At 39.3% G+C, this 72,066-nt stretch overlaps 2 protein-coding genes across 5 annotated transcripts; both read left to right on the top strand.

Annotated features, from left to right (window-relative positions):
* Positions 1–19,626: 19,626 nt before the first annotated feature.
* LOC131233895 (E3 ubiquitin protein ligase RIN2) lies at positions 19,627–47,723 on the top strand. Of its 3 annotated transcripts, XM_058230734.1 has the most exons (14): positions 19,627–19,781; positions 20,136–20,529; positions 21,215–21,292; positions 23,624–23,710; positions 24,095–24,216; positions 32,172–32,268; positions 32,370–32,475; positions 39,433–39,590; positions 39,708–39,845; positions 39,935–40,002; positions 45,493–45,723; positions 46,169–46,544; positions 47,185–47,262; positions 47,404–47,723. In XM_058230734.1, exons 2-13 carry the CDS (start codon positions 20,290–20,292, stop codon positions 47,239–47,241), a joined length of 1,758 nt encoding a protein of 585 aa, XP_058086717.1. In that variant the 5' UTR covers positions 19,627–19,781; positions 20,136–20,289; the 3' UTR covers positions 47,242–47,262; positions 47,404–47,723. The 3 variants fall into 3 exon arrangements, with proteins under 3 accessions (XP_058086717.1, XP_058086716.1, XP_058086719.1); XM_058230733.1 differs by having other exon boundaries at positions 47,185–47,723; XM_058230736.1 differs by having other exon boundaries at positions 21,233–21,292; positions 47,185–47,723.
* Positions 47,724–51,949: 4,226 nt separating this feature from the next.
* Positions 51,950–59,268, top strand: LOC131232599 (autophagy-related protein 8f-like). 2 transcript variants are annotated; one of them, XM_058228943.1, is made up of 6 exons: positions 51,950–52,090; positions 53,023–53,062; positions 53,797–53,852; positions 57,198–57,250; positions 58,689–58,807; positions 58,920–59,268. In XM_058228943.1, exons 2-6 carry the CDS (start codon positions 53,026–53,028, stop codon positions 59,021–59,023), a joined length of 369 nt encoding a protein of 122 aa, XP_058084926.1. In that variant the 5' UTR covers positions 51,950–52,090; positions 53,023–53,025; the 3' UTR covers positions 59,024–59,268. The 2 variants fall into 2 exon arrangements, with proteins under 2 accessions (XP_058084926.1, XP_058084924.1); XM_058228941.1 differs by lacking the exon at positions 51,950–52,090 and adding an exon at positions 52,122–52,217.
* Positions 59,269–72,066: the final 12,798 nt, after the last annotated feature.

A 72,066-nucleotide genomic window follows, 5' to 3' on the forward strand; every position in this document is an offset into this window, starting at 1 on the left:
GATTTAATGTTATTACATATTTGACTCTATGTTGAAACTGGCTCGTCTACAACTTGCATATAAGCTATTCTATATATGGGTTACTCACCTGTGTGCCAAAGAAGAAATTCACCTCAGTGTAATCTCATTCACTGGCTTATTGGTTGTTGCCTAGGTGGGGCACACCATGTTGTGTGTATACCATCCAATCTATGCATTAATTGAGCCCTAACATGATGATGAGATGCTCTAAAGGGGTATTTGTTTTTTTATTTACCAAGGTAAATGATGGTAAATAAATAATAATAATAACCCCGTTGTTGTTTGGAAGAGAGTGACTTTATACTTTGATTTTCTGGATTGCCTTAAAAAGCATAAGAGAATGCAAGAGAGAAATATATGGTCCCACCATGATGTATGTCTGGTGCAAGCATACGTCCATCCATTTACCGTTCATTTAGGGCACGAGCCTAAAAATGAGACTTTCCTAAATTTCTAGCATTGACCAACCAACCAATTAAGCTGGCCCAGTGAACAATGTTTTTAACGCCCCCACCAACCAGGCTGGCCCACAGATTACAAAGCCAATGGACAATTAAAAGAGGCTCAGTTCAGTTTTCTCTGACCGTCCATTTGTTTCAAACAATGTGAGCCAACCTGATAAGCGGGGACCCACCTGATTATTTTTTTTGCAGAGTTAACTACACCCACCCATCAGGTGGACGGCTTCAATTTTACACCCATGTGCCATGTTGGCTCATGTAGTAGCCGTGACCTGACTGCTTCACAGCAAGTACCAAAAACCCTTTTTTTAGGTACTGCCTCTTACGTGCCAGGATTTGATTGCATGTCAGAGATGGCCATGTTCCAAAGTTATTTCCTACGTCTGCAGATGACCCGGCCTGAGATTTAGGTTGGTCCACCGATCAGGTATGCCACAGTTCATGAAACTAAAGTAGAGCTGAGATATATAAGATCGACCATGAAAGCCCTTATATGGTCTAAAAACTGATCGACGGTGGAGCGATATAAACGATTGCTTATACCTAAACACGTGAAATTAACTTGTGTCAACTGCAAAATACAGAATAACTCCATGAAGAAAAATGCGATTTGTGTAGTCATGTGCCTTTCAGATGGTACCATTTCATGATTTGTAGCTGATGCCCGTGCACCTTTTGTGGCCCATTACTGCAACATCTGACACGCGTCGGCATAAGTTACCACCCATCTTGCACACGTGTCAGATGTTGCCGTTGTATGGCAGCAGAGTACACTGGAGCCGTCCAAATTGTGGGTGCCACAATGAAGATTGTCTGGTTCGAAAGTTGGCATTGTACACGTACGAATGGGACCATTAGACATACATTGTTTCCGCACAACATGGCCGACTCGATGAGCGGATCAACCTGATTTTCGAACTTCATTTAGGGCCCACCTCCCGGACGGGCTGGATGTTAGCTCTACACGCAAGACAAGTTGCACGTGTGCACAAGGTAGATGGTAACTCATTGCTTAGTGAAATAAAATGAAGAGAATGGGTCAAACCAAACTGCTTAAGTGGGTAATTGATCCTAGGTTTCTAATTTACATGAGTTACTCATGCCTTTCAGTAGTTAGTCTTTGTTTCTTCTTATTAAGTGGATAAATATATTTATCAAACAATATACTAGTCAAAAAGTACAAAAATATAATTGGCTTTTGGTCCAATTTTATAGTTCCCATATAGATTGTGTTTCAATACTTAGGTCATGATTTAAGTGCCCATACAATGTAGTTATGTGCATGATAAAAATAAAATAAATATATATATATATATTTGGTTTCCAACATCACATAAGTATTTGTCCATCAAGTTTGTTCGGTCCACCCTTAATACCCATCATACATCATGTGGCCTAACTTTTAATGTGGATCATTCATTATGTTGGGCCCACCTTGGCCATGTCCTCGATTTATATTGTCCATCATGTGGGGCCTACTTTCAACATGAAACATCTACCTTGCAAGGCCCACCTTCGATGTGGGCTATCAATTATGTGGGACCCACCTTGGATGTGAGTCATCATACGGGCCCACCTTTAATGAGGATCATCCATAACTTTGAAGTGGACCCTCCATCAAGCGGCCCCGCCTTGGATGTGAGTCATTCATCATTATGGATTGACCTTCGATGTGAATGTCCTCATGTAGGGCCCAACTTATTATAGGTCATCTATCATGTGGGGCCCACCATCAATGTTATTGTCCATCATATGAGGCCACATTTAATATCCACCGCCCATCATATAGAGCCCACTTATGATGTAGACCATCCATCGTGTGAGCCCCACCTTCAATGTGATATGTCCATTACGCAGGCCCCATCTTGGATGTGGACAATTCATCATTAGTACCTTTGAAGTGAACTAGCCATTATGTGGGGGCCACATTGATGTGGATCATCCATCATGTGGGGCCCCTTCGATGTGGGCCATTCACCATTAGGAGTCGAACTTTGCTGTAAATCATCCATTATGTGGGGATGGGGATCATGTTAATGTGGGTCATCTATCATCTGAGGTCCACCTTCAATATCATTGTCCATCATGTGGGGCCACTTTCAATATTCATTGCCCCTCATTTGGAGCCCACCTTTGATATGGACCATCCATTATGTGGGTCATCCACAACCTGAGCCCACTTTTGGATGTGGACTATTCATTGTTAAGGGCCTCCCTTTGATGTGGATAATCCATTATGTGAGCTTACCTTGATGTGGACTCTCAACCCTGTGGGCTCCACCTTTAGTGTGGACCATCCAAACTATGAGACCCACTTTTGATCTGGACCACCCATTGCATAAAACCTCTTTTGATATATACCATCCATTATGTGGAGAGAGAGAAGACAAAAGTTGAAAAGCTAAAAGAATAAAATTTTGAAGATAAATAACTTCCATCACATAAATTACTTTTACAATAGTCTTTATCAAACCAACTTACGTGTGCGTATACACACACACTCACACGCATATATATATATATATATATATATATATATATATATATATATATATATATAACTTATCAAGTTAAAAATTTATTTATTGGGTGGGATTGAACCCATTTGGGTAGCCGGTGGCGTCTGATCCACGGGAAGATTAGTGAATTGAGCAATAGGCAAATTGGAAATCGTCCAAACAAACCGTTAATATTATAAGCTACCTAAGTTTATGGAACCGATACAGACGACGTGTTAGATGGGTTTTTTATTTTTATTTTATCATAAAGTTACTCAGGATTTCTGATATTAGGCAATGCCTTGATTTAGTGGTCATAGTGTCAAATGAACAAAATGCCCTTATCTACCGTGGGGTGCACTTCGTGGTGTGTGTGTGCACGCGCTCTTGCATATGTGAGAGAGAGATCCAACCTGCCCAACATGTGCACGCCATCATGACCATCAAATGACTGGCTGATCCAATCGTTGGATCTGCCAAATGTGAGTTTGGAGGGTTTTGGCTGGACATCATCTTTTATGGCATGGCATAGCTGATGATTGATCTTTTCTTTGCCTTATCATCAAAGGCCGTTGTAACTGTTTGAAAGACCGTATGTCATACACGTATCACAGTGCCTCACAGTATTTAACTATAAAACCTTTTTAGGATAAATAAATAAATCATTCCATCATTTCACCATTAAGAAACTATTAAAGAAACTTAAAAGGTTTAGTCATAGTTCATAAAAGCAACAATCTTGAGAAATTTTGCAGTAAAAACATCTTTTATAGAATCTAGATCCTCAACTCCTACAAATGGGTTTTTCTTGTTTTCCTCATTATGATATGGCTAAATTGCAATGCAACAAATAATTTTTTTTCTATTTATTGTAAGCAGAAGATTCCATATTAATAAAATGAATATAAGGTCTATGCTGGTAGATCCAAGCCCACACAGACGCCTATAAAGCTCATGCACACACTCCACATGTGCCAGCACGGAACCATATGCATGAGATCCATTCCATGGGATGCAGATTTCTGCTAAAGCCGCGAAAGGCTTTCGCAGGAAGTTCCTGCGCTGGAAACCTAGCTGAGGCCAACTGTGATGTTTGTGATAAGTCCACCTCGCCCATCTGTTTTTTGAGCTCATTTTAGGACATTGGACCAAAAATGAGCTATATCCAATACTCAAGTGGGCCGAAAATGTGAGGGTTGAACTTCCACCGTTGGAATATTCGTGGGGCCATGGAAGTTTTAACTCAGGGTAATATTTGTGCTCTTAGTTCATCCCAGTAAGAATATGACATTATGAACAGTATGGATGGCATTTAAACATCAATGTCAACGCAAGGGAGGTTTCAACGGTAGGAATTTCCCTACCCACTTTTCCTTTAGTGTGGCACATTTGAGTCATGGATCATTCTCACTTTTGGTATTCAATCCTAAAATGAGCTCAAAAATTAGATGGACGGGTAGATTCCTCACGGGCATTACGGTAGGCCCCACCTAGGTTTTCAATGCAGGAACTTCCTGCTAGAAGCCTATGCAAGAAACCCACATCTCATTCCATCAATAAGAAATGGCACCACTATTAGGGGTGTACATCGAGCCGAACTGAGTTGAGCTGAGCTCGGCTCAGTCACCAGGCTAACCCAGCTCGAACTCGGCTCAGCTCGGTGATCGAGCCAGCATGTCCTGCTCGATTGGGAATCAGATCAGTTCGAGCCGAGTTCGAGCTTTCGAGCCAAGTTAGAGTCGAGCTTCACATTCCACAAATCAATACACTGAGCATAAGTAAATCCACATTCCACGAATATTTCAACTAGTATTATGAAATTTAGACGAGTCATGGTAAGGAAAAAACAATTCTATGTATTGAGAGAGAGAGAGAGAGAGAAATCATACTGGTTTGACGGACGAGCAAGCCTCTATTGGTCGGGCGGCAAGACAAGCAGAGAGGGGGAGGGCCTCTGTTGGATGGAGGGACAGACGAGCAGAGAGAGGCAGAGGCCCTCTGTTGATCGCTGGTCGGACGTCGCTGGACGGGCGGGACAAGAGAGAGAGAGAGAGAGAGAGAGAGAGAGAGAGAGAGAGAGAGGTAAGAGGGGCGTCTGACTGGGATGAGAGAGAGAGAGAGAGGTAAGAGGGGCGTCTGACTGGGATGAGAGAGAGAGAGAGAGGTGATTAGGGTTTTGAATGCTGGGGTCGGGCAGGGAGAGAGGGAGCAGGGGAGAGGGTTTTAAATCGCTAGGGTTGGGGGGCGTGTTTTCAAAAGGGGAATGGGTTTAGGGTTGTAAATACACACACATACACACACACACACACACACACACATACACACACACACACACACACACAAATGATGAGTCAGGCCGAGTCAAGCCGAGTCGAGTAGAGCAGGGGCCTGCTTGAGATCAGCTTGAACTCATTTTCAAGATGTAAAAAATGGCCCAACTCGGATCGAACTTAGTTTCGAGTCAGGTCGAGTTGAGCTTTTTCGAGCCGAGTCAAGCGAGCTAACCGAGCTAGCTCAGTTCATGTACACCCTTAACCACTATATTAGCGACTGATCAAGTGCGCTAAAGTTCGTAAAATAAATGTGCAACTTTGGAGAATGTTGCTGAAGTTTTCTTAGGGCCTATTTGGGAGCGTGCACTTGGAAACGCCAGGATAAGAAACCCCCTGGATTTGCAATCCTCCTAGTGTTTGGCACCTTGGAGTGTGAACTTTAATCCAAAAGTACCTATCCATGGTATGTTTATAGGGGTTTGAATTTAATTACTAAGTCAACTTTAATATCTTTAATTAGTGAGATATGTAATTTTTGACACAATGGTTGTGATAAGCCCGCTGAAATATATGCTATGTTCGAAGATGATGAAATTCCAAGTCTTGGATGGGTCACAAGCACAAGATCATGTCTGAGTGACTAACCAACGATTTTTAATTGTTGATTTACATGGTCAATGTTTAGACAATGCTGGACAATGTTTGGACGGTGCTGATCATCATTAGTGGGCCATGTACCTAATAGAATGATAGTGTACGGTGACACACATGTTACACTTGCAACTATTGATATGATTTTAGGTGTAATCCAAGCTCTCACCATGGACTACAAACCCCCTCATAGAGGGGATTGGAAACCCCCTGGATTTGAAATCCCATTTACTTTATGCTGCCAAACAACCAGGGGATTTGAAACCCCCCTCAAATCCCCTACAATCCACGGTGCCAAACGACCCCTAACTTATTTACCTCTTTCCAATATTACATATCACATGGTAGTATAATTTTTATTTTTTATTTTTGGCAAAACATATAGTGTGTTAACCCATATTAATGGCAAGTGCATGATCTCTACCGCATAAGTAAATTGCATGGTAACCCTCAGACTATATATCTCAATGGTGATGAGATGGAGTGAGATTTGATTGGGTGGCGTGCCACTATCAAATATAAAGCACACGGGAAGTTTTGCCGAAAAGGTTGCTAGGTTGAGTAGGTGCTTGGCTAAGCCTTATATCTAAGGGTGGCATATACCCTAATAAAATCCCGTCACATTGGGTTCACCACACAATCCACATCCACTTAGAAAAGTTTATTTTGGTGAATTAAGTTGTAATATGAGTAATTGAGGAGAGTTGTGTGAATCATTTTTCTCATCATTCCACCTTTGTGAATTAAGCTGCATGAGTACTAGTAATGGAATTATGTAATTATATTAATTTAGAAAAAGGAAAGGATAGGGTCGGTTGGATTCTGAGCACATCCAAGGACGAGAATGAATGGATTGTCAAAATCAAAGGTCCAGATGGAAAGGCATTTGTCTTCATTTGGGCCTTTATAGATCTTTCATGGGCTTTTCAAAGGCTTCTATCATGGCCTTTCGCAAGGATAAGATTATGACAATTTAAAGAAACTCCTCTAATATGATCAGGATTTCAAGGCAAGGAGATTATATGATAGCCCACCTGGGTTTTTTATTCTGACATGTGGGGCCCGTATTTTGATAATCCAGACCATCTGTCCTTGGCCTCCCAGTGTGGATGGACTATGCTCCAAAAGCACCCTAGATTGGAAGATCCCAAGGACCACCCAAATAAATTTTTTTTGGCTGAACGTGGACCGCTTTTATATGTACTTTCCCAACTGCTTATCCATAAGACATAAATCGAAGGGTTAAGATTGCCCGAGATTTTTGGGTCAGATCGATCCATGGTGAGATGCAACAGAACGATGGTGTGGATTATCGAACCTTTGCTAACTGGTCAGAACTGAAAACCCGTGCATGATGCAGAGACCCGACCTCTTTGGAGATTGAAGTGTACGGTTTGTATTTTGTATGGAGATGGTTCGTATCGTAGTCCAACGTGTCACCAGATCCAGGCCGCTCATGAAGGGGAAGTGGCAATAAACATGCCATGGGGCAAGAACCAACGACCTCCACTTATATCAGGTGGGCCGGATGGGATCAATGAATATAGACCGTTGATCACCTCTTTCCAAACTGTCCTCGTTTGCTTATACTCGTATGGCCCACCTGATGAGTGGAGCTGCCTGACATTTCGGGTAGAACATGTTCCTGGTGAAGCCCCACCTAAAGAATGGCGTAGGATCTCGTGAGCATGTGGCATGTTAGCACGTGCTCTGAAAATGGACTATTCAATCCCTCCTCACGCAAACGCCATGTCAATTCTCAGTATTAATCGCTAACGAGTCATCCACGACCTACCCACACCATTGAATTGGTCAATGTCACGTGAAAAAAATGGGAAAATGGTGGACCCGTCTCTCTTTCTCATGGGGCATTATAGACGGTCCTACGCCTGTAATACGCCAATCCGTACAACTGTACGAGTGAGCCCCATGGGCTAGCCAATCCGGTTCGTTGTTCTGATGGGTCCACATTGAAAGTGATATGCTCTAAATAGGGCTGGTGGTGGCCTGGGCCCATCCTTGAGCCGTCCAACCCCACCCACATTAATTCCATGCTCAAGCTGAATTATTGAGTCTTCTGGTGGTCAAAAGAACATGGCCCATTTAAGTGGCAGGGCCCAACCCGACCAACCCATATAAATAAGGACTAGGTGGATGAAAAAGATCTACCTGTCATTGTTCATTAGGACCGGATGATTCCACCATTTGTGGTTGTGAGTCACCCGGCGTGGCCCAGCTTTCGTTGAGGATTTGGGTTTGACCCAAAAGGCAGGTGGGCTGGACGCCAGTATCGAGTTTTCACACCTGATACTTATTTCCTGACTGGGTCTAGGTTTAAGTATGCCATAGACTTCATATGATAAGACAGCCTGACCAGCCCACCTTGTTTAAAACCATTGGGCTGGGTTCCCGGTTGGTGGGCTTGGATGGGGCATGGCCTGGGCCTGAGAAGGTATGTGAAGTTCATGGCTTCTTTTTTTTTGTATTACTGGCGAGTCGATCCTAAATGGCGACTTACCTGAGTCCGAGTCGACTCAGATGAGTTGCATCTGGCTCGGATGAGATTAGAGGTAGGCATAGGACGACTCGATCCGGCTAACTTAACTCGTCCGACTCGACCGAACCGAATGAGTGAGTCGGCCCGAACCAAATAAGCTTCACCCAATCCGAATTCAAACTGAGTCGAGTTCAAGTTACCCAATAACTCGACCCGACTCGATCCGAAACTTGATCTGGTTAGACTCGACTCAATCTGAAACTTGACTCGACCCAGTCTCTAACCCTACCCCAATCGAATCCCAACCTCTCTCTCTCCCTCTCTCATCTTCCTCTTCTTCCTCTTCCAAGCCCAGCAACCACCCACCACCATCACTCTCCTCCTCTTCCTCCTCTCTCTCCTCTCCACTCCCTCCCTCCCTCATCTCTCAATCCAACTCGATTCCAACTCAACCCGACTTGGTACTTCTGACCGGATCGAACTTGGTCCGAATTAGTCCAGGCTAGACCAAACTCGGTTCGAGTCAGGCATACTAGACTTGGTATTGAGTCGGATCGAGTTCGGGTCAAACCTATTTCAAAACTTGATTGAGTCCAGTCAACCCGACTCAACTCAATGCCCAGCTAAAGATGAGATGGCAATCATGGGCTTGGATAAATTGGGCCCAGCCCATCTAGTACCTCTATTTAAATGAGGGAAATGATGGAAGGGAATATGGTGGGGACAACTTTCCACAGTAGTGGAAGAGTAATGAACTAATCGTGTCCGTCCATCTAATCGCCCCATGGTTGATGTTTCCAAATACACAAATGTGGCCTCGAAGCAGCTGTAAGAGATGGAAATAGTTAATTACCAAACATTTTTTGAAGGGAAGTGATATGAAAAAGGATTATAAAGTTGGTGTGGTTCTTGAAATGTGAGTCATCCATGATAGAGCCAGCCAGATGGACGGATCCGATTGATTTATTACAATACCACTTGTAATGTTGAGAGATGGCTCTACTGCATTCCGGTATGTTCGCCTATGTCATATCACCTCCCTTAAAATGGGGGGAAAAGGGACGATAGTTCATAAGAGAACCGGTAGGGCCCACAGATACGTGGCCTAGGTCCCAGCTGGAAATGGGTTGTTGCCCCCTTCATTTCTACGACTGACATCCAAGGACACTGCGTTTGCCTCAACTGCAAACGGGTGGGCACCATCATTTCCTACCACTAATAGTCAAGGGGACCACCTAACTGGTAGTCCGGAGCAGTACGGAACCGAACTGGCGGAATGAACTCTGGAACTCGTGATCCAACCACCCATCTGGTGACCCCTCCGTGAATGGACCATATTTCAGCGAATGCATTAGACATATGAGCCTTTTACATTTTCTTGCCAAGGAGCAGGCAATTAAAGCCGGTGTATCAGGTGGTGCCGGTGGAGTCATTCGAGCTACATCGAACGCACACACCGTTCTGGCTTGTGTGTTGACGTCACCAAGTTCTGTGGGTCACATCATGAGGTATGTATTATATCCAAGCCGTCCAAACATTTTGAGAGTTAGTATTAAGGCTTAAGCCGAAAAATAAGACAGATCCAAATATCAAGTGGACCCCGCTGCAAAAGGCAGTGGGGATTGAAGGTCTACCATTGAAATCCTTTTGGAGTCACCGAAGTTTTGGATCAATATGATATTTAGTTTTCCTCTTCATCTAGGTATGTGTGACCTTATGAACAGATTAATATATGTGTGACCTTATGAACAGATTGGATGGAAAATAAATGTTACGGTGGCCCTACGAATGTTTTAACGGTCAGAATCATGTCCCACTGCTATTTGTGGTGTGGTCCCGTTGAGGTTTTGATATAACTCATTTTTGGGCTCATGCTTTAAAATTATTTCTCCAAATGTATGAACGGTTTGGATATATTAAGTACGTCATTGTGGGACCTATGTAACTTGATCTCCTTTGAGCCGTTCGTACAACTCGGAGGTGGACGAGCGCCAGCGCTCGTCTTCGCACGACACATACCCACATCAGGCTCGTCGGTGGTGTGTGCTACACCAGCCAATCCGCTTCTAGTCTTGTCAACTCGTCAAGCGTGCTGGTCGTTGAATGTGGACCTGTGATAATCTGTGGCCCACCTAAGGAGATGCACGGTGGGGAAGCGGATTGGCTGGTGTACCACACACCAGCTAATATTGCTGGTGTAGGTACGTATCGTGCGAAGACGAGCGCTGACGCTCCTCGAGCTCCGAGTTGTACGGACGGTTTGAAGGAGATCAAAGTTACATGGGCCCGATAATGATTTATTTATTATATCCAAACCGTTCATCCATTTTTCGAGATCATTTTAGAATACTATTCAAAAAATGAATCATATCTAAGCATCAACTTGAGCACACCACAAATAGCAGTCGAGATAATGATTTTTACCGTTAAGAATTTTGTATGGCCCACCATAACGTTTATTTTCCGTCCAATCTTTTCATAAGGTCACAAAGACTCGGATGAAAAGGAAAAACAGATTTCATATTGTTCCAAAACTTCTTTGAACCCCAAAAGAGTTTCAGTGGCAGACATTCAATCCCCCACTTCTTTTTGTGGTGTGGTCCAACTAATCATTTTATAATATTATTTTTCATCTCAAACGTTAAGACGAGCTCAAAAAATGGATGAACGGTTTAGATATAACACATACCTCATGATGGAACCCAGTGAACTTGCTGACGTCAATACACCAGCTATATCATAGGTGTGTAGTAGACCAGCCAATCCGCTTCCCTGCGGGCGTAGGTAAGCTCTTTCTTATGAGCCACGCTAGCGTAACTCGATCTAGGGGCCTCCCGCACCGGCACCTACATGGGTGGAACATTTCATGAGATCCACCCGTCCATCAGGTACGCTGCATCATGTTAACAATGGAATCCTAAAATCATGGCCATCCAGAAGTCAGTAGGAGGTAGGCCACACTTTAGGAATTCAACAGATACAAAATTGGGGTGGGCCTCACTGCAGGAAATAGTGTTAGATCATGCCTAGAACTGCTTAATTCACCTGTGTGGCCCAATTGAATTTCAGAATACGATGATTTTTGGTAAATCCCTTCTTCTTCGTGAGAAGCTTTATATGAATGGATTGGATAGCTCAGAGCAGATGTGAACCAATGTGAGACCCTCGCAAAACTAACGGCAATCGGCATATCCGAACTCCTCATATGATGTGGCCTACCCGAGTTTTAGACGTCCTAATTTCTTTCCCATGGTGAAAAATGAGGCCCCTAACCTGATGGACGTCCTAGATCTTATGAACATTTTAGCCCAGGCGAGTTACGCAAGCGCGGTTCTTCTTAAATCTCATCACACCATGCGCGCGAGGGCATGCACGCATGTTCGCATTTTGCTTACCTCCGCTAACTTGCGCAGTCGGTGCCGCGCTAGATTCACCTTCACGTTATTTTCATGGGGCTAGATCCGGTACCCATCGAGCCATTGAACTACAATGTTTCCATGTTGTTTACACACACGTGTGGGTACGTGTGAGCTAAACATAAACCGTTCATTTTATTGGTCAGATAATGAATGGGCCATCATTCAAAAATGACACTGTTTGGTTACATAGTAAAGGCACTTAAAGACATAAGCAAGCCCTATCCGTTCAGTGAGAAAAGGTCGGTTTATTATATGATTAAGACCCTCCAAATAATAATTATTTTATTAGTGGCCAATCAACTAATAATCCAAAGTGATTCTGGGTACAGGTCATTTTAAACTCGTGCCAAACGTGTAGGGTAGAAGACTTGAGGCATGAAAATGCGGCAGCTCCAGAGCAGTGGATCAGCTCCCAAGAATGACAGTTATCAGCGCTGACGGACGACCAAGGCAAAAGCAAAAGGCAGAAAAGGCTTTGGGCCTCTGGCGAAGTTTGACGGATGGTATGCAGTTAGAAATTGCATTTGTGGTATACAAGTAAGCCTAAATAACTGTCCCAATTAGGATTTCTAATTTAGATGTAATGTGAGTAAAAAATTAAGTATATTTGATAATTTGATTGTCTGTTGGGTGGATATTTATTTTATAGCTAAATATAAGAAATATTTAATAATCCTATTTTAAAAAATAAACGTTGGTGAGTCAGAAGTTAGGGTTGTTAGCCAATATAATTTTGGGTTGGGACTTGAAAAATAAAGATTTTACAATTTAGTCAATTTAATTTGAATTAATGTACGTTGCAACTGTAATGTATAAGTGCCTAATTATGAAACATCATAGTCTACCTGAGTATCATCTGCCTCCCCAAAGTAACAATGCTACTGAAAAAGATTTGCTAGCATACATCCTCACTCATCATTGTGGGAACCTTTGAATTTGGAATGTCTTCCAATGATTTGAAACACTTGTGCCAGGAGGCTGAGATTCTATGTATTTGGCTTCAATTTGGACACACGGCCACATATGTACTATTTGGTCGAGAATGGATCATACATGTTGTGCATGTGTATGTGCTAAGCATGTTAGATATAAATAGGACTATAATTAAATTAAACATGTTGTGACTTCATGTGTCAAAATGAATAGATTAAGATCGAATTTGAAGCGATTGACATTTACTTAACCACCAATTACAATGAATAAGACGATTTACAAAGGAATATTGATTGGTCCTTTAGATGAGTTCTTTTTTCCTTAAAAGTAAGGACTTCCTATTCCACTAGTGATACATTATATCATTTAACAACAATACAATATGCTCAAAAATAAAATTAAAAAAAAATAAATCAATGCAAGTACTGATTTTATTGAATTGATAAAGAAATTGGTATAATTGGCAAGTAAATAAAAAGACAAAATAAAGATTGCTAACGGCACCCTGAGTAGGTGAAGCGGTCATTGACAAATGATGATTGTCTAAACATTGGTGGTCGTAGGACGACCGTGGATTTGGTAACTAATTGTGGCCAGATAACAGCGTGATAGAAATATATCTTTTCCATTGAATAAGATGATTGCGCATACTATTTCAAGCCATAGAGAATGCATTCTCTAGTATATTACATGACTGCGCACACTTTTCTAAGTCATTATTTTAATTGTTATCATTCACAACCTGCCACATGTAAATGACAATTGTTTTGCCTTCGTTTACTTTGCTAGATAATTTGTCTTTGTTAGACTCTTCCATTTATCACTTTACAATCTCTTTCGATGTAAGCACATTCTTGGCTTATTGGCATTACGTTTTAACTTCACCACATCTAGCATATTGCCGCCACATGACATTTTTAAAACTGTCCGATATGACCGTACAAGATTGGATGTAAATAGTATGATGGACATAAAACAAACAAAATTGCTTAGATTGGATGAATCATTTCAACCAATTAAATTTTGGGTATTTTTGATATAGAAATGGTTGATCACCGTAACCTTTATATGATTAAAGGGTTCAAATATTCAATCTGGTAAATTTTATGCACATCCTCATCTAAGGGGAGACCTACCACATAAAAAGTGTAGGTCATTGAATAATCCCCTTACCATCAATTGCGAGCAAACTTCCATAATTATAAAAATAATCGGAGGGTTGTTCTCTTGAAGAGGGTGGTTGGGATAGTTTGATGTGTTGGTTTAATCTTAACCATTCGCCTTATAAATAAGATCACTCTACATAAGCTTGTCAACTTAGAGATCACAAAACATAGGATAAGTGTTTGATCTCTAGCATAATTTGTGGATTTTGATTAGGTGATCTATTTACACAAGCATTTCCATTCCTTATTGACGGAACTTGAAACTAGTGATTGTATTTTGATTAATACTAACAAGATCAAGATGGCTCATAATTTATGGAGAAAAGTCAATTTCTAGATTGTTTGGAGGTGTCCATGGCTAATGATTGACGAATGCTAAGATAAACATGCTTATTAGATATGTATAGGTGATAATTGAGGATGATGAAAAATGAATGCCTAGTGAGTCAAAATGGTAACATATAGATGCATCTCAAAGACATGAGAGAATTTACTTTTTAAGTAATGGTTGCATTGTTAACATTATAAGCCACACATGGCATAAAAGGGACACAATTGGATTGAATTATTTGGATCACTTAATAGGCATAATGGTGGAGCTTACAAAAGTGTTGTGGGTACAACTTTAGTTCATACCCCAAAGTACTAGCTTCGTATCTTATTTGAGAGGCATGGAGAAGGTGGAGTTGGTGACAAGTCCATCAATAGATAGGATTCGACGACTAACCGAGTGTATAAATCCAGGGTATCAGTCCTTGCTCCTATTATTTAGCTCAAGTAGCGAGAATCCTCATTGTTTAGAGGGTGAGAAAGAGTAGAGAGCCTACGATGTTCATTCCTCTCTGACAAGTTTCTGATTACCAGTATCAATGGTGTGTGTATGTGTGTCTGTGTGTGCCCATTTAATTCACGATTTCAATGTATGTGATTGGTGCGTACATTCATGAAATAAATTTGGTCAATGGGAAGACTTTTCTTTTTTAAAAAAATAGCAAGAACTTACTAATGGAGAGAGAGAGAGAGAGAGAGAGAGAGAGAGAGAGAGAGATATTAGGTTCTGTAGAACTTGATAAGTAGAGATGTATTATTCATCCAGCTAACACTGTCGCAAGTTGATCTCCACATTGAGTTTGTTAAGGGTCGCTAGGAGGGTAGTGCCTTTTTTCTTGGGGGTCGCCTAGCCCAAAGGGCAATTTCATAAATTTACACGGTGTATTTTATGTAGACCCTAATTTGTTTTAGAGTAATATATATTTTATCGTTAAAAAAAGAACATTTTTCTTAGGGCTTGAGGTTGGGCATGTCACAGATGCATTTTTAGGACAACTAAGAAGCACAAATGAAAGCGGAAGTAATTTGTCAGAACGAAACAAGACACGGTCCTACATAGGGCATGATGTAAGTGGGTCTCAAGTATGTATGGTTTGAAGAAATTCATTTCAACTGTGAAAAATTGTTATTTGAAGTTTGAATTTAGAAGACTCGTAACTTTTGATATATAGGCATTGTCATAAGATGCACAACTTATCGTCTCTTATTGTTTCATGCTCTTCCTTGCATCGGAGCTACTTTGTTTTTTGCCTTTTAGCATGATGGATTGATGTCATTCCATGAATATAATAGAAGGGAACTTTGTAAATATCTATGTTGTGGTTTGCATTTTTTCTCTACCTTTTTTTCTTATCAATGTTATTGAGTGTATGGTCGAGAAGGGATCCTTTGTCTTAGAGAGAGAGAGTTTGACTTTTTTTTGCCTAATATTTAGAATTGGCATTTTAGATTTTGACATCAAAATAGTGACAAATAAAATGAGTAAAGTAATAACAAAGAAGATGAATTTATATAGAGCACATCATTGAGAAAACATTTAAAGGCAACGATAATCCATACTTGCATTTTCAATAGATGTTTCCAAAATAAGATTGGAAATAAGTAGTCATCCAATGATAAAAATGAACAATTATTCTAGGATTCGGTGGTTGGTCAATCAAAAGAGATACAATAACTTACAAAATCAGTTAATGGTTTGATTGAAAGATGGGGAAAAAAAATGTAAGATAAAAAACATACAAAAAGTTTATAGTCAATGGTTGGTCAATTAAGAGGGATACAATAACTTATAGACGGGCTCCAAAGGGATCGATCACCATGAACTAGAACTTGTTCATCATGAAAACTCTATTACAAGGTTGTCAAATGAATAATAATGTAGATAGCTTTGGTCAAGTCACACTTAATCCTGTTGAGTCATCTAAGACATCCATTCAGTGTTTCCAGCTCGTCAATATAAGCCCATTTTGAATTTATTAGGAATTATTCATACTTTTATCATATTGGATTCAAGGAAGCTATGTGACGAGTCTAAAGATCTCCATGGATTAGGATTAATTATGCCCTGAGGAAGATGGTGATCCACCTCATTAATGCTTGGGAATTAGTGTTTCCAACTTGTCCGTATTGGCCCATTGACCAGAGGTCAAATTCAGATCCTCTACTTGCCTCAAACAAGCAACTCCAGTTTATCTTTATTGTGATTGGTCTATATCAGTGATGACATTGTCAACACTGTTTGCATTAAATGATGTGGTACAATCAAATTGCAACAAACAAGAGTCTCGTATTTGAGACAAGCAGAGGATACTATTAATTGCCGAGTGCAGGGCTTCAAGTATCACAGTGGTCAGAGTATCAAAGTTTACTTTGGATTAGCAATCCTCTTTAATCATAAAAATGATCCAGTGCTCTTCGAGTTATATATGATAAAGTGATCCTGATTTCATAGGGGCACTTGGATAGTCCAATCAATTGATCTGGTCTGTCCATTAAGTCCAGAATGCATTTCATGAGATATCCGTGTAAAAATCAAGAGAATTCTAACTACCCTAGCTATAAATTTCTTATAAAAGGAACAGTCAAGATCATTTTACCAAAATACGTCCAATTAGCAATTTAAGACGGTTATTTGTTCGGTCCCACCATTCTAACCGCCCTATACAATAACTTACAGACGAGCTCTAAAGGGATCGATCACCATGAACTAGAACTTGTTCATCATGAAAATTCTATTATAAGGTTGTCAAATGAATAATATTGTAGATAGCTTTGGTCGAGTCATACTTAATCCTGTTGAGTCTTCTAAGCCATCCAATTAGTGTTTCTAGCTCGTCGATATTAGCCCATTTTGAATTTATTGGGAATTATTCATACTTTTATCATATTGGATTCAAGGAAGCTATGTGACGAGTCTAAAGATCTCCATGGATTAGGATTAATTATGCCCTGAGGAAGATGGTGATCCACCTCATTAATGCTTGTGAATTAGTGTTTCCAGCTTGTCTGTATTGGCCCATTGACCAGAGGTCAAATTCAGATCCTCTACTTGCCTCAAACAAGCAACTCCCATTTATCTTTATTGTGATTGGTCTATATCAGTGATGACATTGTCAACACTGTTTGCATTAAATGATGTGGTACAATCAAATTGCAACAAACAAGAGTATCGTATTTGAGACCAACAGAGGGTACTATTCATTGCGGGTGCAGAGCTGCAAGTATCACAGTGGTCAGAGTATTAAAGTTTACTTTGAATTAGTAATACTCTTTAATCAGAAATATGATCCAGTGCTCTTCGAGTTATACATGATAAAGTGATCCTGATTTCATAGGGGCACTTGGACAGTCCAATCGATTGATCTGGTCTCGTATTTGAGACAAGCAGAGGATACTATTTATTACTGAGTGCAGGGCTTCAAGTATCACAGTGGTCAGAGTATCAAAGTTTACTTTGGATTAGCAATCCTCTTTAATCATAACAATGATCTAGTGCTCTTCAAGTTATATATGATAAAGTGATCCTTATTTCATAGGGGCACTTGGACAGTCCAATCAATTGATCTGGTCTGTCCATTAAGTCCAAAATGCATTTCATGAGATATCCGTGTAAAAATCAAGAGAAATCTAACCACCCTAGCTATAAATTTCTTATAAAAGGAACAGTTAAAGATCATTTAATCAAAATACGTCCAATTAGCAATTTAAGACGGTTGTTTGTTCGGTCCCACTATTCTAACCACCCTATACCATTACTTATAGACGGGCTCCAAAGAGATCGATCACCATGAACTAGAACTTGTTCATCATGAAAACTCTATTATAAGGTTGTCAAATGAATAATAATGTAGATAGCTTTGGTCGAGTCACACTTAATCTTGTTAAGTCTTCTAAGCCATCCAATTAGTGTTTCTAGCTCGTCGATATTAGCCCATTTTGAATTTATTAGGAATTATTCATACTTTTATCATATTAGATTCAAGAAAACTATGTGACGAGTCTAAAGATCTCCATGGATTAGGATTAATTATGCCCTGAGGGAGATGGTGATCCACCTCATTAATGCTTGGGAATTAGTGTTTCCAGCTTGTCTTTATTGGCCCATTGACCAGAGGTCAAATTCATATCCTCTGCTTGCCTCAAATAAGAAACTCCTGTTTATCTTTATCGTGATTGGTCCTGAGTTTGTCAACACTGTTGCATTCAATGATGTGGTACAATCAAATTGCAACAAACAAGAGTATCATATTTGAGACCAGCAAAGGATACTATTCATTGCCGGGTGCAGAGCTTCAAGTATCACAGCGGTCAGAGTATCAAAGTTTACTTTGGATTAGTAATCCTCTTTAATTAGAAAAATGATCCAGTGCTCTTGGAGTTATATATGATAAAGTGATCCTGATTTTGTAGGGGCACTTGGACAGTCCAATCGATTGATCTGGTCTGTCCTTTAAGTCCAGAATGCATTTCATGAGATATCCGTGTTCGGTTATTTTACCATTTTTCTAACCACCCAATAAATTTCTTATAAAAATAACAGTCAAGATCATTTAACCAAAATAAGTCCAATTAACCATTTAAGACAGCTATTTGTTCGGTCCCACCATCGCCGATCGCTTACGAATCACTTTTATCAGGAAATCCCATTCATCTCATTAAAGAAATGCCGCAAAAAGGAATAACTTTTTTTAGCAGACGAATGGTTCCAAAAAATGGCCCACTTATTCAATGGCTAAAAGATGTGACCTTTTTTGTATGTTATCAAAGAAATATGTGATGAACATGATGAACAGTCCGGATTGATCGATTGGACTTTCCGTTTGTCCCGATGCATCTGTGATATGAGAACACTGCATGCCTATGAGAGTACCATAAAAAGAAAGAGAAGGGCGATGCTAAGCGAAGAAGGCAAGGCAAGGACAAAGGCGTTAGAAAAATGCATTTTTTCTTTTAGTCCGTCTTGCCTCCGCCGCGACTCTGATTCCAGCGTGTGTCGCCGCCACAGAGGCCCACATACTTAATGGTTTGATGATCAGAACCGTCCATGTTTCGGAATACAATTTTAATTTGTTCTGAAGTAAAATTTATATTAAATAAAAATTAATTCCATCAATATATTTAGATGAATTTATAACAGTGAAATGAAGATTTCAATGGTTCTCATTCAACTATAAAAGTCGAAGTTTATGAAAAAAAATGGTTCATGAATTCTGACTAAAAGACATTTTTCGAAGTAAAGAGAATATGAACGGTTCGAATTATCCGATCAACTCAGAATGTGGGCCCCACTGGGAGGCGACACACTCTGGAATCTTATTCGCGAGGAACGCAAACCGAACTCTTTATTATTATTATTATTTATTTTTATTTTACTTAATTCCTATTTATTTATTCTGAGAAATCTAACGTCGCGATTTTAAGAGCCAACACCTCATTCTGTTCAAAACCCTCCTTCCCTTTTCCTGCATTCCGCAAAAGCGGAAGAAAAAAAGGAATAGAAAATCCATGGAAGCTTCCTCAATTCCAATATCTGTAAGCGAGATCTTTCAATCTATCTCCATTTTCCCAATTCCGCATCTTGTTTTAATACCATTTCTAGTCTCGTATGCATATATTTCTAACAGAAAATTCGTGAATTTTCTCAATTACAAGATCCTAGGGTTTTCAAATATTCTCTCTCTCTCTCTCTCTCTCTCTCTCTCTCTCTCTCTCTCTCTCCCCTTCTCCTTTTGATCTTAAACCAGCTGTCGTAAATGGTTACCATTTACAAACGCAATTTCGTCGGTTCTTCCTTTTGATTTTGCAATTTTCTCCAATCTAATATTCATATATAAAATTGCATTTTTCATTTTTCGTAAAAATGCAACTTTTGTTTTTCCGATGCAGTTTCCCATGGTCGGATGTTAGTATCGATATCATGCGGCGTTTGGGTCGCCGCTATCCCTGGAAATCGACACGCTGTGTATTGGTTTTGACCTCACTTCTCGGATGATGTTCGTGGGCTGACATTGAAGGAGTTTTGTGTGTCTTTGATTTTGAGATGGGTGTGAATTATTTGTCTGCTTCTGCCGTGTGTACGGTGATAAGCCTCTTGGGGCTCCAGTGGTGGACGGATTCCGCACTGGACAAGATCAGATCAGATGGATTGATCAGTGAGGACAGCATTCATTCGGAGAATGCCACCCGTGTGGTGGAGCTGCTTCTGGGTTCACAGGTTACGGTGGCATTGGTGGCGAATTTTGCACTCAATGTATTTATTCTACTCATCCTATGTCTTAAGGTAAGCTTGTTTTCATGGAGGTTTTGAATCTAAATTTGCTGGCTGACATATTTATGGTGATTGGTTAGGCTGCATTTGCATGCTTAATCGAATTGAATTGCAATATTTCAGTTGAACTTGATTCATAACAATGGGGAATGGCTCCTACATTGCAATTAATATTGGTTCATGTCTAACTTGAAACACATGGGATCAGGGGTTTAGTCTTCATAATGTTTTAAAATGGTGCCATCCCACTCTTGTAATTTCTTCTATATTGAACTGGATTATTGCAATTCAGTTCAATCGAGCATTCAAACAGACCATTGGCTGCGAAAAGAAAAGACTTGGTTGTTAAAAAAAAGTTACAAAAGAATTGCAATTTTAGACTAAATAACCTGCCAAATTGTGTGATGTGATGCACATATGTTTTCAGTAGCACGTGTCGGTGCAATAGGCAGGTTGTAACTGCATTATTTGTTGCATTTTAAAAGTATGTTAGGTTAGTAGTTTCTTGAAATTTCCCTGTTCTTCTTAGCTTTCTAGGTTGTCCATACTGCCTTGTCTCATGATGGTGTTATGTATTCCCTTCTGTGCATGATCTTGCTATATATCAATATGTTTGGTTACATAGATAAGTGTGATTAGTATTGCATTTTGAACCATTTACTTTGCTTTATTGATTACCTTTCCTCCTTTTATGCAGACTGTATTCTTTGTGCAGCTATACCCTTCTGAGACTCGGAAAGTGGTGGAACGTCTCGTCAACTATGTTGTTTACAAGGTAATTGATGTCTATATGTGAACTAGAGTGGAAGACATTTTATTGGGGGAAGTCCAGTGGTGGCATTCTCCGGTTAAAAATCTTAATGTATATCCTCATTGGAATTCCCATTTTGTTTCATGTATTTTTTACCGAGCAGGTAGCTTGATAAACACACGCCGTTCCATTTTCAAATTTGAAGAGTTGTTCCAGTTATAACATTTTTGGTCACATATCAAGATGCTTGGTTATTTTGCTCTAAATATCAATATATTAACTGGCTTGAGATTTGCACCAGGATACAATACTGCATCTTTGTACAGTTGGGCTATGGTTGGTTAGATAACCCTACAAGTTAAAGCTATGGAAACACATAGGGATGCATAACAACTATGGAAACACTTTTGCTCGGCATTTAAAGAACATGTTCATGAGATGAGCGTAGCTGAAATGAGGACGTTGAGATGGATGAGCGGCAAGAACTAGAAATGAATGCATTCTAGGGAACTTAGGAGTAGCACCAATAGGTAATAAGATGATGGAATGTAGACAAATGGTTTTTGCCATGTGCAATGGAGATCAAGAACTTCATCAGTATGAGTGAGTTGGTTTAAGTTGAAGGCTCTAAAATGGCAAGGGGAAGGCCCAAAAGTTCGTGGGGGGAGGTAGTAAGAAAGATTTTGATGACCTTTGGTTTAACTGAGGATATTGTCCTTGATAAAGTGGAATGGTTGAATGAGATTTTTTGTAATTGACCCAATTTGTTAAAGACTTTGATGACCTATTTTGTGTTTAGATGATGATGATGTAGCGTAAAATAGCAAAGTCAAGATTTGTGTTAGATCCCTTTAGATCCCTTATCTTTTGTATTTTGGCCTATATAAGGAGCTCTAAGGCCATATGTAAGAAATTAGTTGATGAGTATTTTGAATAGTGAATGGAGAGTAGGGTGGCACTGGGCAGATGTGGGGCCCATGTGATGTCTTTAGGACATACAGCCCGTCCATCAGATACATCTCCTCACATTACCTCGAAGTCTCAAAAATCAACCCGATCCAACACTCAAGTGGGCCACAACACATGGAACAAGATGGGAGGGAACACCCACCCTTGATTTGCATTGGGGCCCACCTGAGTTGCAAAATAGCCTGACCCTTCATCCAGCCACATGAAGGTTCTGAATGGCCTGGATTCCATATACACAACATGGTGCCCCCTCACCCCCCACACCAAAAAAAAGAAGAAGAAAGCAGATGACCATCCCGTCCCATCTTGTTCCCTGTGCTGTAGCCGGCCTGTTGTTTGGGCCATGCGAGTAACATGTGGTGACTCAGCTGATGGACAGGTTGGATTTCATGCACACATCACATGGGCCCTAAATCTGCTTGGCGCCGGTACCACTGGAGCGCACCTTGTATATGCGCGTGCGTGATGTCTCTGCACTTGGTTGAGCCCGATTATGCATTTTCATGACTAATAGAAGGCAAATTTGAGTCATCTCATTCACTCAACTAGCTGACCCTCTGAGTTTAAGCTGACTGTGATTTTATGATTGTAATTTGGAGTTTTAGATTCTGTTATTATTTTACGAGAAATGCTCCAGTGCTCTTACAACACTATAACTTATAGTGTAGTTTGTTGCTCCAGCTCGGTGCCTTTTCAATAAAGGTTCTCGTTACCCTTAAAAATACACACACACACACATGAACTATAACTTATAGTGCTCCTAGTTGGATTGGTCCATTTGGACAGTTCAATCTATCAATTTGAACTATCTATTAAGTTAAGAACACATTTTATGGACTACTATGCAAAAACTTCTCTGATCAAGTGATCTAATCTATCCTTGATTTGGCCCTATTTTCTATAGCCATCCTTTTTCCAAGCTATGGATGGAATGACTATGATTGTCTAACAAAAGTGATTCTTCAATCAGAATCATTAGCAATCCATGACGGGCCCTAACGAATGGATGGATCAAATTGTTGTTTGGACCTATTTTTGTGTAAACAACCTTTATCATCCATATTATAGTCCGTTGATCGATGGTTAATATTTGTTGGCATGGTGCAATGTTTGCCTGGCAGTGCATGAAACATGGGTTGCACCTAATGAACAATATGGATCAATGAATTGGATTAAATTAGACTATCCAAGTGGACCAATGAAACTAGGAGCACTATAAGTTATAGTGCTATGAGAGCATTGAGCATTAATGTTATTTTAATCCTTTTTGTATTTATCTGGAAAGACATTAATAATGGAGAGTTGTATAAATTCTGTAACATTATTGTTTGTGCAATTTCCATCTTTAAGTAATTAATTAAGATGTCACCATGAATGTTTGAACAGGGAATGTTTCTCCCGTTGGTGGTGCCTCCTACCATATTTCAAGCAGCCTTGTGGTCAACTTGGTTAACAGTTCTTTGTTCCTTAAAGGTATCCTATATAAAGTATCCTAACTTATATATTATTTTTAGCAAGGTATACAATAATGGGAGCGGTGGCCGTATGGGTTAGCCTTATGGCCATTACAACATGGGCCCTGATGGCCCTATAATGGTCAAATTTTATTTTAATGGAAGAAAATGTATCGGCCCATTGCAGCCCCGTATCAACCCACAATGGCTTTTACGGCCTTTTTAAAGAATGGGTGTTACAGCCTCATATCGTGTAACGGCTCCCACCATTACCATCACATAACGGCCATTAAGGCCATAACGTAACCGTTTTTTAATACCATAATTTGTAGTTGCCCCCCCTGAAGGAATTGAATGCTTTCCTCCTTTATATCTAACATGTCCTTCTGCTCTTGGCTCCCAGATGTTTCAATCATTGGCAAGAGACCGGCTCGAGCGATTGAATGCATCCCCTTCTGCAACTCCATGGACATATTTTCGTGTTTTTTCTGTCTTATTGTTGGTTCTCTCTATTGATATATTTTGGTATTGCTTCTAAACCTACCTTTGCAATTTGCATGAAGTACTTCAATTTGGCGTTTTGTTGATTTTTTTCATTCACATGGTTACTTTTGCATCTAAACATCAATGTGCTTTTTAAAGAATACATATTACAAGTACATGCCACGGGGAGTCTAATGAGCAATGCGTTTGGAACTTTTTTTTTTTTAATTACAGAGATTCACTTTGAACCCCGGATAAAGTACTTAAATATTTACGAACACCACACCATGTCGTTCTTGAATAATCATCCACAAATGTTGTATAGTACTCAAACCCAAACATACTAGGTACCTGAAGTGGTTCTCAAACATCATGCTGGACTAGAGCAAAACACAGCGGACTTAGTCACTGATGAGGAGATGCACATTTGTGGAGCATCTCCAACTGGTTCCTTGCGTAGATAATAGAAGCCAACAGACTCATGTCCTCCTCCGATCTTTGTCCCTGTAGTTTGGTCCTGCGAAAACACAATAGGTAAGATAAAATGTTATAGAACAATGAGAGGTTTTGTAAGTTTATAAATAGACCTAAGGCTGAATTGAAAATTTTGCATGTAGATGGCAGAAGATGGAAATGAAGGAATTAGGATGACAGTACCCATACCAAAGACTTTTGACAAAGTATGATAGACTAAAGTAACCAAGAGATAGAGAGACAGAGGAAGCGAAAGAGGAAGAGGAAGAGAATGTGTGAGAAATAGGGTATTCCATACAGTAACGGTGGCTATAACGGCAACTGCTGTTACCGTTATGATACAGGCTATAATGGCTGTTATGGCCTGATGTAGGACACGTGATCTAACCATTTGGAAGCAGGAGATTATTAACAAATTAATCAACGTAAGTCGCATATAATTACATGCAATTCGACCGTGATTAAAAGAGTACCAAATGGATAATAAAATTCAGATTTACGTTAAACCACAATCACACACGAGTATAAACCACATAAGCATGAAAATCTAAGGCAAATGAGAGATTGGAACTCTCATATTAGCATAGGTATGGTTCTAATTCAATGGGCAGATTTGCGCAATTCTAGGGTTAGGGTTTCGAAGGGGTTTTAGGAATTTTGGGGAAAATGTGAGATTTAGAATTTGGAAATTAAGGATTTAGGGTTTCCTAGGGATTGGAGGGTTAGTGTTTCATAGGGATTTGGGGATTAGGGTTTTAGGCTAGGGTTTATAGGATAGGAAGATGGATTGAAGAAATGGAGGAAAACGGAGGGAAGGGGCTGACTACCCTATCTGTACATGTGGGGCTGGTGGTGATGGGTTAGGTTTGGTGGAGTGATGGCTGGAAAAAGATGGATTTAGGTAACGGGTTTAGGTTTAGGAAGAAATGATAAAGGGTTTTGGGGTTTATAGAAGAAAAGTGGTAGGGAAGAAGGATTTGAAAAGAGATAAGAATTAAAAAAATACTTTTTAGAAGAGAATAAGATAGAGACGCAAATGATAACTAGGCTTCACACCTTCACAGCAAATAGTCTCTTTGCACAAGAGAATCTCAAATCACATGCGATAAAGAGTTTTTTCAAGCAAAAGAGTTGTTTTTCATTCCATTCCTATGGGCTAGGGCTTTCTATACCTCAAACAGTCTTTCGGAATGTTCTCATAAAGTTAGTTTCTTTTGCAAAAATCCTTTTGTACCTATCCTGATCCATACACGATCAGGCCATGGAGTTGGCCTTCGACGGTCTACCTCAACACACACTCTCACCTGCTGAAAAACTACTGAGCGCGCTCGTGCGCTACTAATATCCCTCAATAAAAAACATACCTCACATGTCCCATGATGCAATAAACTGAAAATAACTCATCATAAACTATAAATAACCATAAAAAACATGAAATCAGCTAATCCTAATACTATTGACCAAAGTGATCAAGGATCACAATGATCCAACCACCCAATCGAAGGATCGACACGATTCAACAATCCGATTGTCGTGTCCTCATGATCCAACGATCAAAACTCTTCAAATAAGCAGCCCACATGCATCTTCCTAGTGTAAGATGCAAGATTATGCATGTAGGGTATTCAAGTCCTCAGTGCGGCCCACCCGGTCCCATGTACAGGTCATCGAGCCAAAGTGAAGGCTGGGCCGATCTCCTCCTCCAGTATACTCTAAATGGTCGGATGTCCTCATCACGACAAAAACTGTGTTTTGGCCCCGTAAGGCCGTAACAGACTGTTATAGGGCCTTTACAGTAATGTTATGTAATTGTTTTGGGATACCCTATTGAGAAAGATAGGAAGAGATAAATGTAGGGGCTGACTTACATGCCTCTCTCTCCTCATACCTTTTATTAATAAATAGAGAAAGCTGAAACGGCCAAATTGCCCTCATGAGCTTTTACATAAAAGAGGTGTGTGTGGTGACAACAGAGAGACACACAATCACATGTTACAGATCAAATCAGGTGGGTCATACAGCCATATGGCCACATATCTGGTATGTATGGTTTTATGGCCACACGTTACCATATCGAGATCATCTAGGCCTCTTTTTGAGACAAAGCCAAGTCATCCTAACTTGTTGGTGAATCCAACAATTTCCCCCCCAGCATGCTGCTTGTGTAGGTCATCTGTATCATTAAAGTGGTAGGCCCCAACACGAAGAAGTGCTGGCCAAAAAAAGAGAGGCTTGTTTGCTCATTAGGTGGGTCACTGTCAGAAGCAACAGACAACTGATAGTGTGACTCTATATGCAAGATTGCCCACTGGGAGTGGATCAGCCTGATTTTCGAGAATTGCCATCTTCATGGTGTGGCTTATCATTTTTATGGTACTGATTTCCTAAACAGGTGCTGAGTTGGTGGGAAAGATGATACTGTACCACAAGTTTTCTTGATAACTTTATATAACAAGCTAAATAAAGAATCTTCAGAACCTTCATAGCTCTTGAGTACAACCTCCGAACATTTATTGGATGATCCTAGGCTACAACACCAGTAATCACTCTTAGGCTACACTTAGGCGAAGGCCAGATGTGCTCCACTTAGGCTACAACATCAGTAATATTATGGCATTGGTGATGCAGAGGTTGTATACTTATCGGTGCAAAGGTGCAGAGGTGCTCCATTTGGGCCACAACATCAACAATCACCCTTGGGTCATGCAAGCATACTGTTCAGTTACTTTGCAACCAGCAGCAATTGCACCTCATCAGCCAATGGCCAGAAATAACCCTCTAGGCCTATGTGCATGCCACGTAACTGATAGTTTGTATGTGCATAGGTGAACGCATGCAGGTGTTTTGTTGCCATGTTCTTGCTCATGTGTATGTGTATGTCGTAGATGTGGTTGGATCCAATGTTTTAAAAACCAAATTGGTAACTGAAACAGAAACTTGTTCAGTTTGGTTGAACTTGGTCAAGTTGCTAGTTTGATTCAGTTCGGTTGTTAATGCAGAGGCATTTTCACACTGGGCTCGAGTGGGGTGGCCTGTGGGATGCAGGGGCACACTCGGGGTGGGCGGCCCGTGTGAGGCGGGCCCCACCCGTGTGAGCCGGGTGGTTCGTGTGAAGTGGGGGGGGGGGGGGGGGTTTCAGCCGAGGTTCTAACCCATGGGATGTGGGGCCGGGGCTATAAGATAAATGGATTGATTTGCCATGCTCTATCAATTCGACCTTTTAGAGCAAGTGATTAATTGTCCTGCATCAACTGTGATATCATAAATAAATTATTTCTAGAAAATAGAAAATGAAGATCTTCTAGATGGGGGAATGCCCCAAAAAATCTATTGAATTGGAAGCTCCCATCCTTAGATCATAGGCATACAAACTAATGGTTACAATGCCAAAGAATGGATGGCTATGATCACCCAGTTTTGGAAGAGTATAGGGTCATTACCACCTCCAAACTTGATTCATCTTTGTTGCTTGAACCTTCTCAGGAGCCACTCTTGTTTTGACACTTCCAATGCCCACTCCTCCTTCCTAGATGTTATCATGGTATTAACAAATGGTTATGTTATGGTTGTAACGGCCATTGCCATTATATAATGGTAATGGTGGTGATTGCTATGTGATGCGGGGCTGTAACACCCAATTTGAAAAAAAAAAACTAGCCCGTAATAGGCCTGTAATTGGCCAATATATTCTTTCCTTAATAATTAAAAAAAATTCCATCCGTTATAGGGTCGTAATGGGGGCGTAATGACTGTTATGGCCCGTATTGTAACGGCCATAAAGCTAGCTGTTATGGCCTCCATTACTGTTATTGAATACCTAGGCTGTTATATGTTTTTTCTTTTTTCCCTCCCCTTTGTTTTGTTTGAGGTGGTTCCAACCAAGGTACTCCAAAATGGTTACGTAACGGTAATGGTGGTATCTGTTATGCATTACGGGGTCGTAATGGTCGTTACGGAAAAGTTGTCTTGAAACCGTCTGCTATGGGGCGGAAATAGGTTTTTTCAAAAAAAGAAAAAGAAAAAAAACATAATGGCTGTTATGATCCATATCGTAATGGTACTACCACTGTTACTGACTTACCGTATGGAATACCTTGGTCCTAGTTGTTTATATTTGCCCAGGTATTCAATAACTGTAACGGCCGGCCGTTCAACTGCTACGTTATGGGCTGTAATGGTAATTTTTTAAAAGAAAAAATCTGAAAAAATATTGCATATATATATGTATATATAAACGAGAGGATTCCATATATGCATTTTTTTCTTCTGGTTTTGAACATGTCCATAATGGGATAATGGGTCATTCTTCGTTAAGAATGTTGTCTGGAGCTGCCTGATGATTTTATTAATCCGAGAGGCTTAGATTGACTTCAAAATTCATATATATTTAATTTTCTAAATATCTAACATCAATGATTGAATATAAATAAGATTATATGAGTATGAATGTAATGATGAGACATAACCATTTTACTAGATACGACCGTAATATGATCGTATAGGTCCATAAGATGTTAATGCATGAAGTATGAAGTGAACTTATAAGTGATAAAGTGTCAGGCCAATTTAGGACCACTTGGATAATACCCCTAAAATGGCTCAAAATTCATGTAATCTTTAGAACCAACCCACCAATGCATATCCTTAATCATTTGGCATCATTTCCCTCAAGAAAATTGAGGAAAAAATTAAAAATTAAATTGGATGAATAATATTGGGCTGATTTAGGATCACTCGAATGCCCCCAAAGCCACCCTAATTTCACACAATCTACGGAACTCATCCCATTAATGCACACCCCTAATCATTTGATACAATTTCCCTCAAGAGATTTGAGGAAAAATTAAAATTAAATTAAGATGAATAGTGTCAAGCCAATTTGGGACCACTTGAATGTCTTTAAAATGAAGCCGAAATTCATGTAATCTGTAGTATTCATCCTGTTAGTCTGTTACTGCATATCCCTAAGCATTCAACATCATTCCCCTCAAAAAATTTGAGGAAAAAAACAAAAAAAGCCACTATTTATTAAAAAAATGACTTGAATTTAAAATTTTTTTTACTAAAGAATAAAAAGAGATGAAAAAGCGTTGATTTAGTCCATGCATATGTAAATCTATACTCCACACATGTATTTGAACAATCTACACCCAAAATATTTTACAATTTTTTTTTTTTTTTGGAAATTGCTGAAATTATATAAAACCATAAAAACTGCGTAAGAGTGAAAAATTATATAATAGCTAAATTAAACACAAATCTGGTAAGATTTGTACTAGACTTGGTTGATTTAGTAATATAATGTTAAATTAATAATTTTGCAGCAAGAAATTTTGCAACCTATTTTTTATTTCCTCCAAATTTGGTCCCGGATCTTCGATTCTCCAAAGTTGGTTTAAATATTGTACTTTACTCTTCAATGATTTCACAAATCTAGTCGAAAATGGTTTAAAAATAGTCCTAAGAATGAAACATAAAAAACTTGGAGGAGAAATGGTGAAAACTTGCAAAACGGGCTCCGAAAGGGGGCCTTATATACACTTAATGGTCCTGGGCAGTTATGCAGGACAGTAACGGACCATTACAGTTCTGACTTTTTTTGAACAGGCTGTTACAGCCTCGTCATGCGTCACAGCCCGAACCATTACCTTGATATTTGCTAAAATTTCAAAATAGATAGATTTTCACCTCATACATCTCCTCGTTCAATTCTTTCCAAGTAATTGGATCCGTTTCCTCATTCGAGAAATCTCCTCCCTTCTTCCACTCTGTCCCGAATAGTAACTAGGATCAATTCTGTCACGTTTTCATGTTCCATTTGAACACATCCATTTTTTTAAAATTATGATTAAAGGAGAAAATGATTCTTTTTACCAAAATGTGCAGATGAAATTACAATCTTATAATAAAAACAAGAGATCGATCTCTATCAACCCTTTGCTGTTCATTCTTTGAGAACAGTACCGTTCTTCTCGCACCCAAATCTACTGCCACTTCTCTTCATGCTTTGTCCATCTATAGGTTCATAACATCACTGGTTTGGATAAATGACTATGGCCCACTTATTGGGTGCCTAGATTGTTGGTCTGATGGGCCCCATTGTGATGGGGGAATGTCCTGGAAATCTGCCAGATCAGATCAATGGCCTACAAATGGATGGTTAAAGGGCTAAAGATTGGATGGCTGCAATCTTCTAATTTGTAATATTATTGGGTCATCATCCATTCATGGTGCGTCTATTAGATCAAGGGTGTGGATTGGCAATCGTGAGCCTCACTTTGGAGCAAGAGATGGAGGGAGGATTTGGCAAGGATTCATCAGTGATGAGGGAGGCAAGGAGGGGGTTGGGATGGATTTCTCAGTGATGAGGTCTCATTGAAGGTGTGAGTGGTTGAGTAGTCTTTGTTGCGCAGACCTACCAGGAGCTGCTCCTGCTTTGAATTGCCCTTCATGCTTGCTCTCCCACCCCTGCTTTGTTGCTGTTTATACTTGCTAACATGTCAAAACGGACTCACCCGCTCATGAAATTGAATCCATTACATCTTTGCTTACTGCTTTGTGCAAATGTGGTTTTAGTGTATCAACTATTAGAGTTATTTGTGTGTATAGAGTACTAAGTTATTAAAACTATTTAAAAAAATATTTAAGCAAAACAGAAATGTAGATGGTTCTAAAAAAGAAAAGAAAAAAGTCCGGTCCCTTCAGTTCAGTTGGTTGAACCATAAAAACTATTTATGTGAAATTGAAATGAAACAGGCAGTTTGTGAAATTCTTTTAGCCCCCTCTGCTACAATTGTTGAACTCTGTTCTTACCCTCGGTTTTGAGAAATCTCACAGTCCGTATGCAATCAGGCCAGAAACACCTCCAGTTTGGTCGGACTGGATGGTCTGGTCCAGTTTTTGAAACTTTGCCTAGATCACCCACGACTAGGCAGCTGGGGCTGAAAGAATCTGGTCATGAACTGGGTTCTGAGCATCCATGGCAAGGCACACCACCGAAATCCAGCCTAATACCAGTTAGGCCTGGAATTTTTGTCTTGTCTGATTGGTCCAGTGGCAGCCTCACCCATGTCACAATTGCTTCCTGAATGAGATCCTTTCCAGCTTATGAGATATATTGAATGGGCTGAAGCACGCTATACTATGAATTGGTTTGTAGTCAGTCATTGTTTTGAGATGCAAATGATTCATGGATAACAATTGAACTAGCTGTTTCTTGTTCATGGCCCTATTGATTCTCAAGCTGTTGAACTTCTTAACCAAGCCTCTTGCCCTTTCTTGTCTTTAAATTTGTTTCTTAACATATTTGATTTGAAACGCTAGGCCTGCATGCTACTCTTTGTTTCCTTTTCTTGCTTTCTTCTTCTTCTATTTATTTTTTTAGATGTGCCTGACATTGTGAAGTATTTCTGCTACCCAGAAAAATTCTTCCAAAGAAATCTAGCCCACATGCTTACTGTTTTCTCTAGGGAAGCTAACGTAACTGGGATATTTATCTCATGCATGTTTCTGGTGACTTTCAGGATAAGGTTGTGTATGATAATATACAGGGCATTAGGTTCTAATATTCTTCTGCTGTTATTCTTTGAACCTCTCAGTATGGCCTTTGAGACGCTACAGGTAATTCTACCTTCATATTAGAATTATTCACAACCTTCTTAATATGATGGAAATATTAAAACCTGACCTTACAGGTTATTTGACCTAACATTTCCTTGTAGGCGATTATGATTCATGGATTTCAGCTCCTTGACCTGTGGCACCGCCATTCAGTGGATGGCAGTGCAGATTGCCAACGATCCCATCTGTTTGATAGATCATCGGCTGGTACGTCTGATAATTGCACTATTCACCATGCATGCGATGCGTATAAATCCTGTATTTGGTAATGGAGTGGATTCTGCGTTTGCAGGCTTACTTTTGTGAATAGTGCTTAAATATTTCTTGATAGTATTACGTTTTCATTGCCTTAGAATCCCAATCTGATGCATGCTTCTATTACCAAACTTGAAGCAGACTTGTTCTCGTAGTGCATGGAAATGTATTTCTTTCTTGATTGAGAAAGACATATTGATAGGGGAAACGACTGAGATCTTGAATTCATGCACAGTTGTATAATTTTTCCTAATGTGGATGAAGAATTATGCACATGGGATCAAGATGGGGCTTTTCTGGATTGATTCATTAAACTGCTTACTACAACCGCTTATATTATGTGGGGCTATAGTGAAATGAATCATTGCTTTTCTTTAAAAAATAAAAATAAAAATAAATCATCACTTCGTTAGCCTTCTGTGCGTCCTCACATTATTCAGTGAACTTGTCTTTCAACAACAGACAATTCTCCTCTTCTATGTAAGACTTTTACTTCCCGATATTGAAATGTCAGGTTTGATCCCAGCTTAACTATCAAACAGGGGAAAAAACTCCTTTGACATATGAGGACTTCTCTATCATCCAAAAGAAAAGAAAAAAAGTGGATTACTTTGCTCAATCTTGTAAGCTTCTACAATGCATATCAACGTTTGACTTGATGAAGCCAGTTCACATCACGATCCTCACTAAGCTTTTGAAACTTGCTTGAGCCCATTGGTGGCACCGATAACAATCTATTTTTGACAGATGGTAGGTGGGAGAAGTTGTTTCTGGAAGCTAATTAGAAGGCCCTCCCGAAGCCAGTCTCTGATCTCAGGCTAGTTTGCTTGGTTTCAAAATTATCATTGTTTAGAATATGGAAAACCCTTTTCTTTTGTTGCTACAGCAACTTGAATCAACAAGCCTGGCAACTAGTTCTGCTCCCCATCTTCATTGGCCGTACACGAGTTATACAAAGAATAGAAAAAACTTCATTGATTTTCACCACCTTTAACTCACGTACAAAGCACCTATTTATAGACATCTCTCTCTAGCATCTAATTCTACTTAAAACAGAAGGAAGCTCCTACTCAATTAGGAAACAAAGGACAACCAAAGAAACTTTCTAAATAATAAGCATCCTAGTTTAACTTGGAAAGCAAGTTTAGGTTCCAACAGCCTCCCCTAAACTTGATTTTCACTTATTCCCATGTATCCTTCAATATAAGAAAATCTTCTACCTTCTTTTTGAAAGTCCAGAGATAATCTTCTAGCTTCAATGCCTCTGTAACAAATATCCTTCATCTGATCTTTGGATTTGCAAAACTCGAGTCTATGCCTCTTTCTCCTTTTCTTCATGAGATCCATATATAGTGATACTTGATATCCTGCTTCTTCCATGAAACATGGGATTCTTCGTTAATGCTGTCGCATGTGCTGTATGCAGTGCGGCAGCTTAAATTTGAGTGCAGAAGAAATTAAAGGAATGGAGAGATTTTTTTTTTTCTTTGAAAAGAGAGATTTTTATTGCAAAAAGAGGGCTTACAGGCAAAAAAGAAAAGAAGAGAAGAAGAAAAAACAATCTAGTCCCATGACCAGAAAAACCTCCCAAAACCTATGGGCACCCAATCTTTGAAAAGGACTAACACCCTCGAAAAAACCTCCGCAGCCGACCCCCTCAAGTTCCGGAAACACCTATTGTTTCTTTCAGGCTATACAGCCCACATAACAACCAACAGGATGGTCTTCAATCTTCTCTTTCCAAGGCCTCCTCCGTGCTCCCCATGCCAACTGGAGAAGAGGAGTTCCACCGAATTAGGCATTACCCTAGTAAACTCCTACCAAACGAAGGATGCCCCACCATATATCTGCCGAAAAAGGGCAATGGATGAATAGGTGGTCTACGGTTTCCTCAGCGTGCAGGCATAGAAGGAAGGCATCTGGAAAAGAGAACCTCCTTTTCTTCAAGTTGTCAACAGTCAATACTCTATTCCGATCCACCAGCCACTCAAAAGCCGCAAACTGAGGAGGCACCCCCTATAAGATCACGATGGACCCATGTGGCAGGAAGATGAGGAGATCTCTGGCAAAGACGGGGATTTGAAGAGAGGAGACTGAAAATGATCCGTTGCCTGCCAGTGACCATACAATGCCATCTTCTTGAGACGGAGATAGAACATACGCCTGCAGGTGAGCAAGAAGGAGAATAAGATCCTGGATTTCAATGTCTGACAGTTTCCTATGGAATGGAGAGAATTAAGGGATGTAGAATAGAAGAATTGCCCATCAATCTATTGGTGATGCCATTGGGTCCATGAAACCCTCACCTGCAGCATGGGATTACATACTGGAAAGGTGCAGAAACAAGCTCGCAGCGTGGAAAGGAAGTGTTTTATCAATAGGCAGGAGGCTAATGTTAATAAAGGCAGTATTAAATAGTTTGCCATTTCATCTCTATCATTATTCAGATGTTCATCGAAGGTTGGTGCCAAGGTAGAACCAGTGCAGAAATTTTTTGGACTAATTGGGAATATAGTCACAAATTCTATCGGGTGGTGTGGATGGAAGTGTGCAAACCATTTTCTGAGGGGGGAGCTAGGCATAGGACTATAAAAGGGACAAACTCAGCAATATTGGCTAAATGGTGGTGGAGGATTGGTTTCGGGGAAGCTCAAATGCTGAAAAATTTCCTGATGGAAAAGTACGGCGCAATGAATAATGAATGGGATGTAAAGGCTGAATGCAGAAGGAAAGGATCTGCAGTTTGGAGGGAGATCTCAAAATTATATGAGAGGTATGCCGAACACATTAAATAAAAGGTGGGGCAAGGCAACAGGGTGAGATTCTAGAAAGATAAATGTTGTTCAAATTTGCTCAGCTCAGCGTACAGCCTGTTGTTTCAAATAGCCTTGGATAAGGAGGGAGTGGTGAAAGAGATGTATCAATGAGGAGGGGAGGGTATGGTGTTGGCTCTGTGTTTTAGGAGAGACCGAAAGGGCGGGGAGGTTCCTTGTATTACTAGTTTGCTTGCAAGGCTGGAGGAGATTAGAATTGTTGCAGAGGAGAATGAAGAGGATCTGGATGTTAACTCTAGTGGGAGATTCATGGTAAGATCTTGGCAGAAGGCATATGGGAATAGCAGTTTGCCTGGAGTGGAATGGGCCTCCTGTGGTATGGGCTGGAGGAGCTCCACTGAAAGTGAATATTTTATGTTGGGAAGTGTGCAGAAATTGCAAGCAAACTATAGATAAGCTACAGAGGAAAGGGATTCAAATGCCTAATAGATGCCCAATGTGCAAAGAAGCAGAGGAGAATTGCTTGCATTTACTGACCCACTGTAAATTGGGATGGCAAGTGTGCTCGGCAATGTTCAGAAAGTTTGGGGTGAATTGGGTCACCCCGAGGACAGTGGGGAATTTTTTTTTTTGTCCAGGATGGAAGAGTCCTAAATGGAGGCAAGTGGCAAGGGTAACATGGGCATACACTTTAAAAGCGACAATGTGGTCGCTGTGGAAACAGAGAAATAATCATATTTTCAAAGGGAAGGAGTGTTCTTCTGGGATAGTCGTGAACAGAATTTTCAGGTTGGTCGTGGACAGGACTTCATTAAGTAGTCAGGTTAGGGGATTTCAGCATGATCAATCTCTTGCATGCTGGGAAGCGATTCTGTGGTGCAGTGAAAGGCAGTGATGTCGGGAAAGGATTGTATGTGATGGCTGGAATAGCAGAATTTTGTATATTGCTGTCGACAGGCTCCTGATTTTGCATCTTGTCTTGGCTTTGTATACCTGTTTTTTGTTTGGTTCTTTCGTTGAGTGATAAAGTGATCCATTCATAAAAAAAAGAGAACTAAGTCCAGACAGCAATGACATACAAACTTCTTGCCAATTGTCATGTGGGAAGGCTTTGTTATGTTTAATTGAGCTTATATAAATGTCACCCTTATATCACAGCTGGAGAGTGCAGATTTTACTGATCACATAGAAAACAATTCCTTTCGTCACACTTCTTTCCCTTTCACAGGCACCTCCTGTATCTCTTAACAAACCATCTTCTAGTTCATTTTCTACCTGTTGAATCTCATGGTGCAAGGAAGAAAGATGAAAAAGGAGGAGGTTTGAAGAGAAAAGAGGTGTAGAGTCTGATTCTTCTCTCTCACCTAATGCTATTTTATTATGAAGCCTTAAACATAAAAGATATGGTGTCCTGAAGGGCTGTCAAAGGAAAAGACAGCAACCCCAACATAATGATACCCACTACTATAATACCTACAAGTGTGCACGCACACAGACACGCACATAATCTCCTGTGCTCCCTCTCAGGCTGGAGAATAGATGTCAAGCTTGCCCAAACTTGCACGCAATCGTCTGAAGTTGAGTAGAAGAGATGGCCTTGGTGAGAAAGTATGTTATTTGATCATGGGACCACACATATGGAGTACATAGTTGGGAAGAAATATTCTTATGTATAAAGTGACAATCAAATTAAATGTGCTTAGTTCTCTTGTGATAAACAGGATCTGACGCAATATGAATAGTTGTTTGATTGTCATAATGCAATGGAACTCGGGAGGCAACTTCGATTCCCATGTCCCAATGAAGAGACCTACGCCACGTAATCTCATAGGTACCATGTGCCATAGAGTGATATTCTTCCTCTGCAAATGAGCGAGTGGCAACAGTCTGCGTCTTGTTTTTCCAAGAGACAATATTACCTCTCATAAATATGCAATAGCCAGTCGTTGACTTCCTATCATTCAAAGACACTGCTCAGTCTGCATCACAATACCCCTGAACTGGAAAATGACCATGATTGGCATACAGAAGGCCCTTGCCTGGGGTAGCTTTCACATATTATCAACATAAGACATGGGAGCTGGCCCCCGTACATCGAGAATAAAATTAAATGGTGCTATGCTTTTATGATTACTGGACAAAAAATGGTTCGACAATGTTCGGAAAGCCGGCATCAAGGTGTTGATAACTGTATCGGATGATACGAGCTCGTATTGGAGTTCTTTAACACAAAAAAGTCTTGAAGAAATAAGCTTTAATTGCATTAATTAATCATATAAAATTATCAAACTCAAGTAAAATTGATAACAGGCACGAATCAACTTGAAGAGTCAATTATTATCGGCATTCTCACCCTATAAATGCCCACCGAACAAGTTCTAATCCCTCTATAGAATTCTGCTCCCCCTTTAGATCCAAGGATGGTTCGTCAAGGCCCAAATGAGGACTTTTGCAAGTGGATATGAGAAGTTCATTAGTGATACATGTTTCTCTATTTTGAAATTGCATCTCAAGTAATAAAAAACAGATGTGAGAGGTCTTGTGATAGGATAAATCCATTTTCTTTGACATTAAAAAGGAAAGCTCTTATTATATTTGTTCCAAGTAGATCATGCCAGAATCAGAATGGCTGTGTTCTAGTCATTTGTCAGTACCTATCAAAAATTGTTAAAAACTGGCAGTTCTGCAAAAAAGATTTAATCACTACTATATATAATGTGAGCACTGTGGCTGAAATTTCCCCCACAATCAGTTTTAGGAGCATCTAAAACTTTGCTTCATTGAAGGACATGAGAAGGGTTTTTACCCTGAAGCAAGGGTATTTAGGTAATTAATGAGGTGCTGTGTGGTTGATCATCTGTTAGATGCTTGCTTTTAAAACAAGAGAAATTTTTATACTCTGGCAGAGTGAGATGGTTGATACATTGTCACTAAAAAATTGTAAGAGTGGAATATCGTAAACTGAAACTAAATAGCACAAGTCACGGGCTTTGATTCCGATGGATCTTATACGTAAATATGCAGTGCGTTGAATTTTTAACTAGCTAATTGGTGGATAGTTAATGGACAGATAAATTAAAATAGTCAATGATCCAAATGCATAAATGCTCATGAATCAGAGATTATGAACGCAAAATCTATCTAAATTTTTTGAAACTAGCGTATCTAATGTGGGTCTCACAACTTAGATGGTTTGATTAAGTTGATATGTGCCACATGTATAATTTCAAAGTGCCTAAGCATCAACCATCACACTCCGCTAGAGTATAGATTGATCCTGCTCCTCTTCCCCTCTCTCCCACGTCTTGAAAACCACTTCGTCTCTTTACACATGCATTGCACATGCCATACACACTAGTTGCTATTACCATGATCTCTCCAAAATTTTGGAGGCATGGTGTTAGTTGCATCTTGAGACACCACATGTTAATCTGACATTTCCATGAATGGCATCTTTATGAAGCGTGGTATCCTTCAACATTATCTGGAACTACTATCTTACTTGGACCCTTTAAAATGGGTGTTGGCTCCATCTCCATGATCTACCATTCATTGGTACTTCCAGGAGGACTAGGACTCTTATCTCTGTGGCATACCCAATCCAAGACATTAAAATGATGAAAAATTTTACCAGCTTTATTAGATTTTAATGATATTAGTTGGCATGCCAATAGTTTTTGAGTTTAAACTAATGATTTATTTCACTACCAAACAAATTGTTTTTGAAGCATAACAAAATTTAAACTTGTTACTTATTTAAGTCTATTTGATAACTCACTGAGATTAAAAATAAAATAAAACCCCTGAGATTAAAAAAAAAAAGTTTTTGTATTGATGTCATACGACTCATACCTGTACCTGGGTAGCATAGGCTACTGTTGATATGGGATGTTCCTTGATGATGCGTGATTCCTGAATCATGTTTGTAATCTTTTGCTATTTAATTATATATTTTAAGAGGTTAATTTGTACCTGACTGAAAAATCCTTCGATCCCTTGTGAAGATATTAGAAGGTTTCTAGCATGACTTCAATGTAATGCTATTGCAGTTGTTTGATTTGTATTGGTAAAGACATACTTCTCAGTTCTTAATGTACAAAGCTTTTGTTTCCTAAATTGAGAAATGTGATTGCAGGTTCTTTATGGGAATGGAAGGGCATTCTTCTTCGGAACTTAGGATTTTTCTTAGACTTGATGACCTTGCTAATGGCACTTGGGCATTACTTGCACATTTGGTGGCTTCATGGCATGGCATTCCATTTGGTGGATGCCGTCCTCTTCCTGACTTTTCGTGTAAATGTTTTCAATCCACTTTCTTCAGTATTGGTTTTGATATCTTTCAATCAGTTCATGATAATGTTTGCAGTTCCTGATCATTGTCCTCTTTGGTTTTATGTGCACAATCGACAGGCTTTGGTAAGCGCTATTGTAAAGCGGATCAAAGGATTTGTCAAGTTGAGAATGGCCCTAAGTACACTTCATGGGGCACTTCCTGATGCTTCATCTGAAGAGCTGCGTACATATAATGATGAATGTGCCATTTGTAGAGTAAGTGGAGTTTTTCCATTTTATCATTTGTAATGTCTCTACTTCATCATTGGCTCTAAGCAGGGGTGAATAATTTTTGTAAATCACAGGAACCAATGGCTAGAGCTAAAAAGCTAGCCTGCAATCACCTTTTTCATCTTGCGTGCTTGAAGTCGTGGTATGTCTAGACCAACTATGTACTTTGCATGCTTTTATATGTTAACTATTGTACGATTTACTTGGAAGCTTGATCAAAATTATGACTTTGCACCGTTCCATTAGCAAAGGAAAACCTACTTTGGAAGTAGTATGTACTAAGAAGAGTTAAGCTCATATTTCTCATGAAAACTAGAAAAGGAGCCATGTTTTCTTTTTGCTGCATCGTGGACTGGGGGCAGTATTTTCGCTCCTTGGTTTTATTGTCATGGGAATTCAATCCTTCCAATTGTGTACGAATGAAGTAGCCATACGACAATAAAACAATCTTTTATATATATAACTTTTTCTTTTTCCCCTGCCATTGGATGGTACTTTTAGTTTTGATTGAGCTCATGGTTCTGAACATTGGTATCGGTGGGAATATCGGCCCAACCAAAAACTGATACCATATGGCATCGGGTATTGTTATCAGCCCCGTATTGGCGCCTATATCGGACAAAAATTTTAAGCAAAAAAGGGAGAAAATTAGAAAATAGGAAAAAATGAGACATCCAAGAATCTCCCTCTGTGTGTGTGTGTGTGTGTGTGTTGACCATGTATCCATTGGTTTATTGGACCATTCGTTGGTAAGCATGATGATATATGTCGGGTTGGCCTACTGTTCTTTTTTAAAGGTGAAATTTTATTGAATAGAAAGGAAACAAAATAGAGAAAAGCTAGCAGAGCTAGGAAAAACAAAGGAGAAAAACTAACAAAAACTAGAGAAGCCTAAAACTAAAATACAACAACCAGTGTCAACACTGGGAAACCAAAAACCCCCCACAACAAAGGCTCCCAATCCCACAACAAATGGGAGACCCAAAGAAAGGTCCCTGCCTCCGAAAGCAACTAAGGCGCTCAATCCCTCAAAATTTGAGTAACCCTAATAAATACCCCTGCCTTCGAGTTTCTCTAATTGCGGAAGCATCGATCATTTCTTTCGGCCGAGATGGCCCACGACACCGTGAGCAGGGTGATTCGCCGCTTCCTCCTCCCAAGCTTTTCTCCATCCTCTTCGTGCCAAGCTATAAGGAGGTCCTTGATCTATTGCAGCGTAATCCAGGCAACCAAAGCTAGGGACAAAATTTACATCCAGATAGCTGAAGAGAAAGCATAATGGAGAAATAGATGGTCAATAGACTCAGCCTGCTTGTAGCATAAGAGGCACACATTTGGGATAACCATTCCACATTTTTGAAGATTATCGATTGTGAGCACTCTTTTCCCACCCACTAGCCACCCAAAAGCCGCTACTTTCGGAGGGGCTCCATATTTCCAAACCTGCGTTGTAGAAATTGTAGCGATATAACCTCTAACTTTCACCATGTCTGCATAGAGAGATCGCACTGAGAAGACTCCAGAAGTAGCAACCTTCCATACCATTGAGTCTTGAGAATCGGAAATTATCTTGGCTTCCTACAATTTGAAGAGGAGAGAAGTTAGAGACTCTATCACGGAATCCGTCAAGTTCCTCCGCAAAGGGGGAGTCCATATTATCTCTTCTCCATTCCTCATCAAACAGTCAACCACCAAAATTTCTAAATTTGTTGAGAACGCTGCAAGATCCGGGTAAACTGAACTCAAAAGGTTGGTCAGAAATCCAGAATCCAACTAGAAATGAATTCTACGACCATCACCTATCAAGAATTTGGATCTAAAAAAAAATCAAGGGAGCTAATCTGTTGATCAATTTACAAGTATAAGACATCTTATACTCTGAAGACTGTTTAAGTCCCATTAGAGGAAGTCCCATATTTGGCCACCAATATGGTTTTCCAAAGACTAATTTTCTTGAAAAAATCTCCAAACCCATTTACCCAGAAGAGATTTATTAAGCAGATCTAGTTTCTTAATTCCTCCTCCACCTCGGTCTGTTGGAGAGCACACATCTTTCCAATTCAAAAGATGAAATTTCTATTTTCCGATACGCCTTGCCAAAGGAAATCTCTTCTTCACATTTTTTTCTATTTTATGCAGAACTGAGGAAGGGCAATTAAAAAGAGACAAAATAAACCGGAAGGTTAGATAAGCAAGTTTTAAGAAGGGATAAGCGCCCCCCAAGGGACATATTTACCTTTCCAGATGTTTAATCTTCTTTGAATTCTTTCAAGAATCTTGCCCTAGAGGAAATTGGGAGGCTTTCCCACACATGACAAAAGGCCCAGATAAGAAGTTGGGAAACATCCCAATTTACAACCGAACAACTTCGCCAACCGAGAAGCAATTTCTGTTGATACGTGGATCCCAAAAAGCTCACATTTAGATTTATTAACCTTTAGACTAGAAATAACTTAAAATAAGCATATAGATATGCTTAAGAATTCAATCATATGATCTTTAGCCTCACAAAAAAATAGATTATCGTCTGCAAATTGGAGATGACAAATAGGATTCGGGAAATTTTGCATCTTAAAGCCTTGGAAGAGACCAATCCTGACCACGACTTAACATCTTGCTTACTTTGCAGACCTGAAATAACCAAAGGGTGAACCATTAATTAGGATCAAGAATCTAGATGACGAATTGCAAGAAGGCATCCGTAGTCTCCATTTTAGCCCAAATCCGAATCAATTAAGCATATAGTCTAAAAAGACCAGTAGACATTGTCGTAAGCTTTTTCTAAGTCTAGTTTACACAACACCCCAAACATTTTTGCCTTGAAGCAAGAATTCACACATTCGTTAGCGATTAAGACAAAATCCAAAATTTGTCTTCCTAAGACAAAAACAGTTTGAAAGTTGGAAATAACTGAGGGGATTACCTTTCGTAGCCTTCGACTCAAAATTCTAGCTAGGTTTGTAAGGACTACTAATCAGGCTGATAGGACGACAATCAACACCTTCAATTTTAGGGATGAGCACAATGTATTGCCAAGTTCCGTGGGAAGATAATCTATCCTGAAAAAGTCGGAAACAAACAGGAATAAATTGTTACTAACCATAGACTAGAAAGATTGGAAGAATAATATGGGGAAGCCATCTGCCTAGGAGCCTTCTCATTTTCAACAGACAATATTGCCTCTTTGATTTCCTCCTTGGACGGGGTGGATTCATCAAAAACATCATGGTGGGCCCCATCTAGGTTCTCAACGTAGGAACTTCTCGTTTTGTGACGCTGATTGCGTACTGATAGCGAGGTGGCTACTGAGAGTGCTATGTAGGCCCATATGATATATATGTGTTTCATCCAAGCTGTCCATATATTTTTCCAGATTAGCATAGAGCATGAGCTAAAAAATGAGGGAGATTCAAATCTCGAGTGGACCATATCACAAGAAAACAATGATGATTGAATGCCCACCATTAAAAACATCCTAGGGCTCATTGTAATGTTTATTTGTCATCAAACTTGTTGATTAGGTCACGCACACCTGGATGAACAAAAAACACAAATATTAGCTTAATCCAAAACTTTTGTGGCCCTAAGAAGTTTCTAATGGTGAGCATTCAATCACCACTCTTTCTTGTGGTGTGGTCCATATGAGATTTGAATCTGCCTCATTTTTGGGCTCATGCCATAAAATAGTCTAGAAAAATGGATGGATGGCGTGGATAGGACACATACATCATGATGGGGTGCACACTGTCAGTAGCTACCTTGCTACTCATGCTGTCAGTAGGCAATCCACATCCCTGTTTTGGTGGATCCCTAACAATGGGGCCCACTGTAATGTATGTACCTTACATCCACACCGTCCATCCATTTTGAAAGCTCATTTTCGGGTATGATCTCAAAAATGAAGCAGGTCTAGGTCTTAGGTGGACCATAATATGGTTAACCGTAGTGATTGAATCTCCACCATTAAAATTACATGGGGTCCACCGGAATTTTTATTCGCCATCCAATCTGTTGGTAAGGTCACAAAGACCTGGATGAAGAGACCACACAAATATCAGCTTGATCCAAAGCTTTTGTGGCCCATGAAAAGTTTACAATGGTCGATTACCACTGTTTCCTGTGTTATGGTCCACCTGAAAAAAATTATATTATTATTTAATTTACCTTCAATCAGTTGTGAATTGATACTAATTGCAGTACTGTATAATGAATCGAGCATCACATATACTCTGTTGGTCTAGGCCATAGCCAATCATACCATGATAGGTATGTTTTTCATATTCTACTAAATCTTTTGCTTTTGGATGCATTGGTTATGTTTTCATACATGTCTGTTATGCATCATATTTGAATATAATTGTCTTAGTTCAATCAAACAGCGCATAACTTGGGATCCTATACGAAGGAAACCTATTATGTGCACTTCTTTTTTGAGATTTTATGATTTAAAAGTGTGTATTAAAGGCTTTTTAAATAATTCCTGAAGTTTCATTGAAAAATTCAACCATTTCCCCAATGTTTCCCCATGTTTCCCAAAAAGTGCGATAAATTACGCGATACAAATGATATATCCCGTGCAATAACTGATACGTATATGTATCCCAAGGTTGTGATACATTGCGCGATACCGATATTTCGAACACTGGTTGTATGGAGCCCTGTTGAGACTTGCGGCTTTTGTTTGGTTGGCGGGTAGGAAGATATTCTTAACGATAGACGATCTCCAAAGAAGATCTCTTACTCTCCCCAATATTTGCTTAATGTGTATGGGAGATGCCGAATCTGTCAACCATCTCTTCCTCCATTGATTTTGGGAGCACTTCTTTATTTTTTCTTTTCCATATCCCATGGGTCATGCCGAAGTCCGTTGATCGCATTGGGAATTTTCTAGTTCATTTGGAAAGTTTGGAATAGTTGTTGCTTACGTAACAAAAAGCCTTTAGTTGAAGAGGTTATTTGTTTAGTAAATTCTGCCGTTTTGGATTGGTCTCTTTATGTAAAGCAATGAAGTCTGCTAATCTTTCCTGTTGGTTTTTATCCTAGTTTTAGGTTTGTATTCTTTCCTCCCCTTTCGGTAGGTCTTCTAATAAAATTTCAGTTCTCTCTCTTAAAAAAATAATAATAAAAAATAGAAGAAAAAGATGCAAAAATCCCCAAATCGAAAACAAATCAAGCATGATTTGATCGATTTGGGGTTGTTGTATTGATTCGACTTGATTCCAGTAAGAATAGAAAAAGTGTGTTTTTTTTTTAATTTTTTTTTCCCAAATAGGGTACTCCTTCAATCCTTCGATTCAATACAATAAAACCTTGTTTTGATCTTCAAAATTATTGCAGATCTGGTTGGAAATGGGCCTAGATTAAATTGATTTTTTTTTTTTTTTTAGGTATGTCCTTTCTTTTGTTTTTGACTTTGTAAGCTTTTGCTGGGGGCTTCATAGCGGTCACACTACCTTCTTGTTCTTCTTTCTGAGTGAGGAAGTATACTAGTATCAAATTATACGTCTTTCGTCTATTTTTACTTGCATCATGATAATGTACCTCTCGCTTCTATTTGCACTTGCATCATAATATAATGCTTTGCTTCTATTTGTACTGTGTATCATCATAATATACACTTTTATGATGCTAGGTTGGATCAAGGCCTAAACGAGGTGTATTCATGCCCGACCTGTCGAAGGCCACTCTTTGTGGGTAGCACTGGAGATAATATGACTTCTCGTGCTGGAGATCTCTTGAATGATGAGCAACTTGCCAGACGAATAAGTTCAGGGTTGGACCAACAAAGTGCAGCTGGACATGCCCTTCCTATTGGTGCATTTTCTAACCAACAACAGAACCCTACTGACAGTAGTGTGTGGAGGTTCAGTTTCTTGAACTCTTTACCTTGCTCTTGTACCTGATTAGAGTTCCATTATTAGATTTATGAAGCGTTACAACTTCAAGCCGCGCTTCATTTTCCATGATATGTTCTGATGCCCATGTATTTCACATGTTCGATTTGTTTAGCCTGTGTTTGGTTGTATCCTCAAACCATGCCCTGAGCAGAAATGTAATGATGCCACCTGCAATTGTAAAGGTACCATTTTCGAAAAGGCACAGGCCCACCCACGGGATACTGTATTGAGATAGAGATTTTGCTCATTGCAACTAGTGGTGGAAATGAGTGGCTATTTTTATTGTGTCTATTGCAGAAAGTCAATCCGCCTGACTCCTTTTCAGGACTCCTAAAACTCTCGCTTAACAGCACAGCCCTTTCACAGAAGTCCAATCTCTTATCTTTACATTGCTTTTGTTCAACTGTGTAGAGGAGTCGATCAAAGTTGGGCGCATCCTTGGCCAGGCCCAGGATCGGATGGTGCCGGTCCATCTACTGCAATTAGATCCGTTGGATTCGGCAGAGTCCAGATGATGATGAGGCATCTGACATCTGTAGGCGAAACCTATGCCCATACTGCACTTGAAGATACTGCTTGGAGCCTTTGGCCCATGACCCATCCTCAGGCACCCTCAAGTTCCTCCATTCCTCCCGTGTTGCCTGCTGCCAGATACAATGGAAACATGGGCGGTTTACGTTTTAGGAGTACTTCACCATCTGCAAGTGGAAACTTATCAGGCATACTTGCCATGGCAGAAACAGTACGGGAGGTGTTGCCCCACATCCCAGATGAAATAATTATTCAGGTATTGTTATAATGTTAAAAAATAAATAAATCATGGTAGCATGGTAGGAATGGAATGGAAACCAGTCAAATTGTTCTCTACTTGTAAGCTTCCTTTACCTGGACCTTTGAAGATTGGCAGATAACCTTTCATGTAATAGGAAATCTACAATGCCCAATTGAGTATTTGCTTGATCCAACAAACTATACATTTGCGTGCCAAAGGCAATACACATCTTTCATATAGCGGGTCCATGGTGGATGGAGGTAACCCCAAGAATATCCTCCATCACTTAATCCTAGCCTCTCCAATTAGGCCCCTGCACATTGGTTGTATGTCCATTTTTCTTCTGATGGCTAGGATTATCTGAAAGGGGAAGTGTTGAGGCAAGAATGGACAAGAAAATGATGGGTCCTCTGAAAAAGAATCTGTTTCTTTCGATTATCATATAATAAAGGTCATGCCTGGCCTTGCCAGAAAGCCTCTGTTTCTTTTATTTATTTATTTATTATTATTTTTAAAACATTTATCATCGTTGTACCTGATGAGTTCAATTGCACCCATGACCCATGATTTTCCTTTCTTTGGTTCTCCTAAATATTTTACCGAGGACAGAAATACCACCTCAAGGATACTAATTGCCAACATGTTATGTTTGCAGGATTTGCAACAAACCAACTCAGTAGCTGTTACTGTGAACAATCTTCTTCACATGTGACACCCCAAACATTACCTCGTGGTATGAATCTGCATGCTTGTGAAACTCAAAAGGCATCTACTGCCCTGTATATTCTAAAGCAGCTAGGTGAGGTGTGTATGCTAGTGGCCCTTGGATTACTGAAGATCCATTAATCTTCTCTTTGTTTTCTCCGTTTGTCAGATGCATTTCGTTCTTCAACAGCGACAAACACCCTAATTTCTGTACATAAAAAAGCCATTTCTTCCCCAAGAATCAAGGCAGCGAAACTCACATATAATGTTGAGAATCTAAATGTCGGTCATCTTGCGCGAATACCCCTAGTTTACGCATTGGAATGTCTTGAGTTCGATGAATTGGAACAGCAGTTTTAAACTAAAGCTTAAAAATGTGATGATATGTAGCCTATCTGTATGTCATGAATGTTAATGTTGCCAATAAGATTTTATATTATATATATTCTTAATGACTGCATGGACTGATCCATCCATGTCACCGTTTCCTGTGCTGCTCTAAAACAATTATTTTGAAACTTGTTTAAAACACATTGGGTACTTCTCTACTGTTTATTATAGTGGTATTATTCAGATCTTTGAATGTTTGATGAGGCCACCGTCTAAGGAGGTATCATGCAATGATTGGGTCGAGCAAGATGGGTTTCTTACTTTGGCCAGATTCATTTCATGCGTGGCCCATCAGACTGGTGATCTAGACTATTGAGGGTCGTGGGCCTACTGTTTATCTGCACTGCCCCAAGGATCTCCTTGTCCCTGGTCAGGCAAATCATAACCACAACATTGGGTGGTTTTGCACTATTGGATGAACCGTTGGTTCGTCTGGTCACTTTTTCTTTTTGTTTAAATCCTGAATCATTGATATATTTGGAGCATCGCCCATCAATGTTGGGCCCAGTATTAGGGAAGCAGACTGTGTCCTTACCCGGTCTTGATGATAATCCGTCCAGTCAGGGCCCTGTGGGGATAAAACCATGATGTATGGGTTTCATCCATGATGTCCATCCATTGTTACAGATCATTTTAGGTCAATAACCCAAAATCGAGGCAGATCCAAGGCTAAAGTGGATCACAATGGGGATTGAACGCCCACCATTATAAACATCTTGGGAGCTGCAGAAGTTTTTGATCAGGCTGATATTTGTGTTTTGGCTTCATCCAGCTCTATATCGCCTTTGATGGCAAATAAATATCATGGTGGCCTCTAGGAAGGTTTCATTGGAGGTGTCATTATCACCGCTGCTTCCTTTGGTGTGGTCCACTTGAGCTTTGGTTCTGTCTAGTTTTTGGGCTCATACTCTAAGATGATCTGAAAAAAATGGATGGACAGTGTGGATAAAACCCGTACATCACCGTGGGCCCCACAAGAGCCGCAATCAGCTTCCTAGTATTTGTTTGGATTGCTGGATGACGGTATGTGTCTCTGGATACTGGTTTGGAGCGCTGGAGGTTATGTATCATAGCTCAAAAAGACAGTTGGGATAGGGTCACATGGATGACCCGAATATTTTCAAAGACCAGGGTTCCCGATCCCTGATTTTTGTAATTGGCAGGTATTATAATCAGTGTCGGTTTATGGATAGCAACTTGGTGTACGTGATTGTTATTCTCATAAATTGTAACACCTACGTCTGGTTCAGGTATAAGTTGGAAACTAGAGGTGGCATTGATCAAACTCCAAAATGGTCAAATCACGGATCTAGACCATCCATTACATTGGTTGATCCTTTGATCGGTTAGATGATCCTTAATAGTTAGGGAAATGGAATGTCCATGTTGATCAGGATACGAATAGTTATCATTGATATAGACCACCCATCATGTGGGTGGGCGCATCATTATAAATACAGTGATCATGTTTCTAATGACCTTAACTGTCAACTCAGTGGTTGGGGAAATGAATGGTACATGATTATCATACTACAAATGGTCGGCCATTCATTGAATGATTATAGCTGTTAGGAAAATAGAGGCTCCTCATTCATCACACTGCAAATGGTCTGATCGACCATCTATCATGGGTGGCCTTCCTTTGATTGCCCATCCCTCTAAAAAGAAAATCATTTTGGTTGGGTGATCCTGTCGCTCCATCTAATGACAAGGAAATGAATGGTCCATGTTGATGATACTACCACAAGTCTCACCCTTGATTGCTCATCCTTCTAAAAATTATCACTTTGGTTGGTTTATTCTAACCGTAATGGGTTTTCCCACTTTAGTTTGTCTATTTTGAAGACGGGTAATTAATCACAAAGGAGCTGTATGAATGCCTATAAAATTTTAAATTGCAAATACTTTATATTTAAAAAGAATTTCAGATGTAAACTATTTACACTTTTTTGTCTCACTTTTTAGTACTACTCTATTCACATGCAACCAAATTGTGTTTGGCAAATAAAATAAGTATAAAAAAGGGCTTGATTTTTATTTTTTATTTTTTGGCCCTTGTCAAAATATGCACGCACTGGTTTGATTGGATGTCCACTCATCATGGTGGGACAAATGCCATCTTGAAAATTTTAATGGTGGACAACCCTTCATTCCTTCTCATGTGGTTCAGTTGATGATCAATCAAGTTGGCACTCCCTAGTAATCTAATTATCATCCCTGTTACTAAAATCATATTAATACAATGAACTAATTACTCCAAACATTAGCCATGTAATAGATGATTAAAAAATGCGGGCAAATATTTAAAATCCTTATGTGTGTAGCCCATCTGAAGCTTGGAAAATTTTAATTGTTGGCACAAGTATATATTTTAATAAACTTATTACAATCATTCTATCAAATGTCATATATATAATGGTTTAAAGCATTAAAGCTAATTTCCTTAGTTAAATTTAGATTCATATGAATATGCTATACAATTCTAATATATTTTAGTTGTCAAACATAGTTTTTGTAATTGATGAACTTTCTGGATGGCGGAATGGCAGGATAATCCCTGAGCCAATCCTACTTACACTAATGGAGGGTATTTAAATGGTCCTCAAACGAGCCAAACGTTATTTCTTTTTAGCTTTGACCGAGCAAAGTCATGGAGTAATTGACATGGTTTATCTAGTGCAACCAGTCCTGGATGGTCCATGCCCAAGTCCCTCCATCAATCCATCTTTATTGCAGGACTGATGGCGTGCAAATAAATAAACCTGTCCACATTCCCCGAGGATCGATTGCGGCATAAATCGTACATGATGGGGCCCACCAGAAGGTACAAAATGTGTACATCCCAAAAGTCACACTGGTCGGATGATCCTACCAATTCAATTGGTAGCCATCAAATGGAATGTTGCTGGTACATGCAACACGCAGATGGGGAATGCCTGATGAACGTCCCGGATCTCGTACACACGAAATATATTGGCACGTGTGGTGCGTTTATGCTTGGCGCTTGAAGATGCGGGCTCCTGGAAATTACTATTTATAAAGGGGGTTGGCTCGAATACATCAGACGCACTGCAATATGATACGTCGGGAAATTATCCTTTGAATCCGGGTCGTATTTCAATGATCCAAACCGTTTATCCTACTAATCTAAACTTTTATGATGGAAAAACGACAAATAAAATATTTTACATTGATTTTCCAACCCTCTGAAATGTGGCTCTATTTTTTTGAAAATGGACGATCATCGTAACTTTTGGATAATCAAAGGATTGTAAGATTTCATCTGAGAAATTTTATGGGCACCTACGACTACCAATACCATCCAAGAGAATCCAATCACATAAACGGTTTGATCCATTGATAAGAATGCAATTCCAATTGTTAAAGTCCGGACGTATCGTGTTGCAATACGTCCGGATGTGTTCGAGCAAACATCTTTATAAAGGGCGGCAGAAGACTTTCCTATTTTCTAACGTTGCTTTGAACTTCAACATATAACTCTTTCTTTCCGCAAACGTGTCACCTCTTGTAGAAAATCTGAGCCGTGAAATAAAATTTTGAATTACATCATAAATATAAATTTGTAAAAATCAGGATTTTTATTCATCAAGGGGGCCACAGAATCGAAATGATTGGACAACCAAGGATTTGAGTCATGGCCCGCCCAATGAATTTATTGGTCCTTTTTTCATTATAGATCATTCTGATGGGATTACCATCCTTTACACCGAATGGATTTTCCAATGAATTGAAATGAGGCGAAAAATGGAGCGTTGTATAGGAAAGTTAACATACAACGCTGCATATGAAAGTTCTCCGTTTTATTCACGTGAGGATGGATCGTATGGTAATCTTAAGATACAACGCGATGTGTGGAGTGCATCTTTATATTTGAATAAAATCTAATCCGTCCATCATGCATTAAATCTAATTTTATTCTTATTTAATAAAAATTAGTAGATCGAAATGTCAGTAGGGAACACCACAGGTAACAGTTAGTTTGGGGATTCCTACCGTTAAAAACTTTCCAGATAGTATGTGGGGTGCACCATGTTTTGTATATAAAATCCAACATATTCAGAAGAGGTACCCCACGTAGATGATTGGATACCACAAAATCAAGACGTTCTAAACTCAGGTGGGCCACACCATGGGTATTTAGAGTTTTTATGCCTGTCGTAACCTAAACGAGTTATGTATTGGATCTATTTATGGATTACAAAATTAAAATGAGGTTGTAACGTGATGAACGGATTGGATTTAACTGAAACATCATGGTGGGTCCCACAAACTGCGTTGTAGCTGTAGCGGAGCCTACATAGCTTCGTAGTGGGTCTGGCCTCTTTGTTATATATCGATATTCCACGCAGCGTAGGCGCCACTTTATCTTCATCAAAGCATCCCACGCGCAGCAGCGGCAGACCCATCTCCAAGATAGAAAGGAAATTTCCATTCGAAGCGATTAGGTTAGGGTCTTCTCTCAATCTCTTGCTATTCTCCATCGATCGCATCGATCTCCTTATCTTTTCTTCCCATTTTCGATTCTCCGATCGTGTCTTCTTCTCGAATTTCTCTTTCGCGATTGAATTCATGGTATAATTTTTTCTGTCTTATTAGATGTGCTTTGATTCTTATTTGGTGGAATTTCTCATGTTCTTTTGGTGTGATCGGTGTAGGGAAATTCATCGATTTGGAAAATTAGGGTTTTTATTTTATTTTATTCTTATGTATGATTTTAGGCGCTTTTGTTTGCTTTTATTACTGGTTGAGAAATTGAGTTTCTGATTTTATTATGGCGTGCATGTCTCTGAGCTCCTGTATTTCAACATATCTGAAATCGTAGGTCTGATCTATGATCGATGATGATTCTTCTAACTGTGTTCCTGTGCAAATTCCTGTGTGGGGTGAGGGTGGGCCATCGCTCCAACCGTTCAATTGGAGGTGTCCAATTTGGGTTGCATGTGGCCCCAAAATTACCGTGATTGGATGATCACAGCGATCCTACTAAGGGCCAGCTAAATTGATGGTGTCATGATGCTATTTCGGTAGTGTGATCATCGAACTACGGCAACTTTGGGGCTATAAAATCCAGTGGCGCCTTCCTATCCAATGGTCTTGGGTGATCGTAGGTGGGGCTGCCCTGTCCTCGCATGGAATTTCAGCAGAATATGGATAGAAGGATTTTTGAGCGGGTCGGTGCTTTGTTGTTGTTATTCTTCTTGCAACACACGTTTCTGATCTTGTGTGGAATATAGGGTGAGGATTGTCTATGTTTGGTTTCCAAATATTGCAGTTCATTGTGCATCTTTAGAAGATTTGTTGTTATGATTGCCAACAATCTTTTTCCTTTTGGTTTTTCTGGGCAAACATCAAAGATAATTTCTTGTGGTGATTTCAGGAGATGGCAAAAAGTTACTTCAAGCAAGAGCATGATCTCGGTATGTATTCTGTGCTGATTAACAGTTGCTAGCTTCATTGTTTATCAGGCCGTGTGATCATCATCGTTAATCGTTAAAACCTTATCCCAACTAATTACAGATCCTGTTATGTCATTCCACTATCACGAACCGTATCCTCAGTTGAACTATAGGTCGTCAAGTCTTTTAGTAGTAACTCCACCCATGTCCTCTGGGCATTCCCCTTACCCTTTTAGAGCCTTGGACTTGAACTGACTCACTCCAAACTGGTGTGGTTCTTGGTTGCACACATGGCCAAACCATCTAGGTTGACATTCCCTCATCTTATTACCTATTATTGCTGCTCCCAAGTTCCCTCAAATGCATTCATTCCTGATTTTATCCTTGTCTTGCCACATCCCAATTCCCAACATCCTTACTTCTGCCATGCCCATCCTATGAGCATCTTGTTCTGTGACTGCGCCCTATCTTAACTAATTCCTTGTTTTCACTTATATTGTTACTAAAATTACATTCCATCGACTTGTTTTTGTCCGACTAATTTTAAAACCTTTAGATTCTAAAGCATCCCTCTGTAGTTCTAACTTGTACGGATGCTTATTTCTTGCGTAACCTTGTTCTTATGTATTTGGAAACTAATGCTTTCTACTGGCATCATTTTTTTTTTGAGAACTTGTAACTGATGAAGGGTTAATATGTGTTATGATGGGTGGTGGTGTTAGATGTTTGAATATTGCAGTGTTCTTTGTATGCAGAGAAAAGGCGTGCTGAGGCTGCTAGAATTAGGGAGAAATATCCAGACAGGATTCCTGTAAGCATTTACTCTCACTGGCAATCATATACTGGTTCTTCCCCCTCATGCATGCTATCTTTTTGCAATTGATTTGTTTGCTTTAACCGTTTCCTGAGATGTCTGATTTCTAACTAGACGTAAATTGGTTTCCATTTCTTTTAAGCGCTTGATTCGGCTTTTCAAGTTTAGGCTATGCTGTATTTTTGGCTCAAATAAAAAATTTTTAGGCAAAACTTGAGTCTTGATTAATTTTAAGTTGACTGGGCCAATTTTTCTAACCAATCTTCTTACTATGTTTCCTTTTACCTTTTGTCTTTTATTAACTTATGCATAAATGAAATTCTTGCATTTTGCTGGACTTAATTTTCTAGTATGTTGATGAAATGGCAAGAAACCATTATCTTCTGTTATTGGTGTGGAGTGAATGCTAACTTAACTTTTCACTATCTAACACCAGACGATATAATCTTTGGAAAAAAAAAGAAGCCCAGACCATATCACTTTCCCAGTGGCTAGAATATGGCTTTAGCAGTAAAAGATATACTCCTTAAGGGAAGGGGTCCAGAAATTCCATTTGTGCCGCAGGTAGTTTTTTACAGCTAATTTAGAACGTTAATGTGTGTTGACATAAATGAGTTGAGCCTGTAGCTGAATGGTAGATAAGCTTCGATTCAACATTGAGGTCTTGGATTTGACCCAGTTCACCTATAAAAAGAACATAAAAAAAGGAAAAAGAAAAGAACAGGGAATTAATATCATTGATTGATGTTTGTAAAGTCTTGGAGTTCACAATTTTCATGCTACAACTATTGTTTGAAGTCCAATGTATGAGATTTGACTATCAAATTTTCATGGAATGTATTGAGCATGGAAAGAAAAGAATAAAAAGCACCAAAAAAAGGGGGAAAATCATGCAAGCGTGTAGTGGTATCTTTTCTTGCCATTCTCTCTTTGGTGTATTTTAGGGGGAAAACTAAAGTTTGTTCCCTTATCGCTTTGCTTTTCTTTTCTTTCTTCTTCTTCTTCTTTTTTTTTTTTTTTTTTTTAAATAATAATTATTCTTCTTTCCTTATAACGAACGTTTGTAGCTGCAGATGCTCCTGATATCTTCTGGGAAATAATATCTTTATCTTCATAGATGGTTGAATACAGGAAGCACCATTTATACTTAACAATACATGGGAAATTGTTCTGTTTGATGGCACGAAATTAGTTGATATTATTGGCTGTTGTGTTTTAATGGACATTCTTATCAATATAGAAGTAGGTAGCATCCCTTCTAATTTCATACCATCCCCTATTATTTTCCAGATCCTTTTTCAACAACAATAAACTTTATGGAAGTGAACTAAATTGTAGGAAAATAATCTTTTGAATGGATGAACATGTTAAGATGAAATTGATGATTCCTTAAGAGTCTGCCAGCTCAACCACTGGGGTTGCTTTGCCCCGTTGACTCATATGCCATGTTATAATTCAAGTAATTGATTAGCTAGGCCAATGAATGCTTCTGTGATGTCTCTTTGAAAGCTACATGCCATTTTATGATTTCTTACTCGTTAATTGCAACACCAAATTGATGTATGACTTATATGGTGGTGTTTTTATGGATGGTTATGATCATGTTGACGTATGTATTGAGGAATGATAGTTAGAAATCAAAATACCTTTCTTCATTGATCTATAAGATTAAATGTCGCTTTTCCATTGTGATTCTACATTCCAGAAAGGTAAAAAGTACATTAATTATTAAAGGATCTTTGTATGTTTTTAAAGGGAAATTTCTTGAAAGACAAAAAATAAAGGAAAGATAAAGATCCTTCAAACACTCATGATATGGTATTACTTGGTGCATATTGATGGAAAAAGGATGATTGATGAGGTTTTGATATTTTTTTTCCTGATTTTATATTTCTTTCATATTTAAAAAAAGTTTTTAAGAAAATCATAAAAAAAATCTTATGATTTACTATATGACATCCAATTCGAGATGATTCAACCCCTATTACGATTTGCGATATGATAACGATTTTGACAACATTGGTTCTGAGCAATTTGGTTATAGGTTATGCCATCCTCTATCGGTTTATTTATTATCATGCGCCGTGTCATACTTCTATTAATTTAGTCAAGCGGATGATGTCAAGTCCCATGACTCTTAGTGGTGATTGAGTTGTTTTGTGTCCTTGTGGTTTTGTTGACTTGTTGGGAAATCTGATGGGAGTTGAGATATAGTGTTGCCAAAAGATGCATGTACTGTTTATTGGTATTTGATCAATAGATGAGCTGAAGTTGAATAATCAATATAAAAACCGGCTTGAAGGTTCGGATTTGTGGATGTCTTGGTGGTGAATTTTGTGAAGAACGATCAAATATTGTTTTGCCAATTTGCTAGGTTTTCTCAGAAGAATTGGTACAGTTTGCAAGTTTATTCTTGACAATCAGCAAATTTTTTGAGAAACAACATTGAATTTTGACAAGTTTACCCTGTTCAGAAGGGCCATATAGCCTTCTGGGGGTGGGGGTGGGGATGGGGAATCATTGAGTAGAAGTACTGCAGTTCAGATGCATGGATACTGGTACTCATGCTTTATTGTTGAAGATGAAATTTGTGTTGTCAGACTATTTCACTTGTTTCCTTATGTGCATTGCTCATACATTGTGGCTCACTTTATGAGTCGATTGCCCTGATTATTCGGCTAGGGCAGTGCATTGTGGGGCCCATCTCTTGGATGGTTAGTACATCTGTGTGCACCTTGGTGGTGTGTTGAGGCACCATCAGGGATTAGAAAAACTTGAGATTTGAAGACGTTAATTTTCCAATTTGGTTGGGCAACAAGTATTTTTCGCTTCTCCTTTCAGGGCTATTAATTTACGACTAGCATTTTCTTTGCTGAGAACATCTTGAGCAATATGTTAACTGCTGCTTTATAGGTACTGCTACGGCTGGTGTCATTTGTTTCCTCACTGCCAAACTTGTCTAGTAGTTCTTATATTCATCTCTACTTTGGCAATGCATGAATCTTGTTGCTTGTGGTGCTGACATCTCGACTTTATCTGCATTGCTAAAAAGGAAAAAAAAAATCGAAATTAAAAAAAAAAGAGTTCTAAGAACAGGTTTCATTGCAGAAATATGATCACTCCATGTTACAGGTTTATACTTTGTATATACTATTCGCTATTCAAAAATTTTCTACAGCGAAGCAAAGTAATGATATTATGTTCTGGTTATTATTTGGATTACTGGAGAAACATAATTCGTTGATTTGGATCTTTCTTACACTGTGATCTATTGTGAGCTATTCTGTTTTTCTAATCAATCCTGTTCTGACTTGTGGTAAAACATGTATTTGTGATTTCAAGGTGATAGTAGAGAAGGCTGAGAGAAGTGATGTCCCGAACATTGACAAGAAGAAGTGAGCATCATTTCATACTAATTCTTCACCCCTTGGCTTTTGTTCTTTAGATTTCCTCGTGATTTCATTTCTGGAAACTAAGGGAAGGGTCAAGAGTACTGCAACATTACTATAATTGTGAGCTTTAGCAAGAAGACATTTATTTGAGTTGCATATCTACCCATGAGCGATTCCTTGACAACATCTTGGCTTTTGTTTGGTAGCAGGACGAAATATTGTCGTAGGAACATTTTCTGCAGAGTTGGTTGTCATTACCCATTTTCTTTCACCTTTTCTGTAATGACACTGCAAGATCTTTTTTCTCATCGTTCATTTTGGCTTCTCAAGTACTAAAATGAAATGAATGAGAAGACAGCATGTGTTCCTTCCACTGTATATTTTTAGTGCTACTAACGAACAGAACCCTACACCTACAGATGTATTCTCATTATGCGAATTTCTTTTACCCATTTTTCTGTTTAAATAAAATTTTGATATGTTCCTGGTGAGTCTGCAAGAATCTTTTTTTTTTTTTTTTTTACTGTTTGTGTGAAAATGCCCACAATTGGTTGAGGAACATCACATAAATAAAATGAACAATTGATTTGTTTAGGTATAAAGTATAAATGCACCTATTGCCGTGCCTTAGTGGTAGACTCTCTGGAGTTTCAACATGGGTTCTAGCATCTCTTGTGGTGCAAGTCTGTGAGAGAGTGTGGGGTGGGTGTGCGAGAGTGTGTAAAAAAAAAAAACTGAAAAAAAGGAAGGTATAAAGTATAAACTAGAAGAGAAAAGCATGACATGTGGGTGCACCAGCATGTGTGATCCTGTGCAGTTTGTGTAAGATCCAAGCTGTTCCACACGTCGACCTTGCTCTTAACATGCATTGGCCCAAAAATCAAGCTGGACATCATGGGGGCATTCATCTCATGCATCTCATGCATACTCCATTTTAATGTTTGTACCAATGGAGTTAAAGAAACCTTATTTGAGGAGTTGAATATCCATACTCTTAAGAGAGCAGTCGTTAAAAATGAAAAAAAAAGGAAAAAAAGAAGGGAAAATTGATAAAATCAAGAGAGCTGTGGAGGATTGCCATGTTAGCCCTTTGTCCAAAGATTCAATTAGACCCCCCCACCACACACACACACACACACACACACTTGATGATGTTTGCGGTAGTTGAAAAAAGGTTGTTCCATTTGCAACTTATCCTTCAGGTTCTCATTCTTTTGTGAGACCAGGGTTGGTGCCTATAGCTCAATGTTAGAGTGAGCTTCCTCATTAAGAAAGAAAGAAAGAAAAAAAAACACTTTGGAAGATCAGAACCCACCGGAAATTCAAGTAGAGATATACCTGATTAAATGACAAAATATTATTCAAACATTTCATTCAATTTTTATGAATCATTTGCAGCTGACTAATTTTATTTGGTACAAAAATAAAAATAAAAATACAGGTACCTAGTCCCAGCGGACCTGACTGTGGGGCAGTTTGTCTATGTTATTCGCAAGAGAATAAAACTAAGTGCTGAGAAGGCTATCTTCATTTTCGTGGACAATGTCCTCCCTCCTACAGGTTTATCTTTTGGGCCAATACTCACAGTATAATTTTGAAGTACCTTCATTTTATTTACAAATTCAAGCATTTGAGGCGTGGTTCTGATCTGAGGGTGGTATGATTGTTGCAGGTGCGGTGATGTCGACAATATACGATGAGAAGAAGGATGAAGATGGATTTCTATATGTTACATACAGTGGAGAGAACACATTTGGAGTCGAGATTCTGCATTAGCACCCCAACCATGCATATATAATGATGAACTCGTGTTTTCCTTTTCTTCGTTGATGCGTCTTCGCCTTAGCTTTTTTCCATTCTTGCATCCATGTTATTGCGATCCAATTGCAGTATATGCCCATATAAGACCCTCATAGGTGATTAATTTGTACAGTGTGCTGTACATAGCTTTCAAAGGGATTCCATAAAGATGTTAAAAACCTGCTAAAGTTGCTTCAAATGATCACTTTTCTACTTGTTTCCCCGATTTAGCTTCAGCATCCTCTCTGCAGGCATGGCAGGCATTAGTGGATCTTCCCATGGGGTGAATCCTTGTGGGCCTCATTTGATGAAATGTTTTGGTCACTGATGGTGGGCCTAGTGTATGTTGGACTCTACAATCTGGTCGTGGCAATTGTTTATAGGGTATTTGTAGGCTCTAGCATTCACAGGTTTCAGTAGCCCAAACATGAGGGTTCTGGACTACATCAATGTTGTGGACAGTTAAAAAAAAAAAAAAAGTTCAAAATTAGACTGTCACACTCAAGGGGTGGAATTCACTATGAGCCAATGAGTGGAGTTATCTAATCAACTATGCTGTGGGCGTAGCGGTTCACTAGATGAGCGGTTCTGATCACTGTGTCATGCCTGCCATGCAAATGACAGGGTAACTACCTCCAACGTAAGATTGTTTCCTCAGCTGGTTCAGTTATATGATAGTACTCACCTTGGATGTACAATGTACTGAAAATTCCCCAGAGTGTAAGATCCTTGCCATTGATATTTGACCTTTATTATGTTGGACGTAACCTTAACATAGCGTCCGTTTTTTCCTTCACTGTGTGTATATCTTTATGCAGATTCTACCAAAATCAGATGCCGTTGTAATATGGTATCATGTCTACAATTAAGTTTGCAAGATGAGCGGTTGAAAATTTTCTTCATAATAGGCCGCACTTAACTATCTAAATCACCAAAACGGAACCCATCTAAAATAGTTTCCAGAATATGGACATCTCCTCATCCTAGGGTACCAATGCCATAGGGCAAGCATGCTGGATGAAGTGTCATGACTTAAGCAAGACTTGGGGGGCGCTACTTATGCCTTTTAAATAGCTCATCTTGATTTCTACGCATTAAGCTGAAGTGATTAAGAAACTTAAAAAATAAAAATAAAAAATCTACTTGTAATTAATTGATCACAAACCAAACGGGCCCTAATAAAAGTCAGCCTATGTGAAAATGGAACAAAGTGAGCCAGGTTTTATCGGGGCCTTGCCTCCGGCAATGCTTGAATACATACGTCTTGAGTCAACTTGACTTGGTCGGAAGCATGACTGAGAGGAGCTGGGCTGATTCAGGTGAGTTCTGATTCGACTCGAGGCCAAATGAGTTGGATCGAGTTGTGGAGTCAATACTGGGCTGTATTAGGGCTAAGGCTTATGGCCTAGTGGTTGAGCATGTCAGTACGATAATGAATGGGTTTGACATGGCTAGCGGCCTGTGTGGAGCTGGGCTATGAAGTCATTCTATTCTAGCAGGTGAGCCTAGACTTGGGCAGGCAAACCGCAAACGTAGTCCAGAACTACGTCGTTACTAATGGTTTTCAGTATTAATGCCTACAAAGCCTTGAATCCAGCTCACCCAGCTGTATGATCTTTGGGAGTTGAACTTTGCTAAACCTACATACGTGAGCAATAAAGATCACGTACATGCCACACATGTGTGAGCATGGTAGCATAGGTCTGAGACCAAATCCATCCGTCAGGATGGCACCACTATATTGATGCCCTAGCCCAAGATTCACGTTGACGTACTTGTCAGGCTGGCCACAGTTTCTGAAACGAATTACTACCCATCCACTACTTTCAATATTTGAGCCCACATGCTGATTGGATCTAACGCTGGGAAGAGTGTAATTGTTGTGTATGATTTTTCGAGTATACCTTAATTTGAAATTATTCAAAATAATAAAATTCTAAATCTAATAAAAGTCCTGATTCAATTATAATAGAACTTACTGAAAATAGTAAGTTTTGCTAAAATAGAGCATTCTTGGTATGATTACAATCAATTTTTTTTTAAAATTTTTTTTATTTAAAGATGAAAAATCTAAAACTCTAAAAATAAAAAGATATAACAAAAATTGAAATTATAAAAAATAGTAAAATTTTCATAAAATTTCAATTTTAAATGGGAAGTGTGCGTTTTCTCACGATTGATATCAATAGTGCATCTTGTAACGATTGATTCATGAATCAAAAGGTACGATCAATTTATGGTTCACACTTCAAACTATAGTTTCTCCTTATTCGGAATGAATTTCTTCGAAACGGACGTGCCTAGGGCCCAGTCATGTCATGTCATATGTAGGACTGGGCCCATATTTGCCCCATATCAATCCACTCCACTTGGAAAGAACTCATCTTCGAATTATTTAATGGATTCGACTAATGATTAGAGCTAGGCAATCCTGACCCGATCCGACCAGATCTTACCCGATCCGATGGCCTGGATCGGTGCAGATCGAGTAGGGCAGTCCAAATCTGAAAGATTTTCAGGTTGGGTTCGGATCTATACCTATTCGGACCGATCCGATTCGAAACCCGATCCAATTGGATCCGATTGGATCCAACCCAACCCGATCTGGCCCCATCATCATGTATGTGTTTCATCCATTCCGTTCATTCATTTTACATATCATTTTAGGGCTTCATGTAAAAAAATGAGTGATATAAATCTCAGGTGGACCACACCATAAAAAAACAATAATGATTAGATATCCACCATTATAATCCTCCTAAGGTCCACTGTACTGTTTATTTGACATCTAATCTGTTGATTAGGTCATAAGGACCCAAATGAAAGGAAACAATAAATATCAACTTGATCAAAAACTTTTGTGGTCTCCAAAATGTTTTTAATGGTCAACATTCATTTAACACTGTTTCTTACAATGTGGTTCACTTGAGATTTCTATATACCTCATTTTTTTTTCTTATAACATAAAATGATCTATAAAAATAGATGGAGGGCATAGATCATGAAACACATACATCATGGTGGTGCCCACAGAGCACCGACCACGGGCGATTTGCTGGTGGCAGGGGAGTAGGTGAGTAGCCCATGCGGCGTCTGTGCTCCTCGAGCTCCGGGTTGTATGAACAGTTCAAAGGAGATCAAAGTTATATGGGCCCCATAGTGATGTATTTATTATATCTACACCGTTCATATATTTTAAGAGATCATTATAAGACATTATCCAAAAAATGAATAATATCCAAAGATCATCTCGACCACACCAAAAATAGCAGTAGAGAATGATTTTCGCCGTTAAACAATTCTGTGGTCCACTTGATAGTTAGATCTGTCTTATTTTTCGTTTCAAGCCTTAATACGAGCTCACCAAATGGATGAACGATTTGGATATAGCACATACCCCATGATTAGACCCACACAACTCGTTAATGTCGATACAAAATCATAACTGTGCAAGCTGTGCTTGCATGAAAAGCAAGTCACAATTTCTTGCCGTGCACATCAAGTTAGCATCCAGTAAAAACATGAATACGTATATGGAAAGCTCTTTCAGAGCCATGTGGGGCCCACCTTGATGTATATGTTTTATCTAAGCTGTTTATCCATTTTGAGATATCATTTTAGGCTTTGAGCAAAAAAATGGCATATATTAAAGGTTGAAGTGGACCACATCACATGAAACAGTTGAATTAAATTCATACGATCCGAATCGTACCCAATTTGATCTGACTCGGTTTCTCTGACCAAGTCGGACTTGGTTCGGGTCAGGTGAATCATGTATCGGATTGGTTCGGGTCAGGTGACTCGGATTTGGTTCCGGATCAGATCGAGTTCGGGTCAAACCATTGACATTTTGAATCGGATCGAGTCGAACCCAATCCGATTCGATCCGGACTGATGCCCAGCTCTACTAATGATACTCATATAGGTCTACCACATTTAATGTCCATGGGATCTTTATGCCCTTAGGAAGATGAACAACATAGGTGTTCTCATTAATTTTCTTGAGGATCAGAACAAGGCTGCTCTTTTTATTCATCAATTTGTTATAATTTCGGTTGGCAATCTTTACTTACCTAGGTGAACTAGCATATTATAATCCACTTCAAACATCTTCCAACACTGTTGTTATCAACATCTTTCTTAAACTTGGCATTGGACTCTTCTAACTTCTTTAGGACCTTAGTATGCATTGTCACGATCTGGTCTACTATATTTTTTGCTACAATACTCATATCTAGTAACTTGGGCAAAATAGACCAAATCGAGTGTATATTTAAGAATACGGATATACACAACTTCGAATGGAGACTTGTTGGTGGATCGATTTTGCATGTTGTTGAATGCGAATTCTACTTGAGAAAGAGTAATATCCCGCATGGGCGGCAACTTGTTAGGAAGTTAATCGGTTTATAATCCATTTGAACTTCTATAGCTGATTTTAGCTTTTTTAGGATGTTCATGCATTGTACTTCTTTTTCATTTTCAACAAATGGATTAATCTCACCCATCTCCTCATATTCTTTGATAAAATCCCATACGGTTGTGAGTGACAGCTCCTTCAATTTGATTGGTTCTCAGTTCTCATATGGGTGAAGATAATCTTTCTATCATCTTTAACAAAAGTAAAAATGTTATCCCAGCCTTTATGTGCGGCATCAACATCGTACTGTCATGGTTGACCGTGTAATATGTGACAAGCTTATATATCGACCATGTTACACATTACTTCACATTTATAATATTTACCAATGAAAAATGGAATACAACATCATTCAGTTACTTTTATTTCGCTGACATCATTAATCTATCCAATCGTATATATAAGTGAGTGCTTTTCTATTTTCAATTGCATCTTTTCTACAATAGTCTTCGACATGATATTTTCATTGCTCCTGCCATCTATAATCATATTATAGATTATTTTGTTCACGATTTGCATCGTTTAAAAGATGTTGTGTCGCTATGGATCTATCTCTTCGTTTAATGTGTATAACATTTTCTTCATGGTCAGAGTGATGGTTTGTTATTTATCATTATCAGGTGGTGATTTTCGATTCTTCACCGATGTCGCACCATGATGATTGTGAAATTCATTACTGATTTCATGCTGCTCATTATTATGAACATTGGTCTATCTTAAGGTTTCATCAAATGGTTGATTACTGCCTGTAATCCATACATAGTTCATAGATTCTTACGTTGGAAAACTTCAAATGCTGCCGTTGTTATAGGATTGTCCCTCAACCATATATATAGGAATGCTCACTTGCGCACCTTATGTGAGCACCCGTGCGCACCTTTGCACGTGTCATGGGCACATAATCCGAACGGTCCATGTGATGTGGCACCCCTTGGAACGATATAAGCTCAACTTTCATTCTGATACAAAACTCTGGTGGGCCATGGCAAAAGGAAATAATTTCCTCCCTTGATTTGCATTTCTCTTTGCTATGGCCCACTAGAGTTTTAGATCAAGCTGAAAATTGGGGTGGTGAGGTTTCAAAGGGTGCCGCATCACGTGGACCGTTCCGATTCTGTGCCCATGACATGTGTGTAAAGGTGCGTAGGTGCGCATTCCTCTCTATATGCACACACACCCGCTATGCTCCGTAACTTAAAAATTGTACACGTGTAATACAATAACTCAAATTAAACCACCGAAATTATAGAACCCAAACTGTGGCCAAGTGATGTCCTCAAAGTCGAGTCAGCTGAACAATCCAAAATCAAACAATGCTTTATCCGTCGAAACTTTTTTTTTTTCCGGTTATATATATATATATATATATATATATATATATATATATATATATATATATATATATCACCCTCCAATAAACGTCCACCAATCCAATAGTCATATCATCCAGTAATCGTAAATTTTCTTCTTAATTTATGAAACATGATAATTTGGACAGTTTAATAGGACTTATCTGCAGGTTATGGAGTATTTAAATAATTTCTAAGTGCACAGAGTCCTCATAATATTTGGCCTTGCATCTTCCTTCTTAACCGTCTATTTGTTAACCAGGTATTGAAAGGTCTGGATTTTTCCAAAATTGAGGAATTTCGGCCTATGGGCTAGCCACAGCGAGTCCCTAATAGAAACTGTTTGGATCACGGAGCCACAGGCCGTAGGTCCTCTCATTTCTGATGGAACGCGGAACTTCCTGTGATGGCAAGCTAGGTGGGGCCACCACAATATTTGTGAGAAATACACTTATCCGTCCATCATGTTAGGAAATGAGGCAGTTACAAAACTCAAGTGGGCCGCACGACAAAAGCAGTTAGGATTGAATGTCCACCGTTGAAATATTTGTGGGGCCACGAATCTTTGGATAAGGCTATTTTTTGTGTTTTCCGTTGATCCTAATAGGAATGATCTTATGAAAGGTATGGATGGCATATAAACATCAACGGTGGATATAAGGAGGTTTTCTTGCTTTTTTTTTTTTTAAAACTGTCGTGCGGCCCACTTGAATTTTGGATCTACTTCATATTTGGGCTTTCGCAGGCAATCCGCGTCCTTTGTAATACGATCATACAACTTCTCGGCCCGAGCATTGTTTAATAACAGGAGAGAAGAGCCGTGGCTATCATGAAGCCGAGCCGAGCGGGCTGTGTTGACGCCTGAAACGAATCCCTAAGTACTTCTTGGGAACGGCTCATGTCGCGCCGGCACATCAAGCTGCTATGGCTCCCTCACCGGGACGGTGTCAACCAAACAACCGTTTGACTGCCCACGTCCATAGCACATGGGCTTGGCTGCCACGTGGCAGGCAGAGAACGAGAGTGACGTGCATCATTGCTCTAATGTCACCCGGCAAGAGGTGCAAGCGTCGGTTAGGCATGCACGCCTGCCTCCCGTTTTTGTCCCCTCCAGAATGAGTGGGTCCCACCTCTACCTGTCATACCTTTTTGTCTCTTCTTGCCAAACTTGTGACGGATTTTTGGGATCCGGACCGTTCATGTAATCGGGGGCACTGCTGGAAAGTCCCTCCAGAAAAATTAGACCGATTCCAGTCATCAGATGGACTGCATGTGTGGTTCTAGGCCATGGCTTGATTATAGTGGCTCACGACACTCCCAACTAATGGTGTAGATCTTTCACGTGCATGCTGTATTTGAAGGTGTGCCGTGAGTTGCCCATTCGATCTCCTTGCTCGCAATGTGACTTATATGTAGGAAATGTGGTTCATCAGAATAGTCTCACAGTGCACATTCCATGACCAAAACAAGCCTGGTCTGTTCATTAGATGGGCTATACATGACCGTTGATCTTCTTTCTAACCTTCTAATATATATTATTGTAGCTAGTTGACTATTGCGTACTTTGGGCCTCTGCATTAATTGTTCATGGTGGTACATGTCCGATGAGCAGCTCGGATTTCATATGGGCCCGTTTGGTCGGGTGGATTGGAAGAGATTGAATGGTATTAGGGTGGATGGCATGGATTTCTAGGTAATGATGGTGTTGTCAGTGGATTGTCTTGAGATCCATGGGATTGCTATATCCAGTCTGTTTGGCACGCCCGGCCAATCCCGGGATTAAACCTTCCCATCCCTTCCAATCCCTCCAACCAAACACATCCCAGGCAAATTTGAACGGATTAGGGTGGATTAGATAGGATTTAAGGGTAATGATGGCGTTGTCAGTGCATTGTCTTAAGATCCATGGGATTGGGATCAGATCACCGACCCTGTTTGGCACGCCCGGCCAATCCCAGGATTTAACTTCCAATCCCTTCCAATACCATCCAGTCCCTTCCAATCCGACCGGCCAAACGGGCCCTAAGCGTGTGCCATGTCAACAACCATGGTCCATCCATCTCATGTCGGCGAGCAGACTTCGATCACGGGCACACTAAAGATTTTTGCTCGCCCACTTTTGAAATCTCTAGCGTGCAGATGTCAATCTTTGGTTACAAATGTCAATGTGGTGGGCTACCTCCACTAAAAAAAATGGCATCAGAGTTACTCATGAAAGCTAACTTTCCTATTTGCATAAGGAGGAAACCAAAACACAGGACATAGAAATCATCCAATGAAAACTGAGAGTTTAGAAATGTAACAAATATAAATTTTCAGTGTTTTTCCTAAAGAAAGAATTTGATCCCAAAGATAAGATTGGAGTGTTTTTTCTTAAAGAAAGAATTTGATCCCAAAGGTAGGATTGGACGGTCAAAAAATACCATTACATTTCCAAACATATAATCATTGTGTAATAATGTTATCAATTTTACCCAATGCAATTCAATACTATATAATCCCGCCATCTAAGAAAAAAATCTACAACTTGATTACAAGATCTAACAAACCGGTTAATAGCTTCACGTGTTCAACCTTCTCTCCCATGAAATAACAATCCAGCTTAATGTGCTTGGTCCATCCATGCTTGGTCCATCCATGAACACACAAGACAAAAAAGACAGCTTGACCACACTTTGTTCATCTACTTGAAGTAAAGCTCAATTCTAAGTTTTAAAATAAAGATTTCAAATCTAAGTAACTTATTAGTACTGATTAACATAGCATGATATTCAGCTTCTGCAGTAGAGCAATTATACAATACTAATTTTAACTGCGATGTAAATTCAAACAACCATGTTGAAAGAATTGGATAGCCAGTGACATAATGCAACAGAATAGTTTGGTTTTTTCCAGTTATTATTATTATTATTCTTTTTAAAGATGAAGGTTGATTAGAGCATTTTTCTTTTCTTTTCTAAGGTGGGAGCATACCACCTGTAATGTGAAATTCCTAATCCAAACAAAAGCTATACAAGAACAAATAGATCTCTCTGGATCGGCCAGGTTGCTAAAAGAACAAAAACCTTTTTATTTTTATTTTTATTTTTGAAAAAAAAAGAAAAAAAGAAAAAGAGAGAGTGCCCAGCAAAATGAGGGCCCTCCCGCTTCATTTATAAAGAAATGTATACAACCTAGGCTGATTTTGGGCGGGGCGAACACCAGATTGAGGCCCCACCTATCAAATGCTATACATTTTTAGATTTTGAGATCCCTAATAGAACCTAGCCTGGCCTTGTCCAAAAGAAAACGCCCCCTAATCACCCGGGGGAGGAGATGGGCACTCGGAAAATCCTTGCCCATTTGCGACGAACTACCTTCTCTAGCCAATTCGTCAGGTGGCCCATTTCCTTGACACTGTGCATAAACTGCCATGAAGAGAGCTATAGAAAACCTCCTTATTAACCCTTCTTGGTCTCACTCGATCCTCATTTTAGAGTCAATAGGTGTATAATTGATAAGCAAGATACATACACTTAGATGGGGGAAGGCATCACCCTACCCCCTGAAAGATGTATGGACAAAATACAGAAAACAAACATGAACCTCACCAGAAGACATGATGGTTGTGCCTTTTATTATTATTAAATTTTTTTGTTTTTTTTGTTTTTTGTTTTTAGAGGTTAATGATTTTATTTTTTAAAAATTTTCGTTCAGTCACATGGGATGAAACGCTTTACAAGAGATGTTTTGGGCGGGGAAGGTACAAAACGCTACCCACGCCTATCATATACCCCTGCTACACAAATAATCGACACAAGCCTAACAAAAAACGGAAATCCCGTCATGATGCTTGTGCCTGCTAAACCCGTCCTTAAACCACTTCCTACAAATTTTTTTTTTTAAAATACTAATCCTCAGACAAACAATGCCTGATTTAAATGCACTATTACATGCTCTATGCTTATGCTTACTTCTTGGCATCGTTACCTCGATGTTTCTCCTACCTCTCAAAATAAATTGCCAAAAAAAAGAAAAAAAAAAGAAAAAAAAGAAAGAAAAGAAGAAAGATGGTCCAAAACATAATAATATATAGAGAAGCTCTGAACTCAAAGAGTGGTAATTAAATGGGTCCGTGAGCTATATGGTTCTATTTGAGCCAAGCCGAATGTACAATAAGATAGGGCTTCGTCTAAACCCTAGACTACTGATTATTCATAATTCAGCCATTGAATTCATATAATTGCTTTCTTTCCTCTCAACCTTCTCTAAACCGTTCATTTTCGGTACCATTTATGTGAAAGTTAATATCCTTTGATATATAATCCAGAATTCTTGGACTCTGGTGTATCAATGGCCCACATCTTGCCAGATTATCTCAGTATTTGGTCCGCTTGAGTTCTCTGCTTGGTAGGGTTAGCAGCTCTGATCTCGGAAGGATGTCTACAGTCTTTATTTATTTATTTTTTTCCTGTCCTTTTTTGAGTTTGCTCCTTAGTCTATATGATAGGTGAGGCCCGATGTTTTTGTGGAGCCCACCTGAAAAACAGGTCTGTACATACTTGTTTCATTATCAATGGAAAGTTTCGGTTTTAAAAAAAAAAATGTGGGTCCAGCTAGATCATTGGTTCCCATGAGCTTAGCCAATTTACGCATGTAATGGACCCTGAAGGAGATGATAGGAAGGGGCGCATCGTACTTCAGTGTTGCTTATGAGAGCAATGCTTGCAAAAATCTTCACTTAGATGTAGCGAGGCCTTTGACTCCAATCCATTGCATGGTAGGTTGAGAGAGAGAGAGAGAGAGAGAGAGAGAGAGAGAGAGAGAGAGAGAGAGAGCCATGAATGGAGGCGGATTTGAAATCCGACGAGAGCCATGAATGGAGGCGGATTTGAATTCCGACGATGCATGTCAAGTTGCAATGCAATAGGCTGTACGTGGACAATCCATCTATATCCAACTTGTGTAATCCTCCACCACTTCCAATTCAAGAGTTGTATAGAGAGAGATAGTCGTGAAGTGAGTGAGTCATCCGAGGCTCTTGCTCTGACAATTTCAAAACCTTATAACAAGGATGCGGGTTTTCAGACGGTTTAGATTAGGTGTGCACATAACTCCTCTCTCTCTCTCTCTCTCTCTCTCTCACACACACACACACACACACATAAAATTCTTTCGAGGAAGGTAGTACCCCACCTGTAACTACATAGATCTAAAAGGAAGATTACACTTATCCGGGGTTCTCCAACTCGATCAAACCTTTTAGATCAAAGCCACAAAACGAATACAACTCCAAAACAAACATTAAAAAAAGAAAAAAAACCAACATGCACAGAAATGAAACCCTCCTTTGTCCAGTGTCAATAGACCTCTAATTTCCCTTGGAAGCTCGTCCCTCCACTAAAACTTCACAACTCCCTATTGCCTTCCCCACCGCCACTAACCAATTATGCAAGACTGCCAGCCATTGAATTGCTTAATTTCCCTGTAAATATGCTGAACGTTATATATATGTTGAGGGTTTACATGCACTTACTTTTTACTCAACACATACCACAATTTCTATGGCCAAGAGGAGAATGTGTAAAGATCTCCTAGTCCTTATATACGTATGTATAGAGGCCTTATTGTGATATATTAAATAAGAAATATTCAATAAAAGGGAAATTCTTCTACCACATTTTTCATGTCCCTCTTCCTCTTCTCCCAGTTTCTTATTTGTGTCGAAGTGTAAGTGTCCAAAGCCTCTTTGCTAATGCAAGTAATAATCACCTTTGAGTCTGACTTTATATTGACCCTTTCATGACCATTTTCTCTTCTGTGCACATAATTATTACACTATCTAGCAATGCCTTGGCCTCCATTTATGTATTAGAGATGTAGCGCACCTACCGAATAAATGTGATTAGATATGTGCATGCATTCTTCGAGCTCCTTCAATAATCAATAACTCATCTTTTGTATCTCTTATATTTAAGGGACCCGCTCAAACTCTATGATTGATTAAATGTGTTTGCTTGCTAATGCACATGATATCAGCCCCAAGGGATTGGATTATCTTTTCATGGGGTCAATATGATCTGTTGTTTTCTTGCATACACCTCTTTTTTGACTTTTAGGGCTGGAATAGGACTTTCTAGGCCTACATGTTGAGATGGTCTGATGATTGGTATTGTCCATGTTGGAGATGCTGTGCTATACATGCCGGCATGAGAAACTTCACATGAACTTGTGATTCTTAGGTGTGGATGGATTTAGCACATCAAAAGAAAATTTTCATTGCCTCATGTCCAACTCTATAAATTAGATGCCAGGATCATTCTTGAACCCTTTGTTTCTGGATGAAGTACAAAAATTGGAAGAAGGATGTGATTAGATTTCACTTGGAACTTTGGAGTACTTGAATCTTCTTCCCTTGGAGATCTCTTGAAGTAACTGATTCGTCTAAAAGATTTGGGCTTATTGGATGCCATGCTTGAATAATTCAAGAAAATAATTCTACAGGGTAGGTTATAGCTGGTGTAAGCTTTAATCATTCATTGTATTCCCGGATGGTTACATGATCTGAACTGTTTATCGTGTGGGTTGTTGCGGTATGATCCTTTGACCAACAATGTCTTCAATTTCTAGGGTTAGGTAATCTGAGGAGGGCGTTTTGTAGAGGGCCAACTGAGGGCGTAGGGTATATGATAGCTAGACTATTCTGAGCTACTTATTTTGGGCTCAGGGTTGGCTTGAATCTTTTCGGGGCAGGGTGTATGGCTCAGTTTGTTTGGGGCTAGCTACACAAAAATCCATTTCACCATTCCACAATTAATATGATAGAACATATCTTCAATTAAACCACAGGACATTAAGTATTTTCTTATCACTTCCACCCATATTCTGTTAGGTCTTCTCCTTGATTTTTTATAGCTTTCAAGTTGAGTCAGTGCATTCCTTTTTAAGTTGAGTCAGTGCATTCCTTTTTAACCGGTGGAGTTCTTGGTCTCAATTGCACATTGCCAAACCATTTAAGTCTGCTTTTCTTAATTTTAAGTTTTTTTTTTTTTTCTATTGGTCCTACTTTGAAGTTCTCTTGAATGTATATTACCTATTGGTGCTACTTAGAAGTTCTTTCAAATGCATTTTTAAGTTTCCTCAAATGCATGACTAAGAATATCACATAAACAGTACCAAAATGAGTTCAACTCATTTTATCCTTTTTTTTGTTTGAACAAGAATTTGTATATATATTCAGAAGAAACCACAACAAAATTTAGACGGACCTA

Source organism: Magnolia sinica, chromosome 18 (genome assembly GCF_029962835.1).
Source record: "Magnolia sinica isolate HGM2019 chromosome 18, MsV1, whole genome shotgun sequence".
Lineage (NCBI taxonomy): Eukaryota > Viridiplantae > Streptophyta > Magnoliopsida > Magnoliales > Magnoliaceae > Magnolia > Magnolia sinica.

Bases quoted from the DNA above. Each gene is read 5' to 3' on its own strand.
- LOC131232599 (XM_058228941.1), top strand. The intron at 53,063-53,796 runs GTATGTATTCTG...CTTTGTATGCAG, and splicing joins CAAGCAAGAGCATGATCTCG to AGAAAAGGCGTGCTGAGGCT. The intron at 57,251-58,688 runs GTGAGCATCATT...ATAAAAATACAG, and splicing joins CCGAACATTGACAAGAAGAA to GTACCTAGTCCCAGCGGACC.
- LOC131233895 (XM_058230733.1), top strand. From the start codon at position 20,290: ATGGGTGTGAATTATTTGTCTGCTTCTGCCGTGTGTACGGTGATAAGC. The intron at 40,003-45,492 runs GTATGTCTAGAC...TTATGATGCTAG, and splicing joins CTTGCGTGCTTGAAGTCGTG to GTTGGATCAAGGCCTAAACG. The intron at 46,545-47,184 runs GTATTGTTATAA...TTATGTTTGCAG, and splicing joins CAGATGAAATAATTATTCAG to GATTTGCAACAAACCAACTC.